Raw genomic sequence first — 60948 nt, forward strand, 5'->3', positions numbered from 1 at the left:
GCGTGAAGTACCCCCACCAGCAGGTTGAGCAGGACAACTGAATGGTCCCCTACTTTGAGAACCTGCACTCGCACGGGCCTGGTACCTCCCTGGCAGTCCCCTTACTCAGCCACCCCTTTGCTCTCTCTAGCCTTGGGTGGTTTTCAGGCAGCACTACCAAGTGACCGGTCTCCCCTGTTGGTAGTCACTGCGCGGACGCTGTCAGTGTTGTGTCAGCTTCCAGGGTCTGCGCCACATGTCTCCTCTCCCTGAGCTCCACTCCAGACTGGCTCACTACTCCCTCCCCACTGTGCCTGCCTACGCCACCTAGCAACCAGGCTCTCTACCACACCCCTTGAGTGGACATGGAGGCTACGCCCCCTCCTGGATTCTCCAGGGGTCCCTATCAAAGGTAGATGTGTGAGACCTGATTACTATGCACCTGTGTAGTCACATCTCGGTCAGCCTTCTGGTTTACCTGTGTTGCACTGCCCCCAGCATGGGTGCAGTACTCAGTGGTGACTCACCAGGTCAGGGGCGCCACAGTACAGCGGGGGTGAGCTCAGGGGATGAGGTGTATAGCTGTGTGTCATCAGCATAAAGATGGTACTGAAAGCCAAATCTGCTGATGGTCATTCCAATTGGGGCAGTGTAGAGGGAGAAAAGAAGAGGGCCGAGGACCGAACCTTGAGGGACCCCAACAGTGAGAGGAAGAGGAGAAAATGTGGAGCCAGCAAATGATACCCTGAATGAGCGGCCAGAGAGATAGGAAGAGAACCAGGAAAGCACAGTGTCCTTTAGGCCGATAGAATGGAGCATTGAGAGAAGGAGATGGTGGTCAACAGTGCCAAAGGAAGCAGAGAGGTCAAGAAGAATAAGCAGAGAGTGGTCACCGTTACGTTTTGCTGTCAGTAGGTCATTGGTCACTTTGACAAGGGCAGTTTCTGTTGAATGTAAAGGGCGGAAGCCAGATTGTAAAGGATGTAGAAGAGAGTGAGAGGAGAGGTAGCGGGTGAGACGAGAGTAGACCAGGCGCTCCAAGAGTTTAGAGATGAAGGAGAGATTGGAGACTGGTCTGTAGTTGCTTGTGCAGGATGGATCAAGAGAAGGTTTTTTTAATAATGGAGTAATGATAGAGTGTTTGAGGGAGGAGGGGAAGATACCAGAAGAGAGAGAGAGATTGAAGATTTTAGTTAGGTGAGTGGTGACAACCGGAGAGAGAGACTGGAAAAGGTGTGTGGGAAAGGGATCAGTAGGGCAAGTGGTAGGACGAGGAGAAGAAGAGAGGAGCCTGGAGACTTCCTCCCCTGTGACTGGGTCAAATGTGGAGAGTGAGCTGGGTGGGATATGGGGAGGGATGGGAATCACAGCGCTTGGTGGCTGGGAGCTGATCTCTTGGCGGATGTTTTCTATTTTCTCTCTGAAATACGAGGCCAGGTCATCAGCATGAAGGTCTGTGATGGGGGTCTGGACTTTGAGACTGAGGAGGGAGTGAAAGGTGTCAAAGAATATTTTTTGGACTGTTGGATAGTGAGATCAAGGTGGTGAAGTAGGTCTGTTTGGCGAGATGAAGGGAAGAGTTGTAGGTCCTTAACATGAATTTGTAGCGGATGAAGTTTTCCGGTGGGCGGGTTTTCCTCCATAGGCGTTCAGCACTCCTAGAGCATTGCTGGAGAAATCGAGTTTACGATGTGAGCCAGGGCTGTTTTACTCTGTGTTTGGTCTTTTTGAAGGTGAGGGGCGCTACTTGGTCTAGGGTACTCATGAGTGTGTCATTGTAGTGCTTTACAGCCAGATCAGGACAGGAAAGTGAGGAGATAGGGGACAGTAATGAGTGTAGAGAGTCTGTAAGTGTCTGAGAGTTGATGGCCTGTAGGTATCTGAATGTGTGATAGGTGGGAGTGTGCTGGGGTGGACGAGGGATTGTGAGCTTGAACAAGAGGATGTTATGGTCAGAGAGGGGAAGAGATAAGTTATCAAAGTGAGAGATGGAGCAGAAGCGGACGAAGACCAGGTCAAGGGTGTTACCATCTTCATGTGTCTCAGAGGATGAGAGCTGTGAGAGGCCAAGGGGGGTGGTGAGAGATAGAAGCTGGGATGCAGAAAGGGAGGAGGAGCTGTTCATGGGGATGTTAAAGTCTCCTAGGATCAGGGTTGGTAATTCAGAGGACATGAAGTGTGGCAGCCAGGCTGAAAAGTGGTCAAGGAACAGGGTGGGTGAGCCTGGTGGACGGTATATGACAGCTACTCTGAGGGAGAGGGGATGGAAGAGCCTGATGGTGTGGACCTCAAAGGATGGGAATGAGTGATGGAGCTGGGGGGATGACCTGTAAAGTGCATTGTGGGGACAGGAGTAACCCAACTCCACCACCATGTCTGTTTCCAGGTCTTGGTGAATGGGTAAAGTGTAGACCACCATGAGAGATGGCAGCAGGGGAAGTAGTGTCAGAATCCTGAATCCAAGTCTCAGTGAGGGCCAGCAGATAAAGACCATATAGTGCTAATGTGGCGCCCTGGGCAAGCCAGGACGTCACCAGCAGTACACCAACACACCCCACACTCCCGGTCAGGCACACCAAAGTCAGACAAAAACCCTTGTTGCCTCCCTCCAGGGGCTAATGTCCACACCAGGGGGTGGGCCAGGCGGTTGGTCCCGCCCACCGAGGAGTTCACAGTCCTGGAGGCGGGAAAAGAGAAAAGATAGAGTTTGGAAGCAAAAGTGAGAGGAGAGGGAAGTGGTAAAGGAGCAGACAGAAAGTGGTCCGGGTGTGTGGCCCGGACGGAACAGCAAGGTTGGCAGACGGTGGTGACCGTCTGCAGGAGAGGCCGATTGGAGTGAGCCGTAAGGACCGTGGACGGGCGGTGGCCCGGCGGTACCGGACCGGTACGCAAAGAGAAGCCACCACCATCCGGCAGGGGCTTACGGACCCCGACAAGGCTTGGAGTCGCCGTGCAATTTGTCAAATCCGTTAGCGAAGGGAACCTCCTGGGTTTCCCAGCAGCCAAGTCCCGACAGAAGGCAACAGTCCAACCATTAGAGGGAAACACAGTCACCGCCAAGGCTAAAGTTCCCAGTGCCAGAGCCTGCGGGCAAAAGGGGCTCCTTCAGCAACCTTCAAGCTGGGGAGCGGGTTACCAGTGGGAACCCATTGGAACCGTTTACACTACACAGGTGCAGGGAAAGGCAGTCACCATCAACCTGCCGGGAGGAGAAATACCGCAGCCGTCTGTGGGACCCATCCATCCAGCCGTGTGTTTTACCGGAGACTCTGTGTTTATCATTGGCTGAGTGAGTACCACCGTGCCGTGCGGCACAGCACTGCCCCCGCGACCCTGCACCACACCAGGCCCCGTAACCCGCCTGCCATCCATCCCTACCCCATCACCGGGCCCCGGGACAACCAATCCCCTACCCACGGAGGGGAGAACTAACATCCAGGCTGCTCCCTGCCATCGCTCCCGGGATCCCTGTTCAGAGCAGCGGTGGTGTCACCAACCTCACCACAACCGTGGGTGGCGTCACGGACAATATCAAATCCCCACAATCAAACCCCCCTTTTCACTCATGGGCGAGGAACGCCGCTCGAGTCCCCGGGATCCAGACCACCGCTCGAGCCACCACCGAGCAGCAGCAGCAGCCGGACCCGAGCAGTGGGAGAGCGCAGCGTCCCCTCCTCCGCCAGCGACAATTTGGCGTCACGAACAGGATCTTACCGCTCTGCCGTCTGGTAGAGGTGCGCCTTGTGACCGCCGGAGGTGTCCGGCCGAAAAATTTGTGAAGCCATCTTGGGCGCGAAAGATTCCCGCTCGAGCGTCTCCTCGAGCAGTAGAAGCACGAAGGCTGAAACCCCGCCCCCGTAGAGGAGGTACCGGAAGGCAACTAAGGGGGACTGATGGCGTCTGGCCGCATGTAGCCCGCGGCTATAAAAGCAGGGATGCCAGGACCCTGCGGCCATCTTGTTGCTGGTTCCTGGAGGAGGCCGCCAGAGCCATGTTTATGCCGTCCCGCAGCACCGTAGCCCCCGCGCCTGGAACCACGGCGTGGGTGGAGGTCCGGACCGCTCAGCTCCAACAACGGCTGCAGGTCAAAATGCAGCTCCTCCTGGAGGAGTGGGAGGCCGACATGGCGGAGGTTGTGGCGACCGTGCGGAGACGCGAGGAAGAGGGAGTTTCGGAAGGGAGGGTGAGTAACCCACGCCCCTGAGCCCCTCGCCCAACTACCTCCCCCGCTACCCATATTGGCTGCCGCGCCCCCGCCACTAGGCCCTCTACCACCACAACCGGTAGCGGTACCCCGCACGTCCGCCCAGGCGGATTGGCCTGCAGCCGGAGCCCGTGATCGACCAGAACAGCTACCGTGGAAGGTGCCGAAGCCTCAACCGGAGGTATCTGCAGAGACTTTCCCCGAGCCGGAGCCGACAGGCCGCTCCGTGCAGGAGGCCCGGCGGAACAGGACCCCTGCGCCCATCCCCCACACCTCGGCTGAGGTTGCGCCGGGTTGCCGCTGCAGGTTAGCACCCCCGGCCAAGTCACCGCGGGACCTTCCACCCAGATCACCAGTGGTGGGCAGTGTCCAGGTCTCGCGGGTCCCGACCCGTGCGCTGGAGCTCGCAGCAGCCCCGTGTTGGGACAGGGAGCCGACACCGCTGGGCCCGGAGATCGCAGAAAGGGAGAGGAAGAAGGCAGAGTTAGTGGCCCGCACGATCCGGAAAAAAGAAAGCCTCCGGCAAGCGACCTTCCGTGTCCGGAGCCCCCTGTATGAAGGGCAGGTGAGGCGGTTTGATGTCCGCCGGGGCTATGGCTTTATTTACGAGCCGGGCCTGGAGGCCGAAGTCTTTGTAGCCCGCTGGGATGTCAACGCCCACCTGCCGGAGGAGCACCCAGGCCGCAACCTGATGCCGGGAGACCTGGTGCAGTACACCCGGCACTGCGGGGAGAGGGGGTGGTTTGCGCTGGACACAAAGTTGAGGGGCAGCCAAGAGGCCCGGGTGTCCACCACGTCCCCTCCCCCAGCCAACACCGAAGAGTCTGAGTGATGGCAGCGGAGCCCCGCTGCAGTTGTCCCCGTTGGGACTTTGTGTGTTGAAAGTACCGTTGTGAAAGTTTTGAAAATGATAAGTGAATGATTGCCGAAGAAGTTACTTGATTTTCAACCCTGATTTGAACCGGTCGTTGCCGGCAACTGTTGTCCCCGTGGGGACTGTTTGCAATCAATGCGTAGAAACTGCTACGGACAAGCCCGAGAACTGGCAGGGCAACCACGAACTTGTGGTATGTAAAAAAAAATGTTTCATGGCTAAACCATTACCGCCTCCGGAGAGGCTGATTTGGAGGATGGGCCTGGAGGGAAGTGATGGCCCAGGCCCGCCACTACCGCAACCGATGGCGATCCTCCGGGGGTTTCAGGGGTTCCCCATGGACGTGGGGCCCCTGAAAAGGACAGAACCTGCTCGGGTAACTTGTGCTGGACTGGGGTCAAGGGGTGCTGCCCGTTTGCTTAGGGGCAGCATCAGGGCCAGGTTGCTTGGGTGGAAGAGAGTGGAAGCAGTTACCGTTAGCAACGTTTAAGTATGTGCCTCCCGATAAGGGAAGATTGAAAAAATGTTTTTATATGTTTTACCGTTTATCTTTTTCATTTGTGAAAATAAAACCGGTGATGGACGGGCAGCCCGCGGACGGTCTGCATTTTACTAAGGGGGAATGTGGCGCCCTGGGCAAGCCAGGACGTCACCAGCACTACACCAACACACCCCACACTCCCGGTCAGGCACACCAAAGTCAGACAAAAACCCTTGTTGCCTCCCTCCAGGGGCTGATGTCCACACCAGGGGGTGGGCCAGGCGGTTGGTCCTGCCCACCGAGGTGTTCACGGCCCTGGAGGCGGGAAAAGAGAAGAGATAGAGTTTGGAAGCAAAAGTGAGAGGAGAGGGAAGTGGTAAAGGAGCAGACAGAAAGTGGTCCGGGTGTGTGGCCCGGACGGAACAGCAAGGTTGGCAGACGGTGGTGACCGTCTGCAGGAGAGGCCGATTGGAGTGAGCCATAAGGACCGTGGACGGGCGGTGGCCCGGCGGTACCGGACCGGTACGCAAAGAGAAGCCAGCACCATCCGGCAGGGGCTTACGGACCCCGACAAGGCTAGGAGTCGCCGTGCAATTTGTCAAATCCGTTAGCGAAGGGAACCTCCTGGGTTTCCCAGTAGCCAAGTCATGACAGAAGGCAACAGTCCAACCGTTAGAGGGAAACACAGTCACCGCCAAGGCTAAAGTTCCCAGGGCCAGAGCCTGCGGGCAAAAGGGGCTCCTTCAGCATCCTTCAAGCTGGGGAGCGGGTTACCGGTGGGAACCCATTGGAGCCGTCTACACTACACAGGTGCAGGGAAAGGCAGTCACCATCAACCTGACGGGAGGAGAAACACCGCAGCCCTCTGTGGGACCCGTCCATCCAGCCATTTGTTTTATCGGAGGCTCTGTGTTTATCATTGGCTGAGTGAGTACCACCGTGCCGTGCGGCACTGCGCTGCCCCCGCGACCCTGCACCTCGCCATGCCCCGTAACCCGCCTGCCATCCATCCCTACCCCATCACCGGGCCCCGGGACAACCAACCCCCTACCCACGGAGGGGAGAACTAACAACAAAGCTGCTCCCTGCCACCGCTCCCGGGATCCCTGTCTAGAGCAGCGGTGGTGTCACCAACCTCACCACAACCGTGGGTGGCGTCACGGACAATATCAAATCCCCACAATCAAACCCCCCTTTTCAGTCATGGGCGAGGAGCGCCGCTCGAGTCCCCGGGATCCAGCCCACCGCTCGAGCCACCACCGAGCAGCAGCAGCAGCCGGACCCGAGCAGTGGGAGAGCGCAGAGTCCCCTCCTCCGCCCGCGACATAAGCACTAAGCCAACATATAGTGCTAATCACTAAGCCACCATATAGTGCTCACCACTCAGCCACCATATAGGGCTAACCACTAAGCCACTATATAGATCTAACCACTAAGCCACCATATAGTGCTAACCACTGAGTCACCATATAGTGCTAACCACTGAGCCACCATATAATGCTAACCACTGAGCCACCATATAGTGCTAACCACTAAGCCACCATATAGTGCTAACCTCTGAGCCACCATATAGTGCTAACCACTGAGCCACCATATAGTGCTAACCACTGAGCCACCATATAGTGCTAACCACTGAGGCACCATATAGTGCTAACCACTGAGGCACCATATAGTGCTAGCTTATATTAATTGTACATATATAGTGAAGTGCGGAAAATGACGTCACCATAAAATAAAATCAGGGCCCAAATAAAGGTAAGATGTGTCATAGTGAGGGCAGGGCAGCGGCGCTGTGTGACAGTGCATACAGGACCTGAGGTGATGTCACAGCCATGTGATCACATACACACATCTTACTGGATAACGTAACATGGTCACATGACAGGAAGTGCAACAGAGAAAAAAAATCACTTCTTCCCTCCTCCCCCATGTGACTGATCACATGACCATGACATCACCACAGGTCCTGCAGTCATTAGGATACATGTGCAGATGATTTCCTGTCTCCTCTTATGTCTGCAGCCTCCTCTTCCAGACTTCTCCTCCAGCAGCACAGCGCAGAGATCCTGGGAGACTCCGCCCCATCACGTGACATCACTACCACATCCTCGGAGACTCTGCTCAGGTGACATCATTACCGCAGAGGTCGGACGTTTCTGATAGTTCGTCACCCGGTTTGCACACACTGCAGCAGGGATTTCACTCCTCCATACAGATCTTCTCCAGATCTTGCAGGTCACTCCTCCATACAGATCTCCAGATCTTGCAGGTCACTCCTCCATACAGATCTCCTCCAGATCTTTCAGGTCACTCCTCCATACAGATCTCCTCCAGATCTTTCAGGTCCCTCCTCCATACAGATCTTCTCCAGATCTTTCAGGTCACTCCTCCATACAGATCTTCTCCAGATCTTTCAGGTCACTCCTCCATACAGATCTTCTCCAGATCTTTCAGGTCACTCCTCCATACAGATCTTCTCCAGATCTTTCAGGTCACTCCTCCATACAGATCTTCTCCAGATCTTTCAGGTCACTCCTCCATACAGATCTTCTCCAGATCTTGCAGGTCACTCCTCCATACAGATCTTCTCCAGATCTTTCAGGTCACTCCTCCATACAGATCTTCTCCAGATCTCTCAGGTCACTCCTCCATACAGATCTTCTCCACATCTCTCAGGTCACTCCTCCATACAGATCTTCTCCAGATCTTTCAGGTCACTCCTCCATACAGATCTTCTCCAGATCTTTCAGGTCACTCCTCCATACAGATCTTCTCCAGATCTTTCAGGTCACTCCTCCATACAGATCTTCTCCAGATCTTGCAGGTCACTCCTCCATACAGATCTTCTCCAGATCTTTCAGGTCTCTCCTCCATACAGATCTTCTCCAGATCTCTCAGGTCTCTCCTCCATACAGATCTTCTCCAGATCTCTCAGGTCTCTCCTCCATACAGATCTTCTCCAGATCTCTCAGGTCACTCCTCCATACAGATCTTCTCCACATCTCTCAGGTCACTCCTCCATACAGATCTTCTCCAGATCTTGCAGGTCACTCCTCCATACAGATCTTCTCCAGATCTTTCAGGTCACTCCTCCATACAGATCTTCTCCAGATCTTTCAGGTCACTCCTCCATACAGATCTTCTCCAGATCTTTCAGGTCACTCCTCCATACAGATCTTCTCCAGATCTTTCAGGTCACTCCTCCATACAGATCTTCTCCAGATCTTTCAGGTCTCTCCTCCATACAGATCTTCTCCAGATCTTTCAGGTCACTCCTCCATACAGATCTTCTCCACATCTCTCAGGTCACTCCTCCATACAGATCTTCTCCAGATCTTTCAGGTCACTCCTCCATACAGATCTTCTCCAGATCTTTCAGGTCACTCCTCCATACAGATCTTCTCCAGATCTTTCAGGTCACTCCTCCATACATATCTTCTCCAGATCTTGCAGGTCACTCCTCCATACAGATCTTCTCCAGATCTTTCAGGTCTCTCCTCCATACAGATCTTCTCCAGATCTCTCAGGTCTCTCCTCCATACAGATCTTCTCCAGATCTCTCAGGTCACTCCTCCATACAGATCTTCTCCACATCTCTCAGGTCACTCCTCCATACAGATCTTCTCCAGATCTTGCAGGTCACTCCTCCATACAGATCTTCTCCAGATCTTTCAGGTCACTCCTCCATACAGATCTTCTCCAGATCTTTCAGGTCACTCCTCCATACAGATCTTCTCCAGATCTTTCAGGTCACTCCTCCATACAGATCTTCTCCAGATCTTTCAGGTCACTCCTCCATACAGATCTTCTCCAGATCTTTCAGGTCTCTCCTCCATACAGATCTTCTCCAGATCTTTCAGGTCACTCCTCCATACAGATCTTCTCCACATCTCTCAGGTCACTCCTCCATACAGATCTTCTCCAGATCTTTCAGGTCACTCCTCCATACAGATCTTCTCCAGATCTTTCAGGTCACTCCTCCATACAGATCTTCTCCAGATCTTTCAGGTCACTCCTCCATACAGATCTTCTCCAGATCTTGCAGGTCACTCCTCCATACAGATCTTCTCCAGATCTTTCAGGTCTCTCCTCCATACAGATCTTCTCCAGATCTCTCAGGTCACTCCTCCATACAGATCTTCTCCACATCTCTCAGGTCACTCCTCCATACAGATCTTCTCCAGATCTTGCAGGTCACTCCTCCATACAGATCTTCTCCAGATCTTGCAGTTCACTCCTCCATACAGATCTTCTCCAGATCTTTCAGGTCACTCCTCCATACAGATCTTCTCCAGATCTTTCAGGTCACTCCTCCATACAGATCTTCTCCAGATCTTTCAGGTCACTCCTCCATACAGATGTTCTCCAGATCTCTCAGGTCACTCCTACACACAGATCTTCTCCAGATCTTTCAGGTCACTCCTCCATACAGATCTTCTCCAGATCTTGCAGGTCACTCCTCCATACAGATCTTCTCCAGATCTTGCAGGTCACTCCTCCATACAGATCTTCTCCAGATCTTTCAGGTCACTCCTCCATACAGATCTTCTCCAGATCTTGCAGGTCACTCCTCCATACAGATCTTCTCCAGATCTTTCAGGTCACTCCTCCATACAGATCTTCTCCAGATCTCTCAGGTCACTTCTCCATACAGATCTTCTCCAGATCTTTCAGGTCACTCCTCCATACAGATGTTCTCCAGATCTCTCAGGTCACTTCTCCATACAGATCTTCTCCAGATCTCTCAGGTCACTCCTCCATACAGATCTTCTCCAGATCTTTCAGGTCACTCCTCCATACAGATCTTCTCCAGATCTTTCAGGTCACTCCTCCATACAGATGTTCTCCAGATCTTTCAGGTCACTCCTCCATACAGATGTTCTCCAGTTCTTTCAGGTCACTTCTCCATACAAATCTTCTCCAGATCTTTCAGGTCACTTCTCCATACAGATCTTCTCCAGTTCTTTCAGGTCACTCCTCCATACAGATCTTCTCCAGATCTTCTAGGTCACTCCTCTATACAGATCTTCTCTAGATCTTTCAGGTCAGTCCTCCATTCAGATCTTCTCCAGATCTTCTAGGTCACTCCTCCATACAGATCTTCTCCAGATCTTTCAGGTCACTCCTCCATACAGATCTTCTCCAGATCTTTCAGGTTACGGAGCTGTCACTGAGCAACATTGTGCTTCCGCTCCCTCCAGAGATTTTCTATTGGGGTCAGGTCTGCAGATTGGCTAGGCCACTCTGGGACCTTGAGATGTTTCTTACGGAGTCGCTCCTTAGTTGGCCTGGCTGTGTGTTTCGGGTCATTGTCATGCTGGAAGACCCAGCCATGACCAGTTTTCAATGCTCTCACTGAGGGAAGGGGGTTGTTGGACAAAATCTTGCAATACGTGACCCCATCAATCCTCCCTTTAATATGGTGCAGTTGTCCTGTTCCCTTTGCAGAAAAGCCCCACACCCAAAGTATGATGATTCCACCCCCATGCTTCGCGATTGGGACAGTGTTCTTGGGGTTGTACTCATCCTTCTTCCTCCAAACACAGCGAGTGGAGTTGATACTAAAAAGTTCTAGTTTGGTCTCATCTGATCACATGACCTTCTCCCATGCCTCCCCTGGATCATCTGATAGTTATTGATGAACTTCAAATGGGCCTGGACATATGCTGGCATGAGTAGGGGGACCGTGCATGTCCTGTAGAATTTTAATCCATGACGGTGTAGTATGTAGTGTAGTAATCTTTGAGATTGTGGTCCCAGCTCCCTTCAGGTCATTGATCAGGTCCTCTCATATAATTCTGGGCTGATTTCTGACCTTTTTTAGAATCATCCTTACCCCATGAGGCGAGACCTTGTATGGAGCCCCAGACCAAGTAAGATTTACAGTCATCTTGTGTTTCTTGCATTTTCTAAGAATTGTGCTAACAGTTGTTGCCTTCTCACCAAGCTGCTTGCCTGTTGTCCTGTAGCCCATCCCATATTTTTGCAGCTGTACGGTTTAGTCCCTGGTGTCCATAGACAGCTCTTTGGTCTTGGCCATGGTGAAGAGCTTGGCGTGTGATTGAGTGTGGACAGGTGTCTTTTATACAAGTAACAAGTTCAAACAGATGCAACTAATACAGGTAATGAGTGCAGAGTAGGAGAAAAAGCAACAGGTCTGTGAGAGCAGAATTCTTTCAAGTTGGATGGGGGGATTCTGTCACAGATGAACTGTACCTATGGTAAAAATTACAGACCTGTCCATTCTGTGTAGGTGGGAAAACTTGCAGTGGATCAAATACTTATTTTTCCCCACTGTAGAAGACACTACCTGAATGTTCTTGTTTCCTCAGGCTCCTTATGTGCAGGACTTTCCTTTACTAGAGGCTGGTCCTTTCCATCAGCGGCCCCCCGAGGATGGAGCAGGACAGAGACCACATGGCGGCTCGGATATTAGACCTCACCCTGGAGATAATCTACTGGATCACTGGAGAGGTGAGAGCTTCACATCACATCCCTCTGATCTCTAGGAATAAAGCAGGGAAATGACGGGGAAGGTGGAGGATTCTCAGCCTCTGTGTAGTGATCGGCGTCTCCCCATACACAGGATCACACAGTAGTGAAGACGTCGTCTGGGGAGTGTGTGACCCCCCGTGTGTCAGGAGGATGGAGCAGGACCCCGAGTGCCATCACCGAGCCTCCACCTCATTCACTGATACATGAGCAGAAGATCCTAGAACTGACCCACAGGATCACTGATCTGCTGAGCGGAGAGGTGAGCGCTGCCGGGAATGCTGGGACATTATACAATACCGCTGCCGGGGGAGGGGTCTGCTAATGACGGCTCATTGTGTGTGTCAGGTCCCTATAAGGTGTCAGGACGTCACCGTCTATTTCTCCATGGAGGAGTGGGAGTATCTAGAAGGACACAAGGATCTGTACAAGGAGGTCATGATGGAAGATCCCCCGTCCATCACATCCCCGGGTAAGAGGAGACCGTCCTGGGCTGTAGAGGAGAGAACAGGGCTGAGAGGCGTCTAGATTCCCCATCATCTGCTCATCACATACAGACAATGTATTCATCACTGCCGTTATTTCCTACAGATGGATCCAGTCAGAGAAATCCACCGGAGAGAAGTCCCCGTCCTCTATATTCCCAGGATCGGCCAGAAAAGGAGGAGAATGTCCCCCGGGATCAAGCGGAAGACGAGATGAGATGTCTGCAAACAACGAGTGAAATCGAAAAACCCATATTAGTATCTGTCACTGGTAAGAGCTTTTCCTAGATATTTTTCCCTGTAAATTACTGATTAGGAAATTCAGAAATCTGTCTTCTCTGGTTGATCAATATTATAATTACTATCTTAGTGATTTTCCTACATCTTCTGACCTATATACCACCTTCCAAGTCTTTTACACATTGCTGCACCGCCCTACATCTCCTCCTCATCTATTATCCTTTGTCCTAAGTGCGGAATATCTCATCTCTGTGTACCAACTTACCCGTCCTCTCCACACTGCTGCACCGCCCTACATCTTCTCCTCATCTCTGTCTACCACCCTACTCATCCTCTCCAGAGTGCTGTGTACCGCCCCGCGCTCGGCTGCTGCCGAGCCACTCGGATACGGGCTCATGTGTCGGTGGCTCGAGCGTCTCCGGACTGGGGGTCACGTCGCTCTGTTAAGGCGGCTGGCATGTCGAGTGGGGTTTTTGGATTTGGTTTAGAGTTCGTGACGCCACCCACGGGTTGTGGTGAAGGTAGGCACCACCGCTGCCGGTTAATGGGCACCCCGGGGGAGATGTTGGGGGCAGCTTGTGATGTTAACCCCTCTGTGGGCAGGGGTGGTGGCCCCGGGACCCGGATGATGTGGTGCAGTGTCGGTGCGCGGCCCGCGAGCCATGTAGTACTTACTCGGACAAACACATGGGAGTTTCTGGTAAACCAAACGGTGGATAGTCGGTGCCCGCAGTCGGTCCCTTCAGTCCCCAAACGGTTGGTGGTGTCCATCTTCTACTGCACCTTTTTGTGGATTTTGGACAACCGCGCTTCAGCGACGGGAGTCCCGCTCTCCGGCGTGTACGTCAGGAGAGCCCGTTGCCCGCAGGCGCTGGCCTGGTGGATCTTTGGCCCTTGGCAGTGGCCGTTATCCGGAATCGGTGGGTTGTTGCCTTCTTTCGGGACTTTGGATGGGAAAGGACCTACAGTCCAGACCTCAATCAGTTAATTAACGGGTTCCGGTAGATTCGGGACCGCGTTTCAGGGTCTGAGTACCCCCAACTGTGCTCCGGTTTCCAGCTGGTTCCCCAGTTCGGTACTGGCGGGCCACTACCCTGTCCCTGCTACCTACGGTTCCACCAGGACTGTCTTCCCGGCTCCTGCAGATGCCCACCACCGTCTGCCTCCTGGTCGGGCGCCTACCCAGGATACTGACAGATTTTTACTCCTCCACACTCTACTCTCCTAACAGATCTGCTCTCTCTTCCTCCTACTAAACTAATCTGCTGCGAGCTCCTGGGGGGGCGTGGCCAACCGCCAGGCTCCGCCCCCATGGTGTGGACATCAAACCCAGAGGGAGGTAACCAGGCTTTTAATGGATTGGCTACTGTCACCTTATTTGGTGGGACGGGTGTAGAGCAAGGGCCTAACTGTGACTACCTGGCTAGTCCAGGGCGTCACAGCTGCACTGCCGTATATCTTCTCAACTTTGTCTACCCCCCCCTCCACTTTATCTCTACAGTGCTGCACCACCCTGCATCTTCTCTTTGTCTACCAGCCACCTGTCCTTTCCACTGCCCTACATCTTCTCATCTCTGTCTACCACCCCACCTCTTTGTTTGGCTAATAATCTAAAATCCTCCTTAAACTCAATCTTCTATTCAAGGAAAATTTTCTCACAATGCATCAATTTTCTGGAACGCACTACCCTAGACGATCAGGTTATTTCCCAGTGTCGAGAGTTTTAAACATGGCGTAAAAGCACATTTAATTAGGCAGGTTAATAACACTCACTATCCTAACTTCTTTGCTCACCCATTTTCTATATGTTACTATGGAATCTGGTCCGTATGTTCCACCCACTCCATAGACTCAGCTGTTCTTTTTATATATATATATATATATATAATATATAAAGCTGAGTGTATGTGTGTATGTCCGCTAAAGGAATCCGCACCGTTGCATTTACAAATCACGAAATTTTGCACAGACACCCCATGTGACTCAGGGAACGTCATAGACTATGTTTGGACGGGAAAATTTAATCCCGCGCTTTACAGTTAGTCTCCAAAATCCTGCCTCCATTAATCTGAATGGAGCTGGGAGATATGGGCTATTAATAGCAACTGTCAGTGGTTGCTATAGGAACAAAATAAACTCTTCGTATAAGACAGGTAATGTGTGAGGTAATAAGATGGGGAGACGGATAGAGAGAGACAGAAAAAGACAGACAGACAGAAACACACACAGAGACAGACGGGGAAAGAGACAGAGAGATAGAGACAGTCGGGCAAAGAGACAGACCTGGAAAGAGACAGACCTGGAAAGAGACAGACCTGGAAAGAGACAGACCTGGAAAGAGACAGACCTGGAAAGAGACAGCCATGGAAAGAGACAGACAGAAAGAGACTGACAGAAACAGAGAAAGAGAGAGACACAGAGAGACTGATACAGACAGAGACAGGCAGCTCCCCATAAATGACCCAGTCAAATATTATTAGTTTCTAAACATTTTTATCTGTTGCTTTATTATTCTATGGTATTCCCTAGCCATGATTGAATGTGATACAACACGGAGAGATACAAATACAATAGCAAAAAAGATTCAAGTACAAATGTTGATTCACAGTGAAGTTTCCATGATATCTGTTACATATATGATTGCAATTCTATAAGACGTCTGATAATAATTATAGTGAATACTGAAGTTAGGCTAACACCTCTATGCAGCTGACCCTTTTTTGGAAACCATTACAGAGAATCCTCTAAGGACAGCACATGTGCGTTCTGTCTCTAACTTGCAGAAGAAGGCAGAGAATGACAATGACAGAGTTACAGCTGGTATAGGTAAGATCATCAGCTTGAACAGGAAAACAAGCAGAGTGCTTAAAATCCTTTGACTCCCTTATAAAAATTATGAACTGAGGTTTTATGAATGGCATGATAACATAAATGGGAAAGTGATATTTTTGGAAGTGGCGCATGCAAAGCATCGTCTTTCGTCACTGGATGATGGCCATGGTTCCACCAAATAGATATCGGCCAGATAGATGACAATATCTATGCCATGTCTCATATCTATGGAAAGATAGAATCATGAAAGGAAAGATTACAGCAATATCTCCCACCTGGGAGCTCCAGGGGCGAACATATTGTACAAGTTGGGAATCTCATAATTTTATAAGACTTAGGCTATGTGCGCACGTTGCGTACTGTCAGTGCAGAAATTTCTGCAGCGATTTAAAGAGCACACGTGCGCTTTAAATCGCTGCAGAAAGAGTCCATAATGAAAAAAAAAAAGCCGATTCCATGCGCTCTGCCTGCAGCTCCTCCCATAGACAGAGCGGGGACTGCAGGCAAAGCGCAGGAAAGAAGTTACATGTCACTTCTTAGAATGCGCGTTTCGGGCAGCAGCCGAAGCGTTGCGCTCTAAAACGCCACGTGCGCACGGCTCCTGAGCTGCAGAGCGCAGCGTAACTGCATGTAATTACGCAACGTGCGCACATAGCCTTAAGCCTGCTTTACACGTTGCAATTTCGCATATGATATCGTATGCGATTTGCAATGCCCCCATCGTATGTGCGGCACGTTCAATTTGTTGAACGTGCCGCACAAACGATTAACCGCCGTCACACGTACTTACCTTCCATACGACCTAGATGTGGGCGGCGAACGTCCACTTCCTGGAGTGTGAGGGGGACGTTCGGCGTCACATCGACGTCACGCGTCAGCCTGCCAATAGATGCGGAGGGGCGGAGCTGAGCGGGACGTAAACATCCCACCCCCCCTCCTTCCTTCCAAATTGCTGGCCGGGAGCCGTGGGACGCAGGTAAGATCTGTTCATCGTTCCCGGGGTGTCACACACTGCGATGTGTGCTACCCCGGGTACGATGAACAATCTAACGCTCAAATCTAGAGAAATGAACGATGTGCATGCGATGAACGTTTTAACGTTCAATCGCACGTACCTGTCACACACTGCAATGTACCTTACAATGCCGGATGTGCGTCACTTACGATGTGATCCCGCCGACACATCGTAAGATACATTGCAGCGTGTAAAGCGGGCTTTAGGCTGCTTTCACACATCCGGTTTGAGCACTGCGTCTCAATCCGGCTGTAAAACCTATGCAACGGATGCGGCGAGAAAACCGCATCCTTTGCATAAGTTTTTACATGCGGCCCGTCTGTTTTTTTCTGGTTGCGGCACGCTACTGAGCATGCGCAGTGCAAAAAACTGCATGCGGTGGCCGGATGTGTTTTTTGCCGAATGCTGGACAAAAAAACGTGCCAGGCAACGTTCGATCCGGCCGCCGCATCGGCTAAATATGCCGCACCCGGCAAAAAACGGACCGAACGCAAGGCCATGCGGCACAATCCGGCACTAATGAAAGTCTATGCGGAAAAAACGCAACCGGCGGCAAAAACAACGGTTGCGTTTTTTCTGCAAAGAGCCGGATTGTGCTACACAGCTAAAACTGGAGGTGTGAAAGCAGCCCAAGACACTTTTTGTATAGTCATGAGGCATCATAGTGGAGGTATATTGGTGTAACTTGTGTTAATAAAAAGCAAATGCCAAATTCTGATCCTTGTCAGTCCTGGAAGACACAGTAAAGTAAAATACAAAACAAATGAGAGGGAAATGAACTTCAATGATAGGGCGATGCACTGCAGAACGATTCCTGCTTCCTATATAACCGATTTATTATGTTCTGATATATAGGGTATCCAATGACGGGGTGTGATGGACGATGGAATGTCCCTAAAGTAATTTGCTTCAATATGTGGAATCTACAAATGAAAAGTAGAGCAGGAGTTGAGATGATTTTCATAGACTTCCCTTTGGACCCTGATGTTGATGCGTAGAAGCATTGATTTTGGGGGGTGGGGGGGTGGTTAGCAGCAGCGACTTTCAAATTCTTGCAAAGCTTTGTCCAAGTGCCTTGAATATTTTGGCAGACCCCAGGAGACAAAACATAAATCAATTTCAATCTATTTTCAGCTCTTGAATGACATAGGTAGAGGCTGGAGGAGGTAATGTCTGGATGGTTAGAGATGGAGCCTTCACTGCAAGTAGAGACAATTGTTAACAACCTAATCAACAATAGAAGCATAATGTAATGCCTGATAGGAGCCACAGACTCAGACTGGCAGTAAGGGGAATCTAGAGAAAAGCCACTCACAAAGCAGAACCCCAAGAACCCTTTAACCCCTTTACAGGGATTTGGAATTACACAGAACCCCAGAGATCACTACCTGTGGTAGACTGTAGTCCGTGGTCGTCAGGCAGGGTCAAAATCCAGGAGATGCAAAACAGTAACAGAATCGGCAGGCAAGGGCGTAGTAAGGAGACAAAGCAGGGGTCAAATCCGGAACTGGCAGCAAGGTACAAAAACGAAAGGCAGGAGGGTAGTCAAACAACAAGCAAAGGTCAGCGCACAGGAATCACAATACAAACAGCACATGAGCCAGGAGAACAGAACTATCACTGGCAGTGATCATGTGACAGGAGGGGGAATAAGAAGGGTGTGGTGTCTTCCCATAGGCTGCAGGTGAATGTTGGCCACTTCAGCCGGGAGACACACGCCACGTACAGTCAGCCAGTGGTACTGCAGGTTCCAGGAAAACCCAGCCTAGTGGATGAGCGGAGCCTGTGCTCCGCAGAGCCACGGGCACCGACTCCTCTCCCATCACCAGCACTATTCATGGTGGGAACATGGCGTCGTCTGGCGATCGGAGCAGAAGTCGCAGGAGCGGACTCCGGTGGGAACGTGACACTGTGCTCCGCAGAACCACGGGCACTGACTCCTCTCCCATCACCAGCACTATCCATGGTGGGAACATGGCGTCGTCTGACGATCGGAGCAGAAGTCGCAGGAGCGGACTACGGTGGGAACGTGACACTGTGCTCCGCAGAACCACGGGCACTGACTCCTCTCCCATCACCAGCACTATCCATGGTGGGAACATGGCGTCGTCTGGCGATCGGAGCAGAAGTCGCAGGAGCGGACTACGGTGGGGACGTGACACTGTGCTCCGCAGAACCACGGGCACCGACTCCTCTCCCATCACCAGCACTATCCATGGTGGGAACATGGCGTCGTCTGACGATCTGAGCAGAAGTCGCAGGAGCGGACTCCGATGGGGACGTGACACATAAGAAGAGTTCACAAGTATGCTTAAAGAGAGCCTGTCAGCAGGATTTAGCACTATAAAGTAAATACATGGCCATAATGCTGCTGTGATGCTGATTAAATGGATACCTGCCGTGAAGAAATCAGATCTGAGGTTGCTGAATAATCTTGCTCTAAACTAGGGGGACTTGGGAGGTAAGGTTTCCTTCTTCTCCGCCTCTGAGCCTGCCTTCTCTGTTGCTTCTACAGGTCACTGCCACCTTTTTGAATTTCCACGCTACTGCCTTGATTGCAGTGGGCAGCGCATTCACAGTGCGATTCTGCTGGTGAAATGGCACTGGATGCGGCACATGCGTAGATTGAGATTTCAGCTCAATGACCACTTCATTAAGCCAAAATCTCAATCTGCACATGTGCCACATCCAGTGCCATTTTATTGAAGATTGTGCACAATGCGATTCTACAGACTGTCTTCAAAAAAATGGCAATGAATGCGGCGCATGCGCAGATCGAGAAGGCAGCCTCTCTGTAACTGGAGAATTTCTTATCAATCAAGGAAGCCGAAGGCATCTGCTCTCGTTGAAGACTTTATTTCTTTGTCGCTCCATTGGGAGACCCAGACAATTGGGTGTATAGCTTCTGCCTCCGGAGGCCACACAAAGTATTACACTTAAAAGTGTAAAGCCCCTCCCCTTCTGCCTATACACCCCCCGTGCATCACGGGCTTCTCAGTTTTTATGCTTTGTGCGAAGGAGGCACACATGCACGCATAGCTCCACATCTTAGTCAGCAGCAGCTGCTGACTATGTCGGATGGAAGAAAAGAGGGCCCATATAGGGCCCCCAGCATGCTCCCTTCTCACCCCACTCTGGTCGGCGGTGCTGTTAAGGTTGAGGTACCCATTGCGGGTACATAGGCAGGAGCCACATGCTGTTTTCCTTCCCCATCCCTTAATGGGCTCTGGGTGAAGTGGGATCCTAATCGGTCTCCAGGCACTGAGGCCGTGCTCCCTCCGCAGCCCCTGGGGAATCTGCTGGACAGGAGCCGGGTATCGTCAGGGACAAGGCCCTGCTACTATGAGGTACTCTGTGTCCCCGTGGGGACCGCGCATGGAGCGCTGGTCCCATATACACTGCAGCACTGCTGGGTGTGTTAGTGCGCCGGGGACTACCGCGCAGGCCACGCTGTGAGGTACTCTGTGTCCCCGTGGGGACCGCGCATGGAGCGCTGGTACCATATACACTGTAGCACTGCTGGGTGTGTTAGTGCGCCGGGGACTACCGCGCCGGCCGCGCTTATATGCCGGCCGCGCTTATAACTTTAGTCCCCGGCTTTTGCGGCCTAGTATCGCATATTCCCGCCCCCAGGCCTGTCAGTCAGGGGAAGGGAGGGACGCTGCACAGGACGTCAGCGCTGAGGGCTGGAGCATACTTTGTATCCTCCTCCCCCCTCATTCAGCACAGTGGGGCTCCAGATTCCCGCACTTTCTAGGGCACACCCACGGCCCCCTCCTCTCCACAGAACGCCGGCAGCCATTCCTGTCAGCACTTCTGACGCTGGAGAGGAGAGACAACACGGCTCTGGGAGGCCCAGGCAGGGATTCTGGTGATCACACAACCGCTTGAGCGGTCGGTAAGCAGCACCTGAGGTGCTGGCCCCACTGAGTGCCGGAGTGTACATATATATATATGCTTATATGCTATACATTTACACTATACTGTCGCACTGTTGATTTTTGGCTATATACCCTCCTGGATTGTACTCAGAGGAGACAACAGCATGTCGTCCGCAAATAGCAAGGGTGCCAAAGCACAGGCTTACTTTGCAACCTGTACCTCATGTGCGGCTATACTACCGGCAGGTTCCACTGACCCTCATTGTGTGCAATGCTCGGCCCCTGTGGCACTTACTCAGCCGGAGCCTCTGCTACTGGTGGCCCAGGTGGAACCACATGCTACCACTGTCCAGGTGACAGGGACGGAGTTTGCAGTATTTGCTGACAAACTGTCTGAGACTATGGATAAATGGTCTGCTAGGATACTAGAAGCCTTACAGTCCAGACCGGTAACTCAGGCCCAGGGCACTGTTCAATCATTGACCCCAGGCCCCCCTCAATTGGAGCTGCAGAGTGCTCCTGGGGTGACCCATGGGTCCCAGGGTGAGGTCTCTGACATGGACCGCAGTCCCAGGCCGCTTAAGCGGGCTCGCTGGGAAATTCCCTCGACTTCATCACACTGTTCAGGGTCTCAGCAGGAGGACTCTCTGGATGATGAAGCGGAGGTAGCAGATCAGGATTCTGATCCTGAGGCCGCTCTCAACCTAGATACACCTGAAGGTGACGCCATAGTGAATGACCTTATAGCAACCATCAATCAGGTGTTGGATATTTCTCCACCAGCTCCTACAATTGAGGAGTCAGCTTCTCAGCAGGAGAAATTCCGTTTCAGGTCTCCCAAGCGTCCATTGAGTATGTTTCTGGATCACTCTGACTTCAGAGAGGCAGTCCAGAAACACCGAGCTTGTCCAGATAAGCGTTTTTCCAAGCGCCTTAAGGATACACGTTATCCCTTCCCCCCTGACGTTGTCAAGGGCTGGGCTCAGTGTCCTAAGGTGGATCCTCCTGTATCCAGACTGGCGGCTAGATCCATAGTTGCAGTGGAAGATGGGGCTTCACTCAAAGATGCCACTGACAGACAGATGGAGCTCTGGTTGAAATCCATCTATGAAGCTATCGGCGCGTCTTTTGCTCCAGCATTCGCAGCCGTATGGGCACTCCAAGCTATCTCAGCTTGTCATGCGCAGATTAATGCAGTCACACGTACATCTGCTCCGCAAGTGGTGTCCTTAACCTCTCAGGCGTCGGCGTTTGCGTCCTACGCCATTAATGCGGTCCTGGACTCTACGAGCCGTACAGCGGTAGCATCCGCCAATTCGGTGGCAGTCCGCAGGGCCATGTGGTTACGTGAATGGAAGGCAGACTCCGCTTCCAAAAAGTTCTTAACCGGTTTGCCATTTTCTGGCGACCGCCTGTTTGGTGAACGATTGGATGAAATCATTAAACAATCCAAGGGAAAGGACTCTTCCTTACCCCAGTCCAAACCAAACAGACCTCAACCACGGAAGGTACAATCGAGGTTTCGGTCCTTTCGGCCCGCGGGAAGGTCTCAGTTCTCCTCGTCCAAAAGGCCTCAAAAGGATCAGAGGAACTCCGATGCATGGCGGTCTAAGTCACGTCCTAAAAAGACCGCCGGAGGAACCGCTCCCAAGGCGGCCTCCTCATGACTTTCGGCCTCCTCACACCGCATCCTCGGTCGGTGGCAGGCTTTCCCGCTTTTGCGACGCCTGGCTACCACACGTAAAAGACCGATGGGTGAGAGACATTCTATCCCACGGTTACAGGATAGAGTTCAGCTCTCGTCCTCCGACTCGATTTTTCAGAACATCTCCGCCCCCCGAGAGAGCCGATGCTCTTCTTCAGGCGGTGTGCACTCTGAAGGCGGAAGGAGTGGTGATCCCTGTTCCTCTCCAGCAACAGGGTCACGGTTTTTACTCCAACTTGTTTGTGGTACTGAAAAAGGACGGATCCTTCCGTCCTGTTCTGGATCTAAAACTGCTCAACAAACACGTAAAAACCAGGCGGTTCCGGATGGAATCGCTCCGCTCCGTAATCGCCTCAATGTCCCAAGGAGACTTCCTGGCATCAATCGGTCAAATCTGACACCGGCCCAATCATTGACATATCTTGGCATGGAGTTTCATACTCTCTCAGCGATAGTGAAGCTTCCGCTGGACAAACAGCGTTCACTACAGACAGGGGTGCAATCTCTCCTTCAAGGCCAGTCGCACCCCCTGAGGCGCCTCATGCACTTCCTAGGGAAGATGGTAGCAGCAATGGAGGCAGTTCCTTTTGCGCAGTTTCATCTGCGTCCACTTCAATGGGACATTCTCCGCAAATGGGACAGAAAGTCGACGTCCCTCGACAGGAACGTCTCCCTTTCACGGGCAGCCAAGGCTTCCCTTCAGTGGTGGCTTCTCCCCACTTCTCTGTCGAAGGGGAAATCCTTCCTTCCCCCATCATGGGCTGTGGTCACGACGGACGCGAGCCTGTCAGGGTGGGGAGCGGTCTTTCTCCACCACAGGTCTCAGGGAACCTGGACTACGACAGAGTCCTCCTTTCAGATCAATGTTCTGGAGATAAGGGCAGTTTATCTTGCCCTAAAAGCGTTCCAGCCGTGGCTGGAAGGCAAGCAGATCCGAATTCAGTCGGACAACTCCACAGCGGTGGCATACATCAACCACCAAGGCAGAACACGCAGTCGGCAAGCCTTCCAGGAAGTCAGGCGGATTCTGATGTGGGTGGAAGCCACGGCCTCCACCATATCCGCAGTTCACATCCCGGGCGTAGAAAACTGGGAAGCAGACTTTCTCAGTCGCCAGGGCATGGACGCAGGGGAATGGTCCCTTCATCCGGACGTGTTTCAGGAGATCTGTTGCCGCTGGGGGATGCCGGACGTCGACCTAATGGCGTCCCGGCACAACAACAAGGTCCCAACATTCATGGCACGGTCTCAAGATCACAGAGCTCTGGCGGCAGACGCCTTAGTTCAGGATTGGTCGCAGTTTCAACTCCCTTATGTGTTTCCTCCTCTGGCACTGTTGCCCAGAGTGTTACGCAAGATCAGGGCCGACTGCCGCCGCGCCATCCTCGTCGCTCCAGACTGGCCGAGGAGGTCGTGGTACCCAGATCTGTGGCATCTCACGGTGGGTCAACCGTGGGCACTACCAGACCGGCCAGACTTGCTGTCTTAAGGGCTGTTTTTCCATCTGAATTCTGCGGCCCTCAACCTGACTGTGTGGCCATTGAGTCCTGGATCCTAGCGTCTTCAGGGTTATCTCAAGAGGTCATTGCCACTATGAGACAGGCGAGGAAACCAACGTCCGCCAAGATCTACCACAGGACGTGGAGGATATTCCTATCTTGGTGCTCTGATCAGGGTGTTTCTCCCTGGCCATTTGCCTTGCCCACTTTTCTTTCCTTCCTTCAATCCGGATTGGAAAAAGGGTTGTCGCTCGGCTCTCTTAAGGGACAAGTCTCAGCGCTCTCTGTGTTTTTTCAGAAGCGCCTGGCCAGACTTCCACAGGTACGCACGTTCCTGCAGGGGGTTTGTCACATCGTCCCTCCTTACAAGCGGCCGTTAGAACCCTGGGATCTGAACAGGGTGCTGATGGCTCTTCAGAGACCACCTTTCGAGCCAATGAGGGATGTTTCTCTCTCACGCCTTTCGCAGAAAGTGGCCTTCCTAGTAGCAGTCACATCACTTCGGAGAGTGTCTGAACTGGCGGCGCTGTCATGCAAAGCCCCTTTCCTGGTGTTTCACCAGGACAAGGTGGTTCTGCGTCCGGTCCCGGAATTTCTCCCTAAGGTGGTATCCCCCTTTCATCTCAATCAGGATATCTCCTTACCTTCTTTTTGTCCTCATCCAGTTCATCAGTGTGAAAAGGATTTGCACTCGTTAGATCTGGTGAGAGCACTCAGACTCTACATTTCTCGTACGGCGCCCCTGCGCCAGCGTAAAGGGTCACAAGCTTCCAAATCAACCCTAGCTCGGTGGATCAAGGAACCAATTCTCGAAGCTTACCGATCTTCTGGGCTTCCGGTTCCCTCAGGGCTGAAAGCCCATTCTACCAGAGCCGTGGGTGCGTCCTGGGCTTTGCGGCACCAGGCTACGGCTCAGCAGGTGTGTCAGGCGGCTACCTGGTCGAGCCTGCACACTTTCACGAAACACTATCAGGTGCATACCTACGCTTCGGCGGATGCCAGCCTAGGTAGACAAGTCCTTCAGGCGGCGGTTGCCCACCTGTAGGAAACGGCCGTTTTACGGCTCTATTACGAGGTATTATTTTACCCACCCAGAGACTGCTTTTGGACGTCCCAATTGTCTGGGTCTCCCAATGGAGCGACAAAGAAGAAGGGAATTTTGTTTACTTACCGTAAATTCCTTTTCTTCTAGCTCCAATTGGGAGACCCAGCACCCGCCCCTGTTCCCTTCGGGCTGTTGTTCTTTGTGTACACATGTTGTTCATATTGAATGGTTTCAGTTCTCCGAAATTCCTTCGGATTGAATTTACTTTAAACCAATTTATAACTTTTCCTCCTTCTTGCTTTTGCACCAAAACTGAGAAGCCCGTGATGCACGGGGGGTGTATAGGCAGAAGGGGAGGGGCTTTACACTTTTAAGTGTAATACTTTGTGTGGCCTCCGGAGGCAGAAGCTATACACCCAATTGTCTGGGTCTCCCAATTGGAGCTAGAAGAAAAGGAATTTACGGTAAGTAAACAAAATTCCCTTCTTTTATACACTACAGTTCAAAAGTTTGGGGTCACCAAAACAAATTTGTCTTTCTTTGTCGCTCCTAATTGGGAGACCCAGACAATTGGGGTGTATAGCTACTGCCTCCGGAGGCCACACAAAGTACTACACTTAAAAGTGTAAGGCCCCTCCCCTTCTGGCTATACACCCCCCCGTGGGATCACGGGCTCCTCAGTTTTATGCTTTGTGCGAAGGAGGCCAGACATCCACGCATAGCTCCACTGTTTAGTCAGCAGCAGCTGCTGACTATGTCGGATGGAAGAAAAGAGGGCCCATACGAGGGCCCCCAGCATGCTCCCTTCTCACCCCACTTTCTGTCGGCGGTGTTTGTTAAGGTTGAGGTACCCATTGCGGGTACGGAGGCTGGAGCCCACATGCTGATTCCTTCCCCATCCCCATTAGGGCTCTGGGTGAAGTGGGACTTTACCGGTCTCCGGGCACTGAGGCCGTGCTCCATCCACAGCCCCTGGAGGATCTGCTGGATACGGAGCGGAGTTTCCTCAGGGACAGGACCCTGCTCCATCAAGGTACTCCGTGTCCCCGTGCTTATCGCACGCACACTGCAGCATTGCTGGGTGTGTTAGTGCGCCGGGGTAAACAGCGCTGCTGCGCTTGTGCCGTTACTCACTACAGCTCTGCTGAGTGAGGTGACTTAGTACGATCGGCCGATCCGGCCGCGGGGGTCAGTTTTTACTGCGTCGCGGCTGGGATTTGTGGTGCGCCGGGGACTTCCGCGCTGGCCGTGCATATATGACGGCCGCGCTAGATTACTACAGTCCCCGGCTTTTGCGGCCTAGTTCGTATCGTTCCCGCCCCCAGACCTGCCAGTCAGGAGGAGGGCGGGATGCTGTACAGACCAGCAGCGCTAAGAGCTGGAGTCTGTTTTACATACTCCAGCCCTCACACTGGGCACAGTGGGACGCAGTTTCCCGCACTTTTGTTTGTGACGCCCACGGTCCGCCCCTCTTCACAGGACGCCGGCAGCCATTCCTGCCTGCACGCTGAGCTGCAGAGGGGAGACGGGGAGACTCAGACAAGGGATTCTACGACCTCATACCCGCTTTTCAGCGGGCGGTAAGCAGCCCTCAAGGGCTCTCCCCCACTTGTGCCATAGTGTACTTTGTATTTTGTGCTGGCAATACTTTGCACTGTACAGTCGCTGGTGATTTTCTGCTATATACCCTCCTTAGATTTCTCAAGGAGACAACAGCATGTCGTCCGCAAAAAGCAAAAGTGCCAAGGCACGGACTTTATATGCTGCTTTTACCGCATGTGGGGCTACTCTACCGGCAGGTTCCACTGACCCCCATTGTGTGCAGTGCTCGGCCCCTGTGGCAATTGCTCAGCCGGGGCCGCTGCTAGAGGTGACCCAGGGAGAACCACCTGTGAATGCTGTCCAGGTGACAGGGACGGAGTTTGCAGCTTTTGCTGACAGATTGTCTATGACTATGTCTAAAATTCTTGAAACATTGCAGTCTAGACCAGTAACTCAGACCATGGGCACTGTTGATTCATTGCCACCTTGTCCCCCTCAGCTGGACCACTTCCTAACTCCGGGGGTGTCACATGCACCCCAGGGTGACGGCTCTGACTCGGACGACAGTCCCAGACAACATAAGCGGGCTCGCTATGAGCGACCCTCAACTTCATCACACTGGTCAGGGTCCCAGCGGGACGACTCTCTGTGTGATGAGGCGGATGTAACTGATCAGGAGTCTGATGCTGGGGCCGCTCTCAATCTAGATACCCCGGATGGTGACGCCATAGTGAATGATCTTATAGCGTCCATCAATAAGATGTTAGATATTTCTCCACCAGCTCCTCCTGCGGAGGAGGCAGCTTCACAGCAGGAGAAATTCCATTTCAGGTATCCCAAGCGTAAATTAAGCACTTTTCTGGACCACTCTGACTTTAGAGACGCAATCCAGAAACACCACGCTTATCCAGATAAGCGTTTTTCCAAACGGCTTAAAGATACACGCTATCCTTTTCCCCCTGACGTGGTCAAGGGCTGGACACAGTGTCCCAAGGTGGACCCTCCAATCTCCAGGCTTGCAGCCAGATCTCTAGTTGCAGTGGAAGATGGGGCGGCACTTAAAGATGCCACTGACAGACAGATGGAGCTCTGGTTAAAATCCATCTATGAAGCGATTGGAGCGTCGTTGGCGCCAGCATTCGCAGCCGTATGGGCACTCCAAGCTATTTCAGCTGGGCTTACACAGGTCGACACGGTCACACGTACATCTGCTCCGCAGGTGGCACCCTTGACCTCTCAAATGTCTGCATTCGCGTCTTACGCGATTAATGCTGTCCTAGACTCTACGAGCCGTACGGCGGTGGCGTCAGCCAACTCTGTGGTTTTACACAGAGCCCTGTGGTTGAGAGAATGGAAGGCAGATTCTTCTTCCAAAAAGTGCTTAACCAGTTTGCCTTTTTCTCGTGACCGATTGTTTGGTGAGCGTTTGGATGAAATCATTAAACACTCCAAGGGTAAGGATTCATCCTTACCTCAGCCCAGACAAAACAAACCCCAACAGAGGAGGGGACAGTCTGGTTTTCGGTCCTTTCGAGGCTCAGGCAGGTCCCAATTCTACTCGTCCAAAAGGACTCAAAAGGATCAGAGGGGCTCAGATTCTTGGCGGACTCAATCACGCCCAAAAAAGCCAGCCGGAAGAACCGTTACCAAGACGGCTTCCTCATGACTCTCAGCCTCCTCTCTCCGCATCCTTGGTCGGTGGCAGGCTCTCCCGCTTTGGCGACATTTGGCTGTCACAGGTCAAAGACCGTTGGGTGAGAGACATTCTGTCTCACGGGTACAGGATAGAGTTCAGCTCTCGTCCTCCAACTCGCTTCTTCAGAACTTCTCCACCGCCCGACCGAGCCGATGCTCTGCTACAAGCGGTGTCCGCTCTAAAGGCGGAAGGAGTGGTGACTTCTGTTCCTCTTCAGGAACAAGGTCACGGTTTTTACTCCAATTTGTTTGTGGTGCCAAAGAAAGACGGGTCGTTCCGTCCCGTCCTGGATCTAAAGCTGCTCAACAAACACGTAAAAACCAGGAGGTTCCGGATGGAATCTCTCCGCTCCGTTATCGCCTCAATGTCTCAAGGAGATTTCCTAGCATCAATAGACATCAAGGATGCTTATCTCCACGTGCCAATTGCGCCAGAGCATCAGCGTTTTCTACGCTTCGTTATAGGAAGCGAACACCTGCAGTTCGTAGCTCTACCTTTCGGGCTGGCGACAGCCCCTCGGGTCTTCACCAAGGTCATGGCAGCAGTAGTAGCAGTCCTGCACTCGCAAGGTCACTCCGTGATCCCGTATTTGGACGATCTACTTATCAAGGCACCCTCTCAAGAGGCATGCCAACACAGCCTCAACGTGGCACTGAAGACTCTCCAGAGTTTCGGGTGGATTATCAACTTTTCAAAGTCAAATCTAATCCCGACCCAATCACTAACATATCTTGGCATGGAGTTTCATACTCTCTCAGCGATAGTGAAACTTCCACTGGACAAACAGTGCTCGCTACAGATAGGGGTGCAATCTCTCCTTCAGGGCCAGTCGCACCCCTTGAGGCGCCTCATGCACTTCCTAGGGAAGATGGTAGCAGCAATGGAAGCAGTTCCTTTTGCGCAGTTTCATCTGCGTCCACTACAATGGGACATTCTCCGCCAATGGGACGGGAAGTCGATGTCCCTCGACAGGGAGGTCTCCCTCTCTCAGGCAGCCAAGGAATCTCTCCGGTGGTGGCTTCTTCCCACCTCATTGTCAAAAGGAAAGTCGTTCCTACCCCCATCCTGGGCGGTGGTCACGACAGATGCGAGTCTATCAGGGTGGGGAGCAGTGTTTCTCCACCACAGGGCTCAAGGTACGTGGACTCGGAAAGAGTCCACCCTTCAGATCAATGTTCTGGAGATCAGAGCAGTCTATCTTGCCCTACAAGCCTTCCAACAGTGGCTGGAAGGCAAGCAGATCCGAATTCAGTCGGACAACTCCACAGCGGTGGCATACATCAACCACCAAGGGGGAACACGCAGTCGGCAAGCCTTCCAGGAAGTCCGGCGGATTCTGACGTGGGTGGAAGACACGGCATCCACCATATCCGCAGTTCACATCCCAGGCGTAGAAAACTGGGAAGCAGATTTTCTCAGTCGCCAGGGCATGGACGCAGGGGAATGGTCTCTTCACCTGTCGCCGCTGGGGGATGCCGGACGTCGACCTGATGGCGTCACGGCACAACAACAAGGTCCCGGTTTTCATGGCACGGTCTCACGATCACCGAGCTCTGGCGGCAGACGCCTTAGTTCAAGATTGGTCGCAGTTCCGGCTACCGTATGTGTTCCCACCTCTGGCATTGTTGCCCAGAGTGCTCCGCAAAATCAGGTCCGACTGCCGCCGCGCCATTCTCGTCGCTCCAGACTGGCCAAGGAGGTCGTGGTACCCGGATCTGTGGCACCTCACGGTAGGCCATCCGTGGGCACTACCAGACCGTCCAGACTTGCTGTCTCAAGGGCCGTTTTTCCATCTGAATTCTGCGGCCCTGAACCTGACTGTGTGGCCATTGAGTCCTGGATCCTAGCGGCCTCAGGTTTATCTCATGAAGTGGTTGCCACCATGAGACAGGCTAGGAAGCCATCCTCCGCCAAGATCTACCACAGGACGTGGAGGATATTCCTATCTTGGTGCTCTGCTCAGGGAGTTTCTCCCTGGCCTTTTGCATTGCCTACTTTTCTTTCCTTCCTGCAGTCTGGGTTGGAAAAAGGTTTGTCGCTTGGCTCCCTTAAGGGTCAAGTCTCCGCGCTATCCGTATTTTTTCAGAAACGCCTGGCGCGACTTCCTCAGGTACGCACGTTCCTGCAAGGGGTTTGTCATATCGTCCCCCCTTACAAGCGGCCGTTGGAGCCCTGGGACCTGAACAAGGTTCTAATTGCTCTCCAGAAGCCGCCTTTCGAGCCTATGAAGGAGGTTTCCCTTTCTCGTCTTTCACAGAAAGTGGCCTTTCTAGTGGCGGTCACGTCTCTTCGGAGAGTGTCCGAGCTGGCGGCGTTATCATGCAGATCTCCATTCCTGGTGTTTCACCAGGACAAGGTAGTTCTGCGTCCAATTCCAGAATTTCTTCCCAAGGTGGTATCTTCCTTTCATCTCAATCAAGATATCACTTTACCGTCTTTGTGTCCGCATCCAGTTCACCAATTTGAAAAAGGTTTTCATTTATTGGATCTGGTGAGAGCACTCAGGATCTACATTTCCCGCACGGCGCCTCTGCGCCGCTCGGATGCACTCTTTGTCCTTGTCGCTGGTCAGCGTAAAGGGTCGCAAGCTTCCAAATCCACCCTTGCGCGTTGGGTCAAGGAACCAATTCTTCACACCTACCGTTCTGCTGGGCTTCCGATTCCATCAGGACTGAAGGCCCATTCTACCAGAGCCGTGGGTGCGTCCTGGGCATTACGGCACCAGGCTACGGCTCAGCAGGTGTGCCAGGCGGCTACCTGGTCGAGTCTGCACACTTTTACCAAGCATTATCAGGTGCATACCTACGCTTCGGCGGATGCCGGCCTAGGTAGACAAGTCCTTCAGGCGGCGGTGGCTCACCTGTAGGAAAGGGCTGTTTGACGGCCCTATCACGAGGTATTCTTTTACCCACCCAGGGACTGCTTTTGGACGTCCCAATTGTCTGGGTCTCCCAATTAGGAGCGACAAAGAAGAAGGGAATTTTGTTTACTTACCGTAAATTCCTTTTCTTCTAGCTCCAATTGGGAGACCCAGCACCCGCCCTGTTTTCTTAGGAAGTTTGTTTTTTTCGGGTGCACATGTTGTTCATGTTGAACAGTTCAGTTCTCCGAGGTTGTTTCTCGGGTTGAATTTGTATTTAAAACAGTTATTGGCTTTCCTCCTTCTTGCTTTTGCACTAAAACTGAGGAGCCCGTGATCCCACGGGGGGGTGTATAGCCAGAAGGGGAGGGGCCTTACACTTTTAAGTGTAGTACTTTGTGTGGCCTCCGGAGGTAGTAGCTATACACCCCAATTGTCTGGGTCTCCCAATTGGAGCTAGAAGAAAAGGAATTTACGGTAAGTAAACAAAATTCCCTTCTTTCCATGAAAAATCCTACTTTTATTTATTTAAATGAGTTGCATAATGAGTAGAAAATATCGTCCAGACAGTGACAAGGTTAGAAATAATGGTTTTTACGTGAAATAATTTCCTCCTTCACACTTTGCTTCCAGCACAGAATGCTCCTTTGCAGCAATTCCAGCTTTGCAGAACTTTGGCATTCTAGCTGTTAATTTGCGGAGGTAATCTGGAGATATTTCACCCCATGCTTCTCCCCCACAAGTTGGATTGGCTTCAGGGGCACTTTTTGCATGCCATACGGTCAAGCTGCTCCGACAACAGCTCATTGAGATCTGGTAACTGGACTGGCCACTCCATTACAAATATAATACCATCTGCCGGCTTTTTCCCTAAATAGTTCATGCATAATTTGGAGGTGTGCTTTGGGTCATTGTCCTGTTGTAGGATGAAATTGGCTCCAATCAAGCGCTGTCCACAGGGTATAGCATGGTGCTGCAAAATGGAATGATAGCAACCAAAGCAACTCCAGACCATCACATTACCTCCACCATGCTTGACAGATGGCGTCTGGCACTCTTCTAGCAACTTTTCAATAGTTCTGTGTCTCACAAATGTTCTGTGTGATCTAAACATCTCAAACTTCGATTCGTCTGTCCATAACACTTTTTTCCAGTGTTTCTCTGTCCAATGTCTGTGTTCTTTTGCCCATATTAATCTTTTCCTTTTATTAGCCAGTCTCAGATATGGCTTTTTCTTTGCCACTCTGCCCTGAAGGGCAGCATCCCGGAGTCGCCTCTTCACTGTAGACGTTGACACTGGTGTTTTGCGGGTACTATTTAATGAAGCTGCCAGTTCAGAACCTTTGAGACGTCGATTTCTCACACTAGAGCCTCTAATGTACATGTCATGTTGCTCAGTTGTGCAGCGTGGCCTCCCAATTCCCTTTCTATTCTGGTTAGAGCCTGTTTGTGCTCTCCTCTGAAGGGAGTAGTACACAATGTTGTAGGAAATCTTCAGTTTCTTGGCAATTTCTCGCATGGAATATCCTTCATTTCTGAGAACAAGAATAGACTGTCGAGTTTCACATGAAAGTTCTCTTTTTCTGGCCATTTTGAGAGTTTAATGTAACTAGCAAATGTAATGCTCCAGATTCTGAACTAGCTCAAATGAAGGTCAGATTTACAGCTTCTCTAATCAGCAAAACTGTTTTCAGCTGTGCTAACATACTTGCACAAGGGTTTTCAAGGGTTTTCTAAACATCCATTAGACGTCTAACATAGTTAGCAAACACAATGTACGATTAGAACACTGGAATGGTGGTTGTTGGAAATGGGCCTCTATACACCTATGTAGATATTACATTAAAAACCAGACGTTTGCAGCTAGAATAGTCATTTACCACATAACAATGTTTAATTTTTTTTTTTTTTTAACTATATTTTTATTCAAATTTTTCAATAACATAACACTGGCATAAGCGAATTCAGCATTGTAAATTCAACATTACATTGTCATATTTGATCATCCCAAATTCCATACCAATTTTTAAAATCAATAACCGTAACATGGCAAGATAAAGCAAAGGAAAGCAGCGACCCCTTAACCCATCATTCTTATCATTCCCCCCATTGAACCCTTGTGAACCCTTGTGAACATGGTAATGACATATAATAAAGAAGTCCCACTCAAATCGGTTATTTCCCCCTCTCCTTTTAGTCAGCTTTCGGCCTTTCCTCCCCCACCTCCAAGCCATCCAATGTATCCTTCAATTTTTCAGTATGATACCAGACTGTGTCTTTGAAAGGTGACATAATCCTGACTATCTCCTCCCGAGTACAATAGGCCAGTATGAATTTCTTCCATTTGTTAAAGTGCTGTCGTATTCTATCCGCCCTCCTTTCTGCATCCAATCCTTCTATTTCAAGAAGATGCATGAGCTGACCCAAGATCTCTTCAATCGCGGGGACCCTAGACTCCAACCAATTTTTTAGTATCGCTCTCTTGGCTGCCAGAAGTATCACATGTATAAGTCTGGGTGGGTTAGTCATCTTCCCTTTGGTATCGTTCCCCTCCTCCCAATGGTGAAAAATAGCGAACCCAGGTGAGAGCCGAACTTCAAGACCCCACACCTTTTGTATACAACTTTTGATCTGTGACCATAATGGACTCAAATGGGGGCAGGACCACAACCCGTGAAGGAGATCAGTTCCACTACTCTTACACTTAGGGCAATACGTAATCCTGTCTGGCTTTGTTGCTGATGGAGGGAGATTAAAACCATAAATTGCCTTGTGCATAATTCTAAATTGGGTTTCTCGCCAATTCTCATTTAAAATTGATTTACGAAGAGCATTCCACCCTCCCCTAATTTTTACCCCCATAGACGGGTCCTCAAATTGTTTCTCCCAAGATTTAAATAAACCTTCTGGGTGCTGTCCTATTAATAGATCACGCATGGCTCCATAAAGAAAAGAGATAGATGATGAAGTTATTGAGTTCTTTACCAGACAATCAAAAGAGTTAAATACTACCTCCTGGGTCACATCATGCAACTGAGTCATAATACTATATCTCACTTGGTCATATTGGATTACTTGGTTAGGCCCCAGGCCATACTGCGCTATAATTTCATCTCTACTCAACCATCTAGGTTCTGAGGTGTGCAAGAGATGAGCAACAGTCCTTATACCCCGCACCTTCCACTCTTCAAACAGCTTATTGCTTGTCCCCTGCACAAACTCTGGATTCCCCCATATAGGCAAGTATTTGGATATTTTATGGGGAAGTTTGTAGTTTTTCCTCAACGCCTTCCACGCTGCAATCGTGTCTTTAAATAAGGAAGAGTGCTTGATTTTCACTGGGAGATTAGCCTGCCTAGTATGAAGCAATGCCACCAGATCCCAAGGTTGTGCATAGTCTCTCTCAAGCTCCAACGCTGAATAATGCCTAGAGCCTTTAATCCAATCCAGTATATATCTAGTCAAACAGGCTATATTGTAACCCCGAATGTTCGGCAAACTCAGACCTCCATGAACCTTAGATGCCATCAACTTCTTAAGCCCTATACGAGGGCGTTTCCCCCTCCAAATGAAGTGTGAAAAAGCTCTATTTAGCTGGACAATATCTTTATGCTTGAGAAGCAGGGGAAGTGTTTGAAGATGATACATTAATTTTGATATCGACATCATCTTAATTAGGTGGACTCTACCAATTATGTTCAATGGAAGGTCGTGCCATCTTTTAAGATCTTGCTCTATTTGGCTCAGAAGGGGTGGATAGTTTAGACTATAAAGGGTTGCCGGAACCTTACCTATTTTAACTCCCAGGTATGTGATATATGACTTAGCCACTGTAATTCCTTCAAAAGGGTTCTGCTCCCGTGTTTGAACATTTGTCCCTCCCAGGTATAGGAGCTCGCACTTTGACGCATTAATCTTGAAGCCTGAATACGCTCCAAACTCTCGCAAAATTTGTAAAATCTCGGGGACCTGCTGAGCTGGATTCGAAAGGAAAAGCAAAATGTCATCTGCAAAAAAAGCTGACTGAATTTGTCTATTATTTACAGAAATACCCTGGAAGGTGCTATGTGTAGATAACAATCGTACCAATGGTTCCAGAGCCAGATTAAAAAGTAATGGGGAAAGGGGGCAACCCTGTCTGGTTCCTTTCAGTAACGGAAAAGGGGCTGACAGATATCCTGGAATGTAAACTTGAGCCTTCGGATTTGTGTAAATTTCTCTAATGTAGGTATAAAATGACCCCGAAAAACGCATTTCATCTAGAACTCTATAAAGCCATGACCACTCAATATTGTCAAAGGCTTTCTCGGCATCTATTGTAAGCAAAGCGGGAGATTCTCCTTTCAGAGGCCGAAGGTTAACCCTATCCAGGACAAGAAGAACTTTTCTAATATTTAGTGTCCCTGATCTTTTCTGAATGAAACCGGCCTGTGCTGGGGAAATCAGTTGGGGAAGAATTATAGCTAGACGATTCGCCATAATCTTTGACATTATCTTCATATCTAGGTTGATAAGTGATATGGGCCTATACGAACCCGGATCCTTCGGGTCCTTCCCCTGTTTAGGGATCAATTTTATATATGCCCGGTTATTATTTTGGAAAGACGCATTACCGTCTAGTATGCTATTATACAGTTCTAGTAATGTAGGTAAGATCTCTTCCTTTACTGTTTTATAGAATTCTCCCGTAAATCCGTCAGGGCCAGGGGCTTTATAATTATGCATGGAGTTGATTGTCCCCAATACTTCTTCCCCCGTAATTTTAGCATTCAGAAAAGTGCGATGCTCTTCTGTGAGTCGAGGTAGTGTCACTTTAGATAAAAGATTATTATCAGGAAATTTGTCTCCCTTTTCCGACGAATAAAGGTTTCTATAATACGTGCCTAAAGTCTCAATTATTGTCTTAGGGTTTTTGTGTATCTCCCCCTTTTGATTTTTTATTTGCATGGGTCCCTGAGTTATAGTCCTATTTTTCGCTAAGTTGGCCAGTATTTTCCCTGCTTTATTTCCAAAGCGATGTAATGTAGCTTCTTGCATTGACCTAGCCATTTGTTCCCGTTTTTCCGCCCACTCATTAAAAGCTCTTTGGGCTATTACCCATCTATCTCTATGGTCCCTATCAGGATGCTTTTGAAAAGAAGTATATGCTTCCCTCAATTTATGGGAGGTTTCAGTAAATTTAAGATGAGCCTTTTTCTTCAAATAGGAAACATGTGCTATCGTTCTGCCCCGTAATACTGCCTTCGCCGTATCCCATAATAACATAGGTGTGTCATTATGTTGATCATTATGTACCATAAATTCCGTCCACCATCCCTTTAATTTCAAGGAAAAATCTTCGTTATCTTTAAGGAAGGAAGGATATCGCCACAGATAGTCCGTTCCTCTGGGATAGATGTTTGCTAGGTCTAGCACCACCGGGGCATGGTCAGAAATCACCAAATCCTGGATAGTAGCTGAGTGGAGCGCACGTACTAGGTTCCCTGAAATAAGGAAGTAGTCAATGCGAGACCAGGAGCTATTAGCATGTGAATAGTGCGTAAATTCCCTATCCTGAGGGTGCAGTAGTCTCCACGCATCCCATAAGGCCGTGGCATTTAACAGAGGACGCATAACTTTATCATGGCCGCGCGGTACATTTGGGGGGCCTTTAGCATTTTTCCTGTCCTCTAGCACAGATACCACCGAGTTGAAATCCCCCCCAATTATTAGGTTAAAATGGGCATGTTCTAAAATTTTGGCCTCAAGTCGTTGAAAGAATGATTTGTTGTTTTCGTTCGGGGCATAAATATTAAAGATTTTATAAATTCCTCCAGGTATCTCCACTGAGACCATCTGAACCCTACCTTCCGTGTCTGCATATGTTTCCAGGACTTGATGTTGTAATCTCCTACTTACTAATGTAATAACCCCTGCTTTCCTTTTAACTGAAGATGACCCATAGACTCCTCCAACCCACAATTTCCCCATCCTCTGCATGTCTGAACCTTCCAGATGAGTTTCCTGAAGGAGCGCAATGTCCGGTTTGAGGCGATTAAGGTGGCGTAATATCTTAATTCTTTTTTGGGGGGAACGTAACCCCTTAACATTCCAGGTGACTATTCTCATAAAGTGCATGTAATAAATGGAAATCCTGCCTTTCGTTTACCATGTTTTTGCTGCCCTCCTTTGCCAAAAAAAAATTCAACCAATTAGACAATTGAACATAGTGCTCACTTGCAATAACGAGAGTAGTAGTAATAATAATAACTCTGTGTAAAATCTCTGCTACTTCACTTGAATCCAAAATCCCCAAACATTTCAAACATCTCCCTCCCCTCCCCCCCCCAACTATACCATAATACTCAGACTTCACTTTTTTCTGATCATCTTCCAAGCTCAGTCAACCTTATACTTGTATAGCATTTAACCAATATAAAGGACTGTCCCACCTACAAAGAAAGAGAGAAGGAAAAAAAAAAAAAAAAAAAAAAAAAAAAAGGTTCTCTTTCCTTTCCTCCGCCTCAGATTTCTTGAACTTTTTCCACTGCGGCTTCTCCAGCCTAAATCAAAAACAGGTGTCCCACCTTGAACTTCATACATCCGACATTTGTCTATTTGTCTCAGGTTCCCTTAAGTTCCTTGTTTTGTTGTCTCCGGTCCTTCGGGGAAGCTGTAGCGAGCTTCACAGAGCTCCCTTTGGTCACTCTCTGGTTCGGTGAGTCGTTGCGCCCTTGTCCTGGAGAATTCCTGAGGTCACGAGGACTGTTGATCCGCTCAATAAAGGCCTCTGCCTCCTTTGGACTTGAGAAAGAATTGTAGGATCCATCCTGATGTCTGATAATCAACGTTGCCGGGTACTTTAACTGGAAGCGTATATTTCTCTTAAATAAGGCAGAGCATATGTATGAGAATGCCCTCCGCTGCCGTGTGACCTCCGCAGAAAAATCCTCGAAGAGCAAGATGCGCGAGCCTTTCACCTCCAAGGGATGTTTCAATTTCTTGTATGCCTGTAATATTTCCTGTTTATCGGAGAAGTCCAAGTATTTCATTATGACTTGTCTTGGGCGTCTGTTATTTTCACTCTCATCACCTCTCCTTGGCGGACCAATGCGGTGCACCCTTTCCACTTTTCTCCTTCCTGCTACTCCCAGGGTTGTAGGAATAGTGGATTCACACAATGTACGTAGCTCACCAACCGGGTATGTTTCAGGCAGGCCGACAATGCGCAAATTGCTTCTTCTGGAGCGGTTCTCCAGATCGTCCACACGGTCCCTCAGGATCAGATTCTCCTTGGCCAGACGCATGACTGTAGTGTGGTCAGAGCTGAAGTCCTCCTCTAACGTCGACATTTTGGTTTCCATAGCCGCAACCTGTTCCACCGTCTCATCAAGTTGGTTCTGTATGGCACTGAGAGCTTTTGCTATTGATGCTTTAATTGTAGCGGAGATGTCAGGTAGCAAACGATTGGCGACTTCATCAGCCAGACGCTTATAATCCATACCCTCCACTGTTTTGAATACATCCGGGGTCCCCGTGGAATCCTCCATCTCCATCTGATGAGTATTCTCAGGTGACCGAGGGACACTTAATTCTGTATGGGCAGTCACAATCTTTTTTTCACACTGTACGCTGGATGTATGAGGATTTTGTGTTTTGGAGCTGCTACGCAGCAGGTATCTTTCCATCAAATAGTGAATGAAGGGACGCAAGTTTTGACACTGATTTAGTGTGGGTTGTCAGACAAATCTTGATTCTGCTCCCCCTTTTGTTTATTCTTACTTTCACCCCTTTCTCCCCCCAGCCAGAGTTATATGAATTCTCACTGTCCTGAAACTTTGCAGGGATGTATGTTTAAACTTCCCTCCTTCAGCTTCTTTCACTTTCTCCAGAGCTTTGCACTGATTCTGTATGCCTAGAGATTCAGCACCTGCTTGTTAAGCACAGGTCTGGACAAGATGGGGGAAGGGCCCAGGGATTCCCGGCGTTTTAACTCTGCTCTTTGCAGAACTTGTCAGTAGCGTTGTTTGCAGCTGATATCTTATCAGGACTCCAGGAGATTTATTATTCTGCTGCCGGTTAACTGCTTAGTGCTGGGGGAGTGAGTGCAAGGTAAGCTGTGTCCTGCTCTCTGTGTACAGATCTGATGTTAGTGCAGGGCAGGCTCCGGCGCCATCTTTATCACGCTGCCAGATCTTGAGAGGGAGGGGGAGAGCGAAGTTCACCGCGCTGTTTCAAGTGATTATCTCCACGGCTCCCCATGAACATCCCTGCATTCAGCAACTTCACTCACCGGTGGTATGGAGCGGGGGAGGCTGGTGGGATGTCCGGTATATATGTCAGAGCTGCAGGGAATGACAGAGCTCAGGCGTCCTGTGTCCTACATGATCAGCGCAGGAGCCGGAAGTCCAACAATGTTTAATTTAATGTTAGCTTCATTGAAAAAAAATGTGCTTTTCTTTAAAAAATAAGGAAATATCTAAGTGACCCTAAACTTTTGAAGTGTAGTGTATGTGAAGAGACAACTCAAAAGCACCTTCCAGGATCAATAGGCAAATGTCTGCCCTTCTAGGAGTATTTGTTTTTTATAGCTATATATTCAAAGAGAACAGCTGCAAAAAAATCACATATTACATTAGCCTTGAAAAAAAATCTCTTATTTTTCAGCCCACTAGATAAGGAACTTGTAACAATAATCTACTTTAGAAAATACATTATTTGGCCTTGAATAAATCTTTCGTCTTCTGCCATATTGTCCTGACAGGAGAAGCTTAGATGAAGTCTGGGGCAACAGCTTACTCTCCCACTCTTCATACATCAGTAGATACAAAATCATGAATACAGAGAGATACAATTACTTATTATATCCATCTATTAATACAAGAATAAACTTCCTATAACACTGAAAAAAATCCACCACCTGTAGTCCGATCTTCAATTTAAATAAAACATCCTTTTATTGGAAACATGTTAAAATATACATGTATAGATAAAAAATCCTTATAACATGTTTCCAATAAAAGGATGTTTTATTTAAATTGAAGATCGGACTACAGGTGCTGGAATTGTTTCTTCTTTTTTGTTGTATTTGGATTTTCCTGTGGAGGTGGACCGCCCTCCCTCTGCTTTCTTCCGTGCACCCTGATGGAAAGGTCGTATGGTGAATGGCAGGCTGAGTTTTATTGTTTAATTTGATTCTTCCTATAACACTGCTTACAAGGAATACAGACTATTGAATATTAATATGAGATTTAAATTCTTAGAACACTCTGTCAGATATGTGAGGATAAAATCCAAATATGAGTATTCGGTGAAGACAATAATAGTTAAAGGGAACCAAACATCAGGATTTTCGTGTATAAGCTGCAGCCAGTGCAGTACTGGCACTATCATGCACAGTGTGTACATACCATTGGGGTCAGCTCGGGTGTTTAGGCAGTGAAATACAACTTTATAAAGTTTGAAATTTCGTGCACTTTTTGATTGACGTGTGCACCTCGCTGCTAATGTCCGGGCGGGTTATGCAGGAGTTCCCCGCCCCCCCACCAGCCTGTTTCTCCCTCTCTCCGGGCGGGTTATGCACGTGTTCCCCGCCCCCCCACGCCGCCTGTTCCTCCCTCCCTCCCTCTGGCTGTATGTAAATATCTAATCTTCAGAAACATGGCGCCGGAGTGGGCCTCTGTGCATAGCGCTTATCTCCGGCGCCATGTTTCTGAAGCCCCCGCATTACACAACTTGGTGTCTGAGAGGGCGGCGCCACAGCGATGTCACACCGGCTGGTGTGTTGGCCCGGTGTCCTGGGGCGGCACGATACAGGAGCAGCAGGTAATCGCGTCCTCCGGTCAGCTGTTCTGTCCTGTTCTAATCGCACGCGCTCCCGCGGTCACAACGGGCTGTGAAGAAACGAGGGCGCATGCACCGCCCTCTCAGACACCAAGTTGTGTAATGCGGGGGCTTCAGAAACATGGAGCCGGAGATAAGCGCTATGCGCAGAGGCCCACTCCGGCGCCATGTTTCTGAAGATTAGATATTTACATACAGCCAGAGGGAGGGAGGGAGGAACAGGCGGCGCGGGGGGTGGGGAACACGTGCATAACCCGCCCGGAGAGAGGGAGGAACAGGCTGGTGGGGGGGCGGGGAACTCCTGCATAACCCGCCCGGACATTATCTGCAGAGGTGCACACGTCAATCAAAAAGTACACGAAATTTCAAACTTTATAAAGTTGTATTTCACTGACTAAACACCCGAGCTGCCCCCTGATGGTATGTACACACTGTGCATGATAGTGCCAGCACTGCACTGGCTGCAGCTTATACACGAAAATCCTGATGTTTGGTTCACTTTAAATTCAGGTCTTTTTTTAGATGTGTTACCATTTTCTCAAGGCACATGTTATCTCCGGTACCTTAGGATCTCAAATAGAGCAGGTAGAAAAATTCTTGTAGAAGATGTCACATTATTCTTCTTCAACTGCTTTTATGAGGCCTGTATCTATCCCAATCCCGGGGGCCTTAACATTCATAGACAATGGCCTATTAAAATCTGGATGACGGAGAACCAGATCAGGACTTAAAGTGGTTAGAAGTTTTGCCCCAGAATGCAAGAAGAAGCGACAGAGCAGCAGCACATGGATTAAGGCATATCCAACTGGCCCGTGAATTAATATGATCATCTGAACATAGCATAGCCCTCATTTGTTCTTGCTAGCAGGCACTACCTGGGCCACCTGTCGGCCCATTCATAGACCTCCAAAGGCAAGGGATTGCATATAGCAACAGTTTTGCAATCTATAGGCTTGTAACACCATTATGATTGTAAGATCACTAGAGCGTCCAATAATGCTTTCTCCTTAATAGTCCAAAGGAGACTCTGCAATCGATTCTTCAAAGCAGGAGCTGGAATTTATTCCAGAGCAGATACAGGAAACAGGTTCTAAGGCACGCAGACACGCGCAGGTGTCCAGAGATTGGGTGGTTTGGCTATCTGGCCACGAACTATAGTGTTAGGGCATTTTATACCTGGTTTAGACAAAGGGTCACATGTTGCAGAAAAAGACGTAGATAAGTTACATCATACTGCGGCAAAAAGCGGTCATATTCTAAGACAAAGAAGGAGCGAGTCCAATATGTCATTGATTAGACTAAAAGCCCCGTTACACGCAACAACGTATCTAACGATATATCGCCGGGGTCACGGATTCCGTTCGTTAGCAACGTCGTTGCGTGTGGCAGCAACGAGCAAGTGTTAACGATGGAAAATACTCACCAAATCATCCATCGTTGACACGTCGTTCATTTTCAAAATATCGTTGATTGTAGAGGTCGCAGGTTGTTCGTCGTTCCCAAGGCAGCACACATCGCTACGTGTGACACCTCGGGAACAACGAACTACAGCTTATCTGCACCCGCCGGCAATGCGGAAGGAAGGAGGTGGGCGGGATGTTACGGCCGCTCATCTCTGCCCCTCCATTCTTGTTGGGCAGCTGCTTAGTGACGCCGCACAAACCGCCCCGTTAGAAAGGAGGCGGTTCGCCGGACACAGCGACGTCGCTAGCCAGATAAGTCCGTGTGAACGGGCCTAGCGATCGTATGCGCCACGGGCAGCGATTTGCCCGTGACGTACAACCGACGGGGGCGGTTACGCTCGCTAGCGATATCGCTGCGTGTAACACCTCCTTTACTTGTGAGGTTTTAAGGTTCCCCTTGTTTTACCTTTGATTCTTTCAAAATGGTATAGACTTTTCAGCAGGAAGATTCGAAGGTTGCAAATTCCAAAAATGTCACAGATTAGCAGCAATAATCCTGATTCTGTAGAAGCATTGTCAAAATAATTTCCAGCGTTGCGTTCAGTACGTGTCGGGTCAGAAGGTTGGGAAGAAGCACACTTAGTAGCCGAAGATCAAAACAGAAACGTAACAATATGTACAAGAGAAACCATGAAAAGGACGAGGCAGGAAAACAAGTCAAGATTAGGAGCTACACGGTTGAGAATAATAACATAGGAACTAATAAAGTAATACAGAAAAAGCCTGGAGCGATGATACTGCTTAAAATAAGTCACCGGAGCTGACGTCATTCTGTTGTTCAGTTGAAGCCATTAAGATTTGTTTTGCAGAGACTTGAATATAGGAAACAAGTAACAAATGTAGTAAATTCTTCAGCTCTCTGTCATGAAAACGTCCTATCATGTATCATTGCTTCATGTGCTGGTACATCAGGTAATCTTCTTGACCCCTTAGTCTCCCTCTTTTATACAGGCTTATCCACAATTTTGTTATTCATTTTTTATATATATATATATATATATATATATATATATATATATATATATATATATTATATAAATAAATAAAAAATAATTATAAGTATAATTCCTGTCTAAATTGTACATGATTCTAATTTTCAGGATATTTTTCAAATAATGGCCATTATTTTGATTGAGTAAATGTTTTTATTTTCTAGGTGAAGACTGTACAAGAGACTCCCACGGACATCTCCCTTTATCTCCGTATCTTGAAGTAGAAGATAACTATTCCACACAAAGTAATTTAGAAACTCTAAATGTCCCCGTAGTCCTTCACAGCGGCCACATATTCACTGATACCACTAGTCACAAAAATCAATCACTGACTGGCAATCAAACAACTGGACAAAACGAGGACGAAATACTCAAAACGAGGAATTATTTTAACAAGAACTCTAATCTTCAGTTGAATGAGCTAATTCACAGAAAGGAAAGCTTATTTACATGTTCAGAATGTGGGAAATCTTTTACCAAAGAAACCGATTTTGTTAGACATCAGAAAACTCACACCGGAGAGAAATCATTCTCATCTTTGGTACATTTAAATTCCATTATGCCTAAAGGTTCTCCTGAAAGCCATCAAAGAAGCAACACAGAAGAGAAGCCATTTTCTTGTCCTGAATGTGGGAAATGTTTTAGCACGCAATCAATACTAAAAAAACATCTTAGAAGTCACACAGGAGAGAAGCCATTTTCATGTTCAGAATGTGGGGGATGTTTTACTCAGAAATCAAGTCTTGTGAACCATCTCAGAATTCACACAGGAGAGAAACCATATTCATGCTCGGAATGTGGGAGATGTTTTTACAAAAAATGGGATCTTGTTAAACACCAGAGAACTCACACAGGGGAGAAACCTTTTTCATGTCCTGAATGTGGGAAATGTTTTGTTTCCAAATCAAGTCTTGTGAAACATTTAAGAATTCATACAGGGGAAAAGCCTTATATATGTCCTGAATGTGGGAAATGTTTCAGTGATAAATCAAATCTTTTGGATCACCTAAAACTTCATACAGAAGAAAAAAAATTTTCATGTTCAGAATGTGGAAGATGTTTTAAGTACAAATCAAGTCTTGTGGCGCATTTAAATATTCACTCAGAGGAGACACCATTTTCATGTTCAGAATGTGGGAAATGTTTTAAGAGGAAATCGACTCTTAGGGGTCACTTAAGAACTCACACAGGGGAGAAGCCATTTTCTTGTTCAGAATGTGGGCAATATTTTAGCCAGAAGTCAAGTCTTAATGAACATGTAAGAGCTCACACAGGAGAGAAGCCATATTCATGTTCACAATGTGGGAAATGTTTCACGCATAAATCAGGTTTTTTTTATCATTTGTCAACTCACATAGGAGAAAAGCAATTTTGATGTCTTGCATGTGGGAAATGTTTTATCCAGAAATCAGTTCTTAAAGAACATCAAATTGTTTGTTCACTTAGCACAGAAGCCATTTTCATGTTCAGAATGTAGCAAATGTTATACCCAGAAAGGAAGTCTTATGAAGCATCTAAACGTTCACACAGGGTAGAAACCATTTTTATGTCAGACTATAGTGTTTCAGTAAAGAAGGATTTAGTGTCTTCAGACTCGGCAAATCTGACAGGTTGTGGTAGATTTCATGAAAACTGCTGGATCAAAGAAACCGATGTGGGACAATGTACAATGGTTGTAAATTGTTATGCTACTGTTCTATTGTACTATTCGGTTAAACAAAGAATTATAAAAAAAAAAAGAAACCGATGTGGGGTGTGAGTAATCTTGGAAGACACAGACTGTCTTACCTATTATGCAGCTATAAATTTTGCTATTTGCTATCATGTAAGAAACGCCTACAGTTATTCGTGTAACATCTATATTATCACTGTGCGAAAACTTAATCCCAGAAATTTTTCAATTGAAGTTATGGCTGCTCTCAAAGGATTATGCCACTAAAGGGATTCCCAGAACACTTGGGAACTGAAAAAGGGGATTTTTATTGGGGATGGACAGGTTTTGTCTCTCCTTCTGCAGGAATACTTTCCCCAGTGAGTCTTCAAGGTTAGCATGGGAATTTTAGAGAACTTTTAGTGACTCTAGGTTGCTTTATGTGCTTCAATTGTTTTCAGTTGTGTGGTTTTAGTCAGCAATAGAAATACATTGAAGTCAAGACTAAGATATCGGTCTCATTGTAAGTAAGAACCAGCCCAGGGACCAGCAGCAGACTTGACTTCTCCGAATGCCCTGGGGGCCCTGGACTCCGAAAATATGGATTATCATAATTGAGTTCTCAATAGTAACAAGTAACTGTGCAGTTCCAAACACCGAACTACTTGGTTCCCCTTTGGTCAGGGTAATGTTACGTATTTAGACATGCCTAGGTCTTTTCCTTATTATGTGTTTGACTATTGTCTTGCAGTTCTCTCGTCGACGATAATAGTCGACGTATCTGCAAACAGAAAGATTTAAGAAACCGTGTCTTACAACATTGCATGTATAAGAAAGACTGGCAACTGACCTGACTAGGTGAAATGGAATCAGAGAATAATAGAATAGTAGAGTTAGAAGGAATCTCAAGGGCCATTGGATCCAACCCCCTGCGAGTGCAGGTTTTCCTAAATCATCCCAGCTATACGTTTATCCAGCTTCCGCTTGAAGATTTCCATTGATGGAGAGCTCACCACCTCCCGTGGCCGCCTGTTCCACTCGCTGACTGCTCTCACTGTCAGAAAGTTTTTCCTACACTGTGTGCAGAATTATTAGGCAAATGAGTATTTTGATCACATACTTTTTATACATGATGTCCTACTCCAAGCTGTATAGGCTGAGAGCCAACTACCAATTAAGTAAATCAGGTGATGTGCCTCTCTGTAATGAGGAGGGGTGCGGTGTAATGACATCAACACCCTATAAAAGGTGTGCTTAATTATTAGGCAACTTCCTTTCCTTTGGCAAAATGGGTTAGATGAGAGATTTGACAGGTCTGAAAAGTCCAAAATTGTGCGATGTATTGCTGAGGGATGCAGCAGTCTTGAAATTGCCAAACCTTTGAAGCCTGATCACCAAACAATCAAGCGTTTCATGGCAAATAGCCAACAGGGTCGCAAGAAGCGTGTTGGGCAAAAAGGCGCAAAATAACTGCCCATGAATTTAGGAAAATCAAGCGTGAAGCTGCCAAGATGCCATTTGCCACCAGTTTAGCCATAGTTCAGAGCTGCAACGTTACTGGAGTATCAAAAAGCACAAGGTGTGCCATACTCAGGGACAGGCCAAGGTAAGGAAGGCTGAAAAACCACCACCTCTGAACAAGAAACAGAAGATAAAACCTCAAGACTGGGCTAAAAAATATCTTAAGACTGATTTTTCAAAGGTTTTCTGGACTGATGAAATGTGAGTGACTCTTGATGGGCCAGATGGATGGGCCAGAGGCTGGATCAGTAAAGGGCAGAGAGCTCCACTCCCACTCAGATGCCAGCAAGGTGGAGGTGGGCACTGGTATGGGCTGGTATCATCAAAGATCAACTTGTGGGACCTTTTTGGGTTGAGGATGGAGTGAATCTCAACTCCCATATTTACTGCCAGTTTCTGGAAGACAACTTCTTCAAGCAGTGGTACAGGAAGAAGTCGGTATCGTTCAAGAAAAACATGATTTTCATGCAGGACAATGCTCCATCACATGCATCCAACTACTCCACAGCGTGGCTGGCCGGTAAAGGTCTAAAAGATGAAAAAATAATGACATGGCCCCCTTGTTCACATGAGCTGAACCCCATAGAGAACCTGTGGTCCCTCAGAAAATGTGAGATCTACAGGGAGGAAAGACAGTCCACCCCTGGGAACAGTGTCTGGAGGCTGTGGTGGCTGCTGCACGCAATGTTGAGCGTAAACAGATCAAACAACTGACAATCTATGGATGGTCGGCTGCTGAGTGTCATCAGAAAGAAAGGGGGCTATATTGGGCACTTATTATTTGGGTTTTGTTGTTGCATGTCAGAAATGTTTATTTCTAAATTTTGTGCAGTTTTATTGGTTTACCTGGTGAAAATAAACAAGTGAGATGGGAATATATTTGGTTTTTATTAAGTTGCCTAATAATTCTGCACAGTAATAGTTACTTGCACAAACAGATATCCTCCTAAGATAGCCAAATCTAAAAAACCTTACTCCAACTTCCAAAAATATTAAGCTTTGATATTTGAGTCTTTCTGGTTGATTGAGAACATAGTTGTTGATCAATAATAAAAAAATTCTCCAAAATACAACTTGCCTAATAATTCTGCACACTGTGTAATGTCTAATCTGAATCTGCTTCCTTTAGTACTTCCTTGTGCTAATGAGAATAGGGTGGTTCCCTCTGCACTGTGACGACCTTTCAGATATTTGTAGACCGCTATTAAGTCTCCTCTCAGCCTTCTCTTTAGTTCTTGTAGCCGGTCTTCGTATGACATGGTTTGCAGACCTTCTACCATCTTGGTTGATCTTCTCTGGACTTGCTCCAATATATCGATGTCTTTCTTGAATTGGGGCGCTCAGAACTGTACACAGTATTCCAGGTGGGGTCTGACCAGGGCAGAATATAGGAGAATAATCACCTCTCTTGATCTAGATTCAATGCTTGTCTTGATACATCCCAGAATGTTGTTGGCCTTTTTAGCTGCAGCTCCGCATTGTTGGCTCATGTTGAATTTGGGATCCACTATTATGCCCAAGTCCTTTTCCCCGGTGCTATCACCTAGTTCTATTCCTCCCATATTATATATGCTTTTGCTGCATCTTTCCTCTGATATATTTGGAGACCTTCTTTTCTCATGTCAGACATTTAGGACTGAACAGGAGTGCCAAGTAAGAGACCGATAATATAGAACAAAACCTCACTATAAAATTTGGGGTTGTATTTTGAAATTAGAGATTATCTCAAGGTGTTTAAAATTTGTTTCATAACAGACTAGAGATTATTTCAAAATATCAGAAATTAGTTACATAGGAGGGATCTAGATTACAAGACTAGAGAGTGTTTCATGGTATCTGGAATTAGTCTCACACAACCCATGGAGTCTCCAAATAACAAAGATGCTTTAGATACAGCCATAGTGAGTAGTAGAATTGGCAGTAGTCCTTTGAATAATGTACAGAAATTCCTTAAAAAGGAAGGAATGCCTTCTACAGGCTTCCTGGATCTGAGGAGGAGAAAAAGAACAAACGAAGAGTGAGAGGTATGATGCATCATCTAACCCCAATGCACCACCTTTACCTCTGGTTTTGCCCCCAATGCCCAACCTCTTCAACCTCTTCCTTTTCAGATTTTTGGGATTGGAATTGGAATTCCTCTCATTGTTCCTCCTGTCAGCTCTGTACTCATTTCTTTCCAAACATTTCACTCCAGTTGTTGGTCTTCTTGCGACTAACTGGTCCCTCGTGAGTTCTGATCCTGCCTCTCGTCCTGTTTACATTCGTCCTCCCTGCCTCCTGTCCTGACAGTGTGCGCTCCCCCACCTCCTGCCCTGCCTGTGTACGTTCTCCCTGCCTCCCGTCCTGACGACCTCTGTTCCTCTCTGACTCCCATCCTACCTCCTCTGTTATTCTGTCCTCCTGTACTCCCTGCTATTACCTGCGCTCCCGACTCCCCCTTTGTCTGTTTACTCTGATTTCCGCGCTCTCCCAGGTCTTTGACGGTTCCTCTTGGTTCCTAATTCGGCTTTCCCTGGACTCTGTCCTTGTTATACCCTTTGTACCTCATAGACATCTTGGTTCTGATCCCAGCCCATACGACCATCCACTTCTTCCACTGAGCGGACTTGTGCCCTCTAGTGGAGGATTGCTGTCAGTGTGTCGCCCGAGGAGCGCTGATCCTGTTCGGGGACGCCACAGTGCTGGAATCTTCTGGTCACAGGTAGGTTAACTTCAATGGGGATCGTGACGCCACTCTCGGTATTGCGGTCAGGGATGACCGTCACTGCAGTTTGGGGAATGCCCGGAGCTGATGGTGGGTGCAGTAAGTTGTTGTGGCCTCCCGGGAGTGAGGCTGACCCCAGGGCTCAGTGTGGGTGTGTAGTGCAGCAGGTCGTGGAGTATTCCACACACAGTCCCAAATGTCTTTCAGGGTTTTTACTCACAATTGGTGTTGAAAGTGAGCCAACCCGGGCGATGCTCTAGTGGACCAGGGAGGAACTAGGTATCCCTTTGGCTGATGTAGAGGTGACTACCAACTCGCCTTTTTAGCCCTCTGTTGTTTGTGGTGACCCAGACTTGAAGTCCTACGGGGTCACCCAGGGAAGTCGCCTTCGCCTGTTCTCCCCTTTTTCGGCCCGTTTGCGGGCAGCTTGGGCCAAGTGACTCCGGCTGCTTGCCTCTTGTTACTATGGGTCCCCTCGTTGCTGCTGTAGCTGCGGACTCTGTGGTGGTCTCATGGAGGGTATGAAGTGCCCCCACTTACAGATTTAGGCCAACTGAATGGTCCCCTGCTCTGGGGACCTGTAACCCCGTGCGGGCAGGGTCTCCTGGCAGTCCCCGTACTCAGCCACCTCTCTGCACTCCGGCCTCAGGTGGTTTCCGGGTGGTACTACCAGGTAGCACTTTCTCCCCCGCCAGCAGTCACTGCACCTGCGGTGTCAGACTAGTGACTCCCCTCACGCGTCTGAACTCTGCGCTCTCCCTTCACTATCTGACTCGGCTCACTACTCCCTCCCCACTGTGCCTGCCTCCGCAACTTAGCAACCAGCCTCTCTACCACACACCTTGAAGTGGAGATGGAGGCCACGCCCCCTCCTGGATTCCCCAGGGGTCCCTTCAAAGGTCCATGTGGGAGACCTGGCTACTATGTGCCTGTCTGTCCACACCCTAATCAGCCTCTGGGATTACCTGTATTGTACTGACCCAGCATGGGTGCAGTACTCAGTGGCGCCTGACCAGGTCAGGGGCGCCACATCAGCACTCTCCTGATGTTCCAGCTCCCCCTGCTGGTTCATTACAGCTTTTATATAGAGTTTGATATAGTTATACTTAATTGTTAATAATTTGGGACAGAATAAGTCTAAATATATGTTCATGTTTTTAGTAATTTCTGACATAAACATGACTTTAAGAGGAACGGTCCGGCCAGGTTATACAGGATTATACGGAGATTGTGGAAAATATGAAGGGTCTGAAGTTGTGTTCGTAGCTAGAAATGAGTTGATGGAGGGTGGGATCCTTCTGTCCGCACAATGGCGAAACAATGAATGGAATGTGTGAAGTGAAAACTTATAAATAGTGATGAGTGAATAGTGAAATATTCGGGGGTCGGATTATTCGTACCGATACCTAGTGCTATTCCAAACACAGTAGAAAACATCCAGCTCACCGTGTGACTATAGAGATGGAAGAGGAACCTCGGGCCGTGCTCCTGACAAACAAGACTGGTATCAACGTTGATCAACCGATTTTTTTATGACCTTGGACGTTTTGTTGCTGGACACCTTCCTCCTCTCTAGCGCTATTCCAGTATTCCTCATGAATAACCAACCTAATGTCAAGGAGGAAGCTGAGGATTTTGCTCGGATATCTGCAAGAATAATGCCCGGGCTCCGCATTGACTTGACTTATGTTAGTTATTCGTTACGAGTACTGGACTACTACTAAATACTAAATCCGAACCCAAATATTTTACTATTTGCTCATCACTACTTATATACTGTACCCTTATATATGTATATATATATATATATATATATACTGTATATATACTGTACCCTTATCTTGTATCCTTACATCTTGTATTAACTCTTTTAAACGTTTTCAGCGCTGATTAATAAAGTATGTTTTACAATATGTCTGTTTTGAATTGTGTATTTATTTGCTTTTGGTCTCACGTTCTACTGTATTTTCTGAATACACAGGAACTCCTTACAGTTAATTAATGATGGATGAACCGGCCTATAGTCTTTTTGTATTACTATGTATTAATATCTTTTCATGTTTCATCTCAAAGTAGCTTTACAAGAGCCATAGATAAGAGCATCTGTAGAAGGAACTAACAGTTGCCGAGACCAAGTGAGTTAGCAACACACAATAGAGGAAGCGTATACCGAATTTTACGGATTATAAGACGGACTTTTCCTCCCAAAAATTTGGGAGGAAAATGAGGGGTGTTATGATCCGGAACCATGGAAGACCACCACAAATCATTGGCAAAAAGGTGACAAGAGCATTGGCAACTAATCTGGCCGCCATCTCCTTACTAACCAACACAACTAGAAGTAGCCGAGGGGTGAACTAACATCCTGTGCACCGCGAACCCAGCCGGAGAACTAACTATCCTAAAGGTAGGAAAGATTAATAACTCTCTGCCTCAGAAAATAGACAAGAACAGCAAGCCCCCCACATTCAAAGACTGCGGTGATATAGGAAAAACACAATACACAGGTAGATGACAGGATTAGCAAAAGGTGAGGCCCCCGCTGACTAAAATAGGAAAGGACAGGAAAGGGACTGATGGTAGCCAGAGAAAAACCCTGCAAAATACCAACTTCCTGATAGTACAAAAAGGCCCTCAGATCGCTCGATCTGAACTCCGTCCTATACCAGGTGCCCTTGTCATACCAATGAACAGAAAACAAGAATCATAACAAATTCAACAAGCCATAAACACATGGACCCAAAGGAGCTATACTCCACACAGAACTGCAGGGAGTTCCTCAACAATCCACTGAGGGGGAAAATCCCTGGAAGGAAATAAACTGAAACCAACCACAACAATTGACAAACCCAGATAAACAAAAGAACCAGACAATAAATAAAGAGCAAGCACTTATCTGGAGTAGATGTGGTGTAGAGCAGGATTAAGCAGGCTAGAGATACAAAGAACAACTGACATCCGGCAACAGCCTGCAATCATACCAGGACTTAAATAAGCAGAGAGTTAGGAAAGGAAACACCCACTGCACAACATACCTGGTCTCTGTCCAAACCCTTCCTGGCCACCAGAGGGAGCCTCTCAACAGCCAAGACATAACTAACATTCACAACAGTACCTTCCCCTTGAGGAGGGGTCACCGAACCCTCACCCACGCCACCGGGTCGCTCGGGATGAGCATGATGGAAGGCGCGAACCAACCTGTCCGCATGAATGTCAGAAGCCACAACCCAAGAGTTATCCTCCTGCCCATAACCCTTCCATTTCACAAGGTACTGAAGCTGACGCCTACTGCGACGGGAATCCAGAATTTTTTCAACCTCATACTCCAGATCCCCTTGTACCAAAACAGGGTCAGGAGGCGCTGCTACAGGAACTGCCGGCTCCACATGTGTCTTCAACAAGGACTTATGGAAGACATTGTGAATCTTAAATGACGCAGGCAGAGTCAAACGGAAAGATACAGGATTAATAATCTCCGAAATCTTATAAGGTCCAATAAATCTGGGCTTAAATTTAGGAGACGGAACTCTCATAGGAATATTTTTAGAGGACAACCACACCATGTCCCCTACTTTAAACCGGGGACCAACAGTCCGACGCCGGTTGGCAAACTTTTGGGCAGTTTCTTGGGACTGAAACAATTTATCCACTACCTGCCCCCAAATCTGCTGCATTCTGTTGACCACCGAATCCACCCCCGGACAGTCAGACGCCTCAAGCTGCCCTGAGAGGAACCTAGGGTGATACCCAAAATTGCAGAAAAAGGGGGACACCAACGTGGTAGAGCTTGCTCTATTGTTAAGGGCAAATTCAGCAAAAGGCAAAAACGAAACCCAGTCATCCTGATCCGCAGAAACAAAACACCGTAAATAGGTCTCCAGGGTCTGGTTAGCCCTTTCAGTCTGACCGTTGGTCTGAGGATGAAACGCCGAGGAGAAAGACAGCTGAACACCCAATTTGGAGCAAAAAATCCTCCAAAACCTGGATACAAACTGCACCCCTCTGTCAGAAACAATGTTTTCGGGAATACCATGCAAACGGACAACATGTTGCAAAAACAAAGGCACCAACTCTGATGAAGACGGCAACTTAGATAGGGGAACCAAGTGGACCATCTTGGAGAATCTGTCACAGATCACCCAAATCACAGTCATTTTCTGAGAGACGGGAAGCTCTGAAATAAAATCCATAGAGATGTGCGTCCAAGGTTTCTTAGGTACAGGCAAAGGCAATAATAGCCCACTAGAACGTGAACAACAGGGCTTGGACCTAGAACAAACCACACGACTGTACAAAACGACGGACATCTCGGGACAGGGAAGGCCACCAAAAAGAGCGTCTCACAAGATCCCGAGTACCAAAAATGCCAGGATGACCCGCCAAAACAGAGCAATGAACCTCAGAGACAACTCGGTCTCTCCATTGGTCTGGGACAAACAGTTTCCCTGTAGGACATCTCTCAAGTTTATCCCCCTGAAATTCCGCCAGTGCCAACCGCAGATCAGGCGAAATAGCCGAGAAAACTACACCATCATTCAGGATAGTAGACGGTTCGACAACCTCCAAAGAGTCAGCGCAGAAACTCCTGGAAAGGGCATCGGGCTTAACATTCTTGGTGCCCGGCAAAAAAGAGACCACAAAATTAAACAGGGTAAAAAACAAAGCCCACCTGGCCTGCCGAGGATTCAACCTCTTGGCCGATTCCAGATAGATGAGATTCTTGTGGTCCGTAAGCACCACAACTTGATGCCTAGCCCCCTCCAACCAATGCCTCCACTCTTCAAATGGCCACTTCATAGCCAATAATTCCCAGTTCCCCACATCATAATTCCGTTCAGAAGGAGCAAACTTCCGAGAGAAAAAGGCACAGGGCTTAAGTTTACCCGAAGTAGCGTCTCGTTGAGACAGAACAGCACCTGCTCCGATCTCTGAGGCATCGATCTCAACTTGAAATGGGCGAGACACATCAGGTTGCTGCAGAACTGGGGCAGAAGTGAATCGCCTTTTAAGCTCCAGATAGGCCACAATAGCCTCAGGGGTCCAATGCTCAGCATCAGCTCCCTTTGTCAAATCCGTCAGAGGTTTAACAATGGCAGAAAAATTGGCTATAAATTTACGGTAAAAATTAGCAAACCCCAAAAACCGCTGCAGGGATTTTAGAGAAGTCGGTTGCACCCAGTCGTAAATAGCCTGAACCTTAATCGGGTCCATTTCAATAGCGGAGGGAGACAGGATGAAGCCCAAAAAGGAAATCCTTTGAACCCCAAAGAGGCACTTTGACCCCTTAACGTACAGTGCATTATCCTTAGGTATCTGAAAAACATCCCGTACTTGCCCCACATGAGAGTCCCAATCATCAGAAAAAATCAAGATGTCATCCAAATACACAATCAAAAATTTACCAATAAGGTCCCGAAAAATATCATTCATGAAGGCCTGGAAGACGGAGGGTGCATTAGTGAGCCCAAAAAGCATCACTAGGTACTCAAAATGCCCCTCAGGAGTATTAAAAGCCGTCTTCCATTCATCACCCTCCTTAATACGGATGAGATTATACGCACCCTTGAGATCCAGTTTCGTAAACCATTTGGCACTCTTCACTCTAGAGAACAGATCAGACATCAGAGGCAAAGGGTACTGATATTTGACCGTAATTTTATTAAGAAGACGGTAATCAATACAAGGCCTCAACGAACCATCTTTCTTAGCAACAAAGAAGAAGCCAGCACCCAAAGGAGAAGATGAGGGCCAAATGTGCCCCTTCTCCAATGATTCTCTGATGTATGACCGCATGGCATCATGTTCGGGCACAGACAAGTTGAAAATCCGCCCCTTGGGAAATTTACAACCGAGCACCAACTCAATGGCACAGTCACAGTCCTTGTGTGGGGGCAGAGAATCAGATTCCTGGTCATTAAATACATCACGGAAATCAGACAAGAAAGCCGGAACATCAACTGCCTGAGCAGACGTGGACGATATGGAAAGGTCCTGATGCAAACCTTGACAACCCCAACTAGCTACCGACAAGGATCTCCAGTCAAGAACCGGATTATGGGTCTGCAACCACGGAAATCCCAGTACCAAGGTATCCTGTAGATTATGCAATACTAAAAATGTACAAGTTTCCTGATGCGCTGGTGCAACTCTCATAGGCACCTGGGTCCAAAATTGGGGTTTATGTTCTGCCAAAGGGGTAGCATCAATGCCCCTTAAAGGAATAGGAGTTTGCAAAGGAACCATGGGAAAACCACAATCCCTAGCAAACCCAAAATCGATCAAATTGAGCGCTGCCCCTGAGTCCACAAAAGCCAATGCAGAAAAGGAAGACAATGAGCAAATCAATGTGACAGACAAAAGAAACTTTGGTTGCAAAGAACCCACAGTAACAGAAGTAGCCAATCTCCTTTCACGTTTAGGGCAGACAGAGATGTTATGAGAAGCGTCTCCACAATAGAAGCACAGTCTATTCTTCCGTCTGAACCCCTGCCGACTAGCATTAGAAAGGACCCTATCACACTCCATAGGCTCCAAAGGCTGTTCCACAGGCACAAAACCAGCAGGTATCTTCCTGCGCTCACGTAACCGCCTATCAATCTGAATGGCCAAGGTCATAGAGGCATCAAGACCAGAAGGGACGGGAAATACTACCATTACATCCTTCACAGCATCCGCAATACCCTTGCGAAAAAGAGCCGCAAGCGAATCATCATTCCATTTGGTAAGGACCGCCCACTTACGAAATTTCTGACAAAACGTTTCTGCAGAATCCAAACCCTGAGTTAAGGACAACAAGGCCTTTTCTGCTTGGTCCACAATATTGGGTTCGTCATATAATAATCCCAAGGCCTGAAAAAAGGAGTCCACATCATTGAGAATCGGATCATCAGACGCTAAAGAGAAGGCCCAGTCCTGAGGGTCACCACGCAGCAAGGAGATGACAATCTTAACCTGCTGTACGGGATTCCCTGAGGACTTAGGGCGCAGGTCAAAAAATAATTTACAATTATTTTTGAAGCTCAAAAATCTCGACCTATCCCCCGAAAAAAATTCAGGAACAGGAATCTTAGGCTCTGCAAGGGGAGTCTGTGCAAGATAAGACTCTATACGATGAACTTTAGCATCAAGATGAGCAACACGCTCACCCAATTCATCCATGCTAGAAAAAAGAAATCTTCCACAGAACCCAAAGAAGAAGAGGAAAAACACCAAAAAAAAAAAAAAATAAATTTTCTCAGCAGCTTTTTTTTTTCTTTTTTTTTATCTCTTTCCTTCTTAAGAGTACCCTTTAAATTTGTTTGGCCGGATGTACTGTTATGATCCGGAACCATGGAAGACCACCACAAATCATTGGCAAAAAGGTGAAAGAGCATTGGCAACTAATCTGGCCGCCATCTCCTTACTAACCAACACAACTAGAAGTAGCCGAGGGGTGAACTAACATCCTGTGCACCGCGAACCCAGCCGGAGAACTAGCTATCCTAAAGGTAGGAAAGATGAATAACTCTCTGCCTCAGAAAATAGACAAGAATAGCAAGCCCCCCACATTCAAAGACTGCGGTGATATAGGAAAAACACAATACACAGGTAGATGACAGGATTAGCAAAAGGTGAGGCCCCCGCTGACAAAAATAGGAAAGGACAGGAAAGGGACTGATGGTAGCCAGAGAAAAACCCTGCAAAATACCAACTTCCTGATAGTACAAAAAGGCCCTCAGATCGCTCGATCTGAACTCCGTCCTATACCAGGTGCCCTTGTCATACCAATGAACAGAAAACAAGAATCATAACAAATTCAACAAGCCATAAACACATGGATCCAAAGGAGCTATACTCCACACAGAACTGCAGGGAGTTCCTCAACAATCCACTGATGGGGAAAATCCCTGGAAGGAAATAAACTGAAACCAACCACAACAATTGACAAACCCAGATAAACAAAAGAACCAGACAATAAATAAAGAGCAAGCACTTATCTGGGGTAGATGTGGTGTAGAGCAGGATTAAGCAGGCTGGAGATACAAAGAACAACTGACATCCGGCAACAGCCTGCAATCAGACCAGGACTTAAATAAGCAGAGAGTTAGGAAAGGAAACACCCACTGCACAACATACCTGGTCTCTGTCCAAACCCTTCCTGGCCACCAGAGGGAGCCTCCCAGCAGCCAAGACATAACTAACATTCACAACAGAGGGGTGCATCTTAAAATCCAAATATAGCTTACCTGGAGGTGGAGAATTGCCGCGGGCGGCTGCCTCTCTGTGCGAGCATTCTACCTCTCTGTGCGGGCTGGCTGCCTCTCTGTGCGGGTTGGCTGCCTCTCTGTGCGGGCCGGCTGCCTCTCTGTGCGGGCCGGCTGCCTCTCTGTGTGGGGCGGCTGCCTCTCTTTGCGGGCAGGCTGCCTCTCTTTGCGGGCAGGCGGCTGGCTGCCTCTCTGTGCGGGCCGGCTACCTCTCTTTGCGGGCCGGCTGCCTCTCTTTGTGGGGAAGCGGCTGGCTGCCTCTCTGTGCGGGCTGGCTGCCTCTCTTTGCGGGCAGGCAGCCGGCTGCCTCTCTGTGCAGCCAGGCTGCCTCTCTGTGCGGGCTGTGGTGGCTGTATGGAGCAGGCCGGTGCGGCGGGTGTCCCAGATGCTCTGGGTGCAAATGATGGCGCCCAGAGTCAGCGCGTGTGCAGATGGATCTTTTTTTATCTCTGAATTTGGGTTGCATCTTATAAAACGAAAAATACAGTAATACTCAAAGGCAGCCTTATGCCCACCTCTAACTCACCCAACCACACTCCACCCTCATGACAGGAAGAAGCCAGTGACGACAATGGGTTCAAAAGAGTGGACAGCGGAATGGGCAGAGCTAGAACATAGAAAGAAATGGAGGATGGGTCAATGAATAAAAGTTTTCCGATTGTTTGAAACTAATAGAAACTGAGATGAAAGAACCGGAGAACGCTATCTAAACCCAATGTCTAATGCAGATTTAAAGCCTTTTGGCTTTAGGTATTGCCATAAGGGGAGTTCACGCATGGTGTGTGAAGGGGCCACTTTGGAAGAGGTGTTGATACAGGAACCTCTCCCCCCTCCTGTTCAGTGAAGGAAGTGGAGCTGAATTTTCTTGCTGTAGCGTATACAATGGCAAATGATCAAAACCTCACACATCTACACGGTTTCCAGATATGTGTTTTGAGTGGCACATTACTATGGACCCATCTGCCTCATGGATGCCCTTGAAGCACCTTGTAAAATATTAAGGGAATTTGCCGGGGATCTAGGAGCTGGGTTACGAGGGCAATGATCTTGCTGAGGGGCCACAGCTGGTGCGATTCAATTTTTGTATATCTGGGGCAGATCTTGTACCTGGAGGTGATGTTATATCCTAGGAAGTAGAAAATGTACATGACTTGAGAAAAAGAGGCACCTTGGGCGATATCCCGGGGAGTGTGGAAACACAGGACACCAAATTGTTAGCCCCAGGGGGATTCTGTTGGCCCCAATATCTGCAGGTCTGTCGCATGCTGAATTTCTACCTGCCTCTAACTACTTGGCAAATGCTGTTTTTTTTTATCTACTTGCACATTTGAATATTCAATCTATCCCGCATAAAGCAGGGGTGCCAAATAAAAAGGGGGGTGCAGGTGTTACATCAATTATAGGAACTGCAAGTTTCTCTGGGTTCATAGAACAACTCGTCGTGTTTAGTGGAGACAGAATGCTGAGTTGCATCCAAACAACACCATACCTACTGTGAAGTATGGGGGTGGCAACATCAGGCTTTGGGGCTGTTTCTCTGCTAAGGGACCAGGACGACTGATCCATGTACATGCAAGAATGAATGGCGCCATGTATCATGAGATTTTCAGTGCAAACCTCCTTCCATCAGCAAGGGCATTGAAGATGAAACATGGCTGGGTCTTTCAGCATGCTAATGATCCCAAGCACACCACCAGGGCAACGAAGGAGTGGCTTCATAAGAAGCATATGAAGGTCCTGGAGTGGCCTAGTCAGTCTCCAGATCTCAACCCCATAGAAAACCTTTGGAGGGAGTTGAAAGTCTGTGTTGCCCAGCGAAAGGCCCAAAACATCACTGCTCTAGAGGAGATCTGCATGGAGGAATGGGCCAACATACCACCAACAGTGTGTGCCAACCTTGTGAAGACTTACAGAAAACGTCTGACCTCTGTCATTGTCAACAAAGGATATAGAACAAAATATTGAGATCAACTTTTGTTATTGACCAAATACCGGTACTTATTTTCCACCAGAATTTGAAAAAAAAAATCTTACAAATCAGACGCGGGGATTTTCTGGATTTGTTTTCTCATTTTGTCATAGTTGTGGTCACCTATGATGTCCATTTCCCCACTGTAAATCTGCAATAAGTTTACTTCTTCACTGTATGTTTCCTGCTCTGGGTAAAGAGGCTGAGCAAGAACTTACTATGTACTATATTCTATGATTTTTCCTCACTTAAGTTCACTCAGAACAGAACAGACACCGACGACAACGATTCTGATTCATCAACACAATTTTTACAATACGTCGGTCGTCCAGTCCACACGCCACAATCACTGGTATTAATACTTCTGCTGTAATCAGATTAATGCCGCATTAAACCTCGAATTCTCAGGGGATATCCTTATCAATTTACAGGAGCGATTTAATACCCTCAGAGCACTACCTTTGTGAGGGTAGGCCTTGGCTACAGGTCGTTTCTACAAATGTAATAAGGTTATCTGCGTGTTTAAATAATCAAAGTATAGATGTCATTGTATAATTATCTGTGTGTGTCTCTATGACGATTGCATAGAAGCTTTATAATATGATTCTAAGATGTGCGTACAGGAATGTGTTAACTAGATAATCAAGCCAAAAGGAACAATGAACAAAGAGCTATTTAGAATATACTAAGAGAATCTGTAATCCGTTAGTTCTCACCATGTGAGATGTGGGATGTGAGATGTGGGAGGTTGACGCCTCATTCTTGCTCAGTAACGTGTTAACAAAGAAGTATTCAGTAGCTTGTTTAAGCTGGTATTAGGAAGGCAGTAACATGCTGATGATGTACTATATGGACTCTGCTGTTTATCTCTGACCAATCAGGGACAATGTTGAACTGAATAACTGTGTGTATTTTATAATACACGGATCAGAAGACCATTGAGCTTCTCCCAAATAGAGACACGTCTCTGTGTGGTCATTTTTCCTCATACATACAGTACAGACCAAAAGTTTGGACACACCTTCTCATTCAAAGAGTTTTCTTTATTTTCATGACTCTAAAAATTGTAGATTCACATTGAAGGCATCAAAACTATGAATAAAAACATGTGCAATGAAATACTTAACAAAAAAGTGTGAAACAACTGAAAATACAGTGCCTACAAGTAGTATTCAACCCCCTGCAGATTTAGCAGGTTTGATAAGATGCAAATAAGTTAGAGCCTGCAAACTTCACACAAGAGCAGGATTTATTAACAGATGCATAAATCTTACAAACCAACAAGTTATGTTGCTCAGTTAAATTTTAATAAATTTTCAACATAAAAGTGTGGGTCAATTATTATTCAACCCCTAGGTTTAATATTTTGTGGAATAACCCTTGTTTGCAATTACAGCTAATAATCGTCTTTTATAAGACCTGATCAGGCCTGCACAGGTCTCTGGAGTTATCTTGGCCCACTCCTCCATGCAGATCTTCTCCAAGTTATCTAGGTTCTTTGGGTGTCTCATGTGGAGTTTAATCTTGAGCTCCTTCCACAAGTTTTAAATTGGGTTAAGGTCAGGAGACTGACTAGGCCACTGCAACACCTTGATTTTTTCCCTCTTGAACCAGGCCTTGGTTTTCTTGGCTGTGTGCTTTGGGTCGTTGTCTTATTGGAAGATGAAATGACAACCCATCTTAAGATCCTTGATGGAATAGCGGAAGTTTCTTGGTCAAAATCTCCAGGTATGCCGTGCTATCCATCTTCCCT

The 60948-nt window shown here is 48.2% G+C and overlaps 1 pseudogene; it reads left to right on the top strand.

The window, feature by feature from the left end:
• The first annotated feature begins 12164 nt into the window (after positions 1–12164).
• LOC142297138 (uncharacterized) lies at positions 12165–44678 on the top strand (annotated as a pseudogene).
• Positions 44679–60948: the final 16270 nt, after the last annotated feature.

The sequence above is a fragment of the Anomaloglossus baeobatrachus genome, chromosome 3 (assembly GCF_048569485.1).
Source record: "Anomaloglossus baeobatrachus isolate aAnoBae1 chromosome 3, aAnoBae1.hap1, whole genome shotgun sequence".
NCBI classification, from domain to species: domain Eukaryota; kingdom Metazoa; phylum Chordata; class Amphibia; order Anura; family Aromobatidae; genus Anomaloglossus; species Anomaloglossus baeobatrachus.